Source organism: Opisthocomus hoazin, chromosome 2 (genome assembly GCF_030867145.1).
Source record: "Opisthocomus hoazin isolate bOpiHoa1 chromosome 2, bOpiHoa1.hap1, whole genome shotgun sequence".
NCBI lineage: Eukaryota > Metazoa > Chordata > Aves > Opisthocomiformes > Opisthocomidae > Opisthocomus > Opisthocomus hoazin.
This window is the reverse complement of record NC_134415.1, coordinates 21,069,400-21,141,488: the sequence shown is the minus strand read 5'-3', so window position 1 is coordinate 21,141,488 and position 72,089 is coordinate 21,069,400. Positions and strand designations below refer to the sequence as shown.

The 72,089-nt window shown below is 41.7% G+C and overlaps 1 protein-coding gene across 1 annotated transcript; it reads right to left on the bottom strand.

The window, feature by feature from the left end:
• Positions 1 to 20,098: 20,098 nt before the first annotated feature.
• PPP1CB (protein phosphatase 1 catalytic subunit beta) lies at positions 20,099 to 50,429 on the bottom strand. Its single transcript, XM_075412836.1, has 8 exons — positions 50,127 to 50,429; positions 36,880 to 37,011; positions 32,962 to 33,192; positions 32,515 to 32,619; positions 27,820 to 27,891; positions 24,157 to 24,308; positions 22,464 to 22,598; positions 20,099 to 21,854 (listed from the first exon to the last, which is right to left on the bottom strand). Exons 1-8 carry the CDS (start codon positions 50,176 to 50,178, stop codon positions 21,750 to 21,752), a joined length of 984 nt encoding a protein of 327 aa, XP_075268951.1. The 5' UTR covers positions 50,179 to 50,429; the 3' UTR covers positions 20,099 to 21,749.
• Positions 50,430 to 72,089: the final 21,660 nt, after the last annotated feature.

Genomic DNA, 72,089 nt, shown 5'->3' with positions numbered 1-72,089 from the left:
TTCAAGGCCAGGCTGGATGGGGCTTCCACCTGGTCTAGTGGAAGATGTCCTTGCCCATGGCAGGGAGGTTGGTACTAGGCAATCTATAAGGTTCCTTTTCAACCCAAACCATTCTAGGATTCTATGATTTTTCACATCATCAATTCCGAGTGCTTCTTCTTTTAACATAGTTTTGTAAAAGCAATCTTTATAGGTATGCGTAGTGAAATCAGTTTCAAGATGGAATTTTGCAGCAATATCTAGCTTTGAAAGCATAGATAGCCTGGAGAGGTGTCTTCTCCACCAGGTACCTAGTGGACATTTTCTATATCACAGCATTCTGGGCACGACTCGGAGAAGCAGGCAGACATTCAAGTACTCCCTGACCCCCTGCAGCATAACAGCATAGTACAAAGGGGTCATCTGAACACAGAGCTGCAATAATGCAATGCTAGAGTTGTGACAATGCTACAACACGACAAGCTGCAGACATTACCAAAGCAAAAGACTGTAGTAACTCATTTCCCTGGCTCCCCTCCTTCTGCTTATCCTACAAGGCAGTTGTCTGCCCAGAATGGGACTTCACTTGGTGTGGACTTAATCTGGGTAATAGGGGGAAAGAGCAGCACCAGAACAAGCTATAGGGGATCTCTGGAAGTTGCAGCTCCCCTCTATTATTTCTTGCATTTTCCATCCTTGAATAGCTCTGAACAACCATGCAGTGAGCAGCCTTTATCCTTGACAGATGGGACTAGTCTGGCCTCAGAAGCAAACCACTTTGTGAATCGCTTTGATCCTGATTTCAACCTATCCTTTACAAGCACAGAAGCTAGCAAAGGAAGAAAAAAAGACAAAAAAGCAGCCAGATTATCTAGCAATGTCTCAGTTTAACAAATATGAGTGACTGCAAAAGCTAGGAACTTCTACAGCAAGACACATTCCTAGTACCCCTATCCACAGTCTGCGTAATTTGCAGTATGTTTTATCTATCTTTCAGTAAGTCCATCTGTACATACGGTGTAGTTACCAGAGAAAAGCTAAAAATACACCCTAGGTGTAGCAATCCGTAAGGCAGATCCTCACCAGTAAACTAGGAAATGAGTAAATCCCCCACTCTCCTGAACAATTCTTCACAATGACAACTCCCTCCTTCCCACACACGTACTCTCACATGCCTGGAGAAGCCGGGGGTGGGGGAAAGCTGAGCTTTGCAATGTTGTCTGGAAGCTCGTCAGACCTGGGCTACTTCCAGTTAAAGGAGGGAGCAAGTTCAAAGCCTCTGCTGATCTCTGCTGTGAACTGGGACTACGCTCACAGACAACTGCACTCACTGCCGAGACATGAGCCCACTGAGCCAAGAGAAGATGTACAAGCATGTCCTCCTTCAGGAAATAAAAACAGGATGGGAGGGAACCCCCAAATCTACTGGGGTGGCTTATGTACTGGAACACGAACTGACAGGAGGCAATGGCAACCAGACCCAAGTGAACTGCAGCGGTTCCCGAGCAGAGGCAGAAGATGCTTAGTGAGAGCGAAGGCTAAAGAGAGGAGATGTGCCGAGCGGAGGTAATCCTGGCACCGCTGACATCATCGTGCTGTATGGATCTGAAAGGTTCCCAGCTGAAGCTGCTTTACAGCACTGGCTTTTTCTTCCCTGAATGCATGCACTTATAAAGTCTCTGATTTTTAGACCCTAGATACTATACTGGGAAATTAAGAGACAGCCTTCCAGGAGAAGGTTAAGGTATTTCAGCAAATAGCAGGAAAACATGCTTGAGGACGAGCTGTATAATTTGTCACATCATTTCCCTTCTACCAACTGTTACAGGATTCTGAACCGAGATAAAAATTGCTCAGTTTCTGCCATCAGCTTGGGCCTGGATTCTTTGCAGCATACATCAAATCTAGTCAGTTCATGGACGAGAAATGGATCTACAAACATAGACCTTGCATTAAGTGTGACAAGTACAGTGACAACAGTTGTGGCATCTCCCCTCTCTAAGCTTTATCTGGACCTTGAATATCATTATAGCAGAGAAGAGGAGGGAGGAGAAAACACGTACTTGCATGCTTGTGATACAAAAGGACTCTACGCAGAGGCAGGTTCCTACTGCCCTCTGCTGCAACATGTTTATAAAACTTGCAAGAAGGAAGTACCAAGCAAGATCGCCTGATGCACACACCAGGCATTACATTCAGACAATATTAAAACTGCAAGAAGGGGAACAAAACAGCTAGAAACAACAGGCTTTGATTTCTTCCTGCTTCTTTTAATTCTTGGAGACACACTTCTACACACACAGAAAATCGACCATACACTGACAACTTCTTGTTATATTTTTGCTTATGAGGCTATGTATTTTGGATTATGTGCCCATGGTTTGCAGTTCCAATGGACAGACCGTCACAGCCCCCACTGTACCATCTTTTGGTTTTTTCCTACTTTAGAACTTACCAGATGTTGACCCAGGCTGTACCAAATCACTTGTAAGACTCTCTAACAAAACGCCCCAGTGAAGCTGCCTGGAGCCTCTTTTGCACTGCGCAGTCACTGCAGCACCAAAACCATACCAAACATTCTTCGCAGCATAGCAGTTAGTATGATGTTTTGTCTGGACAACCTAAGTAGTTTATACACATTTAAAAAGGAAAAAAAATTGTCTAATTCATCATCTTAAATTAAGACAGCGATCTCAATTAGGTTTTAAATAAGGAAGGATGCTGGTTGCTGCATAATACCAGTGTCTATTTGCAAGTTGACCCCTATGTAGGGAATTCCTTTCAGCTCTTTTTCCAGTAGTTCTTCATGTTCCTTTAAAGCTTTGTAACTCATGGAGAATTTTACAGACCTACAAGCTTCTATAGCAAAACTGTAATACCATTTTCTTCCATTCATTTTCTTCTGTGTTCTCTCCCTTTACTACTCAAACACTAACAAGACTAAATTTACCGAAGCTGGCTAAGATATATTGTGTTTTTTCTCTTGCCTCTACCGTTCACGCAAACAAAATCACTTCCTATCGAAAAGAAGATATATTTAGGGGCAGTAAACAAGATGTAGATATTCAGCTTGATTTTTTTTCCGTCTTGAAATAAAACGGACATCACGATGATGGCAGCACTACCATAACATTGCAATTTTAGCTTGGCAATACGCATGTGTGAAAGACTGCATACGTAAATCACACATATAGAGGCTACATGTAAATATAAACAGAGGCTGAGATTCTCAGTGCCATTTGGATATAGGAGTACTTCCCATTCGAAGGAAGAGGGATTGGGTGCTCAAATCACTCTAGTGGATTTCAAAGTCTCTTCTGTGAAGTTTTGGATGCCAGCATTTACTCTTGCTTGTAATTTCTTTCTTAAAGTCTTTTCAATGCCTCTACAAGCAGCTATATTTAAAGGGGAGTAGAACTCTATGGCCAAGGCTGCAACACATGGACACTGCACAGGCAAGGTACTGACCCACAGATAAATCCACACCTGCACATATCCGCATCCCTATACAAGGCTAACAAGGTTCCTTGTCTTTCTACTACTCTCCCTGAACTTCGGAGCAAGTTTCCTGTATGAGCTGCTATACCTTCAAAGACAGGAAGGCACAACTTCAGCTCTCAAACAGCCCAAGGCATCCACTTTTCTTCCTAAAGGTTGCATTCAACTTTCATGCAAAGGACAAACAGTAACTAATGAGGCACTTGAGTTACTGGAAAATCCTGCAAACAAACTGCAGAACAGAGCCTACAGGCAACTGCACAAATGTTACTGAGCTCAATAACATATAGAATGTATTGAAAAGGGCTGGGGACACTCCCCTATAGGACACAAGCGTCATAAGCTTTGGAGAACGTCCAACTCCTGTTTGATGTTGATTCTTACAAGATGGAAAAGCCTACCATCCCTGTGTCACAGTAGATATAGGACCTTAAAACCACTGGCAAAACTTCGGGGATGAAACAGCAGGTCAAAATCCACACTCCGCTTCCACATGCGACCATCTCATTTTGCTGAGGTCAAAGAACACTGGAAAAGCACGAGTTATTTATGTTTGTTTTTTTTTTTAAATAAGAGATGTGTGGAATGTGTGACAAAACACTTCTTTGCTAAGCCCTACGGGACTAGGAAGCTTCTCAAGGAAAGCTCGGACAGGTACAGGCTCAAGCTACTGACGGGAGAAAGCATGCACGCATGGGACAAAGGCGTGAAACAGTTAAGGGAAGAGTAGGGCTGGCATTAATGTACTTTGTTGCCATGTCAGAGTCCCTGTTTGTGATCCCGATCTGGATAAGTGTGTGAACACTTCCATAAAGTTCAGTACGCAAATAGTCTTAAAGATTGAAAGGGAACAACTTCTGTGCTTATTTTAAGTACACACTTAGGTGCTCCACTGAATCAGTGTTTAAAAGGATTAAGGACTGCTAAGCCATATAAAAGCTTCCTTCTACCTTACATACCTGAAGAACATGAGTCCATAAATTGATCTGAAAGGCTAAGTTGTACTAGTTCCACACCACTTCTCAATCGTGCAGAACTACCGAAAGACAATGCAAAACCAACTGAACCCTACCATGAGTAAGTCCTATTTGCTTTACAAGCAGTACCCAAATCACAGGGCAGCAGTACCACATGCAATGATGGAATGTTTCTGGTTTCACTTTCACCTCCATTAATCCTCACATTTGCACAAAGCCTCCTCTTTTGCAACATCTACTTTACCCACTAGAAAAGAACACATATACAGCAAAACGTTTCAAATCTTAAATTATTAGTCTGAAGTGCTGATAGCTACTACTGTCTGCAGACTCTGCAAAAGCAAAGTCCATACGTAGAAAAGTCAGTAATTGTTGGTGAAGTAGTAATGTTAAGTCCCCAAATCACGATGGATGAAAGGCAGATGAAGCAGGTCTTCTCTCAACTGGCAGCATCATAAGGAGGGAGGAAGCAGTATCACCTTATTGCCTCTTCAGCATGAGAAAGGGTCTCCCTGGAGCAGCTCAGCAGCTTGAAGGTTTGTCAGGTTTATCTTAGGGCTTTTTCCTCTTCCTCAGAGAATAGTCGCACAAGACAGCAGCCAGCTGCACACTTGAGTGAGCATTCAATTTCTTAAGGCTGTGCTGGGGCTAGGCCCACATGGGCATAATCTTCCTCTTCCTCATACACTTTACACAGGTTCCAGCAACTAATACAGTCCCAGGGGATGTAAGCACCTTATCTCAGATGCTTCCAAGCCACTTTGCTGAGGGGTAAGGAGGCAGAGACTGCTCTTCCCATGTCAGCAGATGGTTACAGAATGCCACATGAGCAATCTCCAAGTGCAGTTCCTACTTCCACTAGGTCAGCATTATTGCATGTCACCTTCCCAAAGCCACTTTCACTTCAAAGGAGACCCTTTCCTCTCAGGAAGCAGCTGGCTGCTTTCTTGTAAGGCTGTTCTCTCTCCTCCTTAGTAACAGTTTTGAGTTACACCTAAGTGAAACTTCAGGTTGCTGAGGTTTCCAGGTCACCTTTCTTCCCATAAATACAGGCTTAGGCTTTGGAGCAACTTTCCTAGAGTTCACCTAGTACAGCCATCGCATGCAGAACAGGATGACTACAATGAGAGGAGCTGTTAGCAAGGACTTGATGGAAGCTGCAACTTACAGGCAATTTGCAACTAAACAGGTTGCATGGGTCACATTACAGAATCACAGAATGGTAGGGGTTGGAAGGGACCTCTGTGGGTCATCTAGTCCAGCCCCCCTGCCAAAGCAGGGTCACCTACAGCAGGCTGCACAGGACCCCGTCCAGGCAGGTCTTGAATATCTCCAGAGAAGGAGACTCCACAACCTCCCTGGGCAGCCTGTTCCAGTGGTCTGTCACCCTCAGAGGGAAGAAGTTCTTCCTCATGTTCAGACGGAACTTCCTGTGCTTCAGTTTGTGCCCATTGCCCCTTGTCCTGTCACTGGGCACCACTGAAAAGAGTCTGGCCCCATCCTCCTGACACCCACCCTTGAGATATTTATAAACATTTATAAAGGTGCCCTCGCAGCCTTCTCTTCTTTAGGCTAAACAAGCCCAGCTCCCTCAGCCTCTCCTCGTAGGAGAGATGCTCCAGTCCCCTCATCATCCTTGTAGCCCTCCGCTGGACTCTCTCCAGTAGCTCCTCACCTTTCTTGAACTGGGGAGCCCAGAACTAGACACAGTACTCCAGATGAGGCCTCACCAGGGCAGAGTAGAGGGGGAGGAGAACCTCCCTTGACCTGCTGGCCACACTCTTCTTGATGCACCCCAGGATCCCATTGGCTTTCTTGGCAGCCAGGGCACACTGCTGGCTCATGGTTAACCTGTCATCCACCAGGACACCCAGGTCCCTCTCCACAGAGCTGCTCTCCAGCAGGTCCGCCCCAAGCCTGTACTGGTGCATGGGGTTGTCCCGCCCCAGGTGCAGGACCCTGCACTTGCCCTTGTTGAACCTCATCAGGTTCCTCTCTGCCCAACTCTCCAGCCTGTCCAGGTCTCGCTGAATGGCAGCACAGCCTGCTAGTGTATCCACCCCTCCTCCCAGTTTGGTGTCATCAGCAAACTTGCTGAGGGTGCACTCTAACTCTTCATCCAGGTCACTGATGAAGTTGAACAAGGCTGTGCCCAGTACTGACCCCTGAGGGACACCACTCGTTACCGGCCTCCAACTAGACTCAGCGCCGCTGATGACAACCCTCTGAGTTCTGCCATTCAGTTATGCACCTTCCTTCTGGATGCACTCATTCTTGCAGGACTCACAGCCATGTCCACATAAGCAAGCTAGAGAGGGCCAGAGAATGGGGCCAAGCACTATCATACAGCTGCTGTACTATTTCATTTTTAGCACACACCTTGACATGCTTTCACCCATGTCAAAAAGGCATTTACAGACAACATCTATATGTACCCTTTCCACACTACAGAAGAGATCTTCCAATGCATAAAAAGTTGTACTAAGAGTGAGAAGACACTCCAGATATTCATTATCTGGACTTGCTGTATCTTGCTACATTCTTTTGTGAATACTTGACAATATCTAAGACAACAGACTGAGGTGAGTGCTTGATCTGAAGAGACCTACTACGTACTAGGGATACCTATTACAGGAACCCACTAGTAAGGCTAGTTTCTTCTTTGACCATTATGCAGTACATGCTAGAAGTTCTTCTCTCAGGCATGCCCTGTCACCAAAATCAATGGGAGGTGAATATATGCAAGAGGACACCGACCTTTTCACTAGTAAGGTTATGCCTAACCTGCTCCTGGTTTGCATCAGTGGAAGCCTAGATAGAAAGGTGTTAAGAGCAAAGAGGTAGCTGCAGCACTGTGGGACACAACAGTACCCGAGGCAGAGAAGCAGCTCAAAGGAAGATGCTGCTGAGAGCACAACGGAAGGGCGTGAAGGTTCTGGGCATCATCTCCTGGGCTCCCAGAGAGCTGGGTTTTGCTCTGGCAGAGCCAGGAGGAGGACAGGAGGCACTACCACTGTCTGCTCTCCCACAGGGTAGAACTCTTCCTCTGGGAAAGAGGGCTCAGCTGGCACAGGCAGGGCAACACACATCTCAGCTGAAGCCAGCCAGACCCTGCTTCTCTTTAGCATAAGTTCCAGCTGCTTTCAGAAATCCTGATGATAAAGCACAAGCCAAAAGAAAGGAATCCAGATCCTATCTTTTAGTTCCACTCCAAATTAGCAACTGTAGCCCTTTAAATTGTTGCTTTTTTGCCATCATCCATGAGAAACACAGTTGTTATGTTTCAATTAATACATGACCTGACAGGCTTTTTGTTGGGATCCAGTAAAAGACAGTTTGCAGATATTAATCATCAGACTAGCTTCAAGTGAGACTTATGGTCAATAAAAGGTTGATCCCATGCAGTAGCAGATGAACCCTGAGCCCAAATAGTTGGCTTTTGTACAGTGTGAGAAGGAACCTTTGCCCTCCTGGTTTTTTGGATACTACTTGTTTATGACCCATGCAGGATTCTGGCCAGAAAGCTGACTCACTAGGGCTGGCCTGCCTCAAAATATGACCATCACAGTAATGAAAGCTTCACACTAGGAGTGATTAACATTGAAAATGAGCATTTTCCAGTGCACTCTGTGCAGCATTCGTTTTTATTTAGCTTTATTTCAAGGCTTTCCATGTCCCTGTAACGGTACACTTGCTTGTGGCAGGGATCAAGATGAGTTCACAACTTACTGTTACTGCCATTCCTTTTCACAGGAGTGAGACTGATTCCTCATAACTGCAAGACTGCTGTGCCTGGGGCTTCTGAAACGAGCTGGACATGTATGTTCCATCTCCTTAAAAAAAAATCATTACAGGGATCAACATAAGCTCCTTGGCTTTTTATGGAACAACATTTGCTCTTAGTGAAATAGCATTTCAAGAGTCAGTAACAACAGAAATACATTGCTTGTGGATACAGCTGTATTCTGTAACTACATGAAAGTTTTATGATTTTGAAATCAATGAATATTTAATATGCCTGACAAATTACAAAATTTCTCTGAAAGATCTTTTATGACAGTAATGGTTTCAGTTAAAGTAGCACCTGATACAGGGAAATCTTCTAATACAAGATATCACTTGCTTAAAAAAAACAATTCACTGATACTTTTTTTATTGACAAAGTATCTCTACCTATCATACATGGGATATTGACATGGGGGATATTCAGGAACATGCTTGTGTGCCCAAGAGGCAACAACAGATGGTGCATGACTGCAGCCAATGTTCTAATCTACGACAGTTCGGAGTTCTTCAAAAAAAAAGAGACAGTCTTACATTATCCCACATCATAAATAGGGTGTGAACTGTTAAAATAGAAGCATCAGGTGGTAGCATCTTAAGAGTTCAGCTCTTTGGGAGAGGAAGTCAAGAAGGTTTAGAAATACACTAGGTTCAGCGTACAGAGAGTGAACTATTTAGGTGCTTAGGCTTGTGGCTCAATCCTCTGTTGTCCCTCCAGCATCTCCATAGTTCTTAAAAATATCACCCCAGGAGGAAGAAAAGAGTGTTTGATATACAGATGACCTGCCACTGAAAACAGCCATGTTTTTTTCTGTTTCCAGATGTTCTTATAGAAGTGACTATTTCTGTAGGACACTGAATTATTGGAAAATACTGATAGTTAATAGCAGAGGTCACCATTTTGCCAGATTAAGTCTTTCTTGGTAGAGAATGGAAAAAGAAACTGGACATAAGTTCTATTAGTATCTTTGCTACAGATTACAGAACTCAGCTGAATAATTCCTTTTAGGCAACAACAGAAACTTCTGTATGATGTTTTCCTAAATTACTGCAACTCAAATTTAAGTGAGTAAAGGCTTATCTCTATGTGAAAGGACACTTTGTGTCTACTGTTTCAGCCAGCAGCATCACGCACTTCAAAGATGCATTTGTTCTTGGGGTTGTTCACACTGAGTTGTACTGTTTATAAAACAAAATTACAAATCATAACCACCTCCAGCTGAATAGCTTTAAAATACGCAGCCTGGATACCAGTAAAACACTTGCTAAAGCAGCACAAAACACGCAGACAACTCAGCAGGCTAAGCATTATCTTATGCTACTGCAATTAAACTGCTTCTTTTAACTTTGTTTTTAATGAGCTTGGGTGTCTAGTGGGATTCAGGGGTGACTGACTCTCAGACTGGCCACCCCAATTTTCACTCCAAAGAAAGGAGCCAGAAGATACATTTGAAAATTTGTATATACATGCACACACACGCACCGACCTGTAAAAAGGAATGTCAGCAGAAGCCACGAACTAATAAACATGGAGGAGAGGTAATAGAAATAAAGGCAGATTTTCAGGCTGGAGAAAGTAGATATGTAAAAATAAAAAAAAGACCACCATAAGCGGGTAAGGAACTACACGAGCAGCTTATTTCCCACCAGGCCTACAATGCTTAGTACTCCCAGAATGGAAATACTAAAGCTGGCTGAAGTCATATGCAGACAATTTTCTTGCAAAAGTCAGTGTTACTGAAACAAGAGGTAAGCATCAACTGCAGCATACCACTTTTGTTTTTCCTAGAGGGAAATTTATAAAAAATAACTGACTTTTAAATGTTATTTCGGAGTGGAATTTCGAGTGGTTTCCAGCAAAAGCTGGCAGTAGACTCAGATGCCTATTTCAAACCAGCACGTGTATCATTCCAGTGCTCCCCACTCTGAAGTTATTGTTTCTCTCGTAAATTGTAGAGCAGTGTGTGCCATCTCCTACATGGACAGACGTACAATAACTTAAGATCACAAGCTAATGCCATGTAAAATCAAGTATACATGTTGCTTTTCTAAGAAATTGGGACCTATGCAAAACAAATGCAAAACTATGTTTTAGAGAATTACAATCACTTGAAATTTGTTGGCAGGAACAGCCAGAAGCATCTTGTGAAGTTTCAGAAGTCCAACTCATACCTCATGGACAATACGTTGACACAGGATCTTCCACAGGATACTAACAAGTGGCTCCAACAAGAAGAATGCAGACAGATGCTTTCGTTTCCAGTCTTTGTAGAAATCATCTATCAAAGCCACGTGCAAGATCACTGCAGTTTACTAAACAATCATCCCAGCATAGCACAAGTCGTCCTCTGGTATGTGCTAGTAATAAAGCTGAGCAAGGATCATGATTTTTTTCTTGTCTCACAATGGTACTGCTTCTTCCTCTGCTGAACTGATTCTAAGAATTGCAGGCATCGGTTCAAAGTACAAACAGAAGAGGTTAGGTCAGTGTAGCAAGATGAGCAGCCAACAACCTAGGGCAATTAGAACATTGCACTTTAACCCTGCAGTAGGTCAGTGCTACTGTTAACGACAACACCATTGTGAAGGAGAGATTGCCATGTTTTTTTTCAGCTACTGCTTAAGTGTTATTTGTGGGTCAGCAAAAAAATGAGAACAAAGCAGCATCTCTGATATGGGTGGAGAAAAAGTTTTTTTCTTATTGCTTATTCTTTGAAAAGTTAAAATGAAGGAAAAAAATAAAAAAGAAATCAGGATAAAACAAAGACTGAGGAAGAACCAAAGTTTTGGAAGAGTTCCAAGCAAAAAAATAGAACCTTTTATTAGGAGATGGTGGCCAGCGCTGCCAGTATTGTACACAAGACATAATTACTGTCTTTAAGTAGATACCTAACCCTGACTGCAGGCCTGAGACAGGAACTCTCACATTTTCACTCTAGTCTTCCCAAGCACTCTATCATGAAAAAGTCCTTTGATATTTTTGTTTTCTACCATCATACTTGTCTACCTTGAAAGATTGTGAGGCAGATTTATTGCTTGGATACTTGTGGATTGTAGACTTCTTTAATATGAAAGGGGGACAGGAATGCATTATATTTGCAGCACAGAGCAAACATTTCTTGCTCACAAAGCATTAACAACAAACTTTCACCACCCAAATTTTCTTCTGTTTGAAGACTAGGACACTAAAACCAGTGATAGAGAAAATCAGTGACCTATAAAAAAACCTACATGCATAAATTGGTAGCCACACAAATACAGTTTGAGTAATTGTGTACAAAATTTACCACGTCCAATCACCCTAAAAAATATCTGACCATAGCCGCCTGCAAACAATTAGTTCTTGATTGAGATAAGTTACATAAAAATACTGCACTTCACCTTCCTAACAAAGCCTACTTCTACAGACATGGGTGACTAAGCCAGCACTGAAAGCATGTCCACAGAGAACCTGTGGACTGTAAGTGCCACGGAGGCTCCAACGCGTATTTGTGGTACGCTGATGCCGCCTCCTGGCCATTTTGAGAACTCAGACTTCTGTATCTAGTACTGATCTCTTTTTTTTTTTGAAGGGAGAGACAGCAGTTCATTTGAGTGCAAAAATACATAGCGCCATTAAAATTTCCCTAGTACCAGCTAAGAAAAGAATATGCAGCACTGTATGGGAACAAACTCACGCCTGACAAGTGTAAGTATGTGACAGTCAAGCTCTTGCATGATTCCTAGAGGTGCCCAGCAAGGTACGCTCAATCCCTTCTCCACAAGGTGGCCACAAGCTTCACAGCTGCTCCATTTCCTCCCAGCCTGCTTCACAGCCTCAGGTCAACACTGCAGAGCCCTGAGGGCATCAGCTATTACTTGTTCTCAGCTACCAGATACCAGTAAGAGCTGAACATACATTTTATAATCACAACAGACAGATGCTGCTCATCCCATGCAGCTGTTTCAGTCAATGATTCAGCAGAAGGCTGAAGGCATCCATTTATTCTGAGCCTAGTCTTTGCTGAAGTTATTGCATTTTTCAGAGTTATCGCACCCTTCCAGCTTTACACATGTCTCAGAAAACATCCAGAAAACTGCAAGTTCGGAAATCAGGTAATTTGACATGGAAACCCCAAAGTCCGAGTGGTCAGAACACTCGCGTTGAACTGGAATGGCTCAGCAAAAGTGTCCAAATTGTGTTCCCTGAGAAGCACCCATGGCCATCCCTATGTGGATGAGCAGAGTGCGGCCTAAAACCTCAGGGACAGAGAAGGAGATAGGCATGAGAGGGCCAATACAACTTCTCCTAGGGGTTCAACATGGCCCACTAAGGACTAACAACCCAAACTTAAGTGTGGCCTAACCAAAGGGGCAAGTATCACACCCCCAGTTTTGAGGAAGGCTAGAGGACCAGTAAGCACTCTGTATAGTCTGCTTCCATGACACACTACCTCACCCTCTCCACTCACATAGGTGAGCATATCTGATGTCTGGAGGTCTAAAATCTGCTAGAAGAATCAAACTGACCCTCATCTTCTTTTCTTCCTGCAGCTGGCCCATGACTAACTACCAAACAACACTAGGTAAGAACTCTGGAGGGAAATGAAATGCCTCCTGAAGACACTGGTCCTGCCACCACCTTCCCAGAGTCTCCTGCTCCTGAGGTTTAGTAAGTCTGGCATGCAGACTGCCCAAGAACTACTGTCAGGCCTGCTATGGGTTCTAGGTAACAATGGCCATGGCTGTCTCCAAGCTCTTCCTTCTCTATTCCGTTCTCACTTTTGCCTTAGACCACAGCTGTGAACAGCATGGCTTCCAGCATGGCATACCCTTAGTAACCAACCACCTGAAATTCTTGTGACACAAGCTTGTCTACCTCCCACTAGACTGCTATATACTTGGAACAAAATCATGCCACCAAGCAGGACAAGACATCCTTTTTCTCTTGCCACCCTGAGGGCGCTTGGCCCACAACCAATCCACGACTACAAATTGCCTACTGAAACAGCAGCTCTGTAGCTGACATCCAAGCCTCTGATCCTGAAGCGACCACACAGTGGTATGCGGCATCTCCTCTGGGACAGACTTCATGCTGCTGCTCCCCGGACCTGACTGAGGCAAGGCAGCCATGAAACCTTTCAGGCTTGCTGGGATGTGGAAGGGAGAACACATGACTGCAATGCCAGCAGGTAGTTGCCTTTCATTCCAAGGAAACCAACACCTCAACCAGTATTTGTCATCGCTACTGTTCACAGGGTTGTGTGTAGTGTCATTAGCTCATACCCTTCAGCAGTTATGGCAGGGAAGAGGCTCTACTGTCCCTTGCAGTTAAGGAAGGTTACATGGGCACGTTCTCCTGTGCAGTTTGCTTAGTTCCTTGGCAGACCTCACACAGGAGGAAATCAGCACTTTGACACAAAATTGTTTCATGGTAGATTTCTCCTACAGCTCACAGCCATATGGAATTGCTTTTAAAGGCCTAAAACAGCCCTCCTGGTCAGACTAGCAACTCCCTGCCTCTCCACATACATGGACCCATGCACCTGAAGCCTCACGTGCCTGTTCTCTCCCTCTACCCTAACAACGCACATAGGAAAGAAGTACATTCACCTGGGTCGAATCTCAGCTGCTAGAAGCACAGGAGACTATGCTTCCAAAGAGATCTCTTCAACATCATTGTAGTAAGGACACACCCTGAACTCTGGTTGTTGCCCTAGTCTTCAAGAAGACTTCCTTCCACCTTCTTGAACTGTACATACCCCAACTGCTGGTTTTCTGGCAGTCACTGACTATTGAGGTACACAGCCTCCTCCTCCTGCTGCTTGGTTATCCAGCTACCAAAGGTTTCAGTCCTCATGACATACTGAAAATGAGTATTTCCTTGCAGCTTAAGGGGCCACCATATTCAAACACCTGGGAAGCCAAAGAGACCTTGCCACCATTGCATAGAAAGAGTCAGAAAAGAGACAAAAAGAGCAGAGAACAGAAAGTATGACAGAAAGAATGGAAAGGGTAATGAGGAAAATGTTGGGTAGAATGTGGAGCAGTAGAGTAACAGACTTCAGTGTGACTCTTGACAGACCACTTCAGAAGTGCAGATGCCAGTTTGACTTTTCACAGCATGGGAAGCACTTCAGTGTCACATAAGTTCTTCAGGCTTTGCTTCCATTCTATCAGAGCACCCATGCGTCACCCATCCTTGCATCAGTGACACCATGGGCATACAACTAGGAACACATTTCTTTTGCAAGCTACTAAACCAGAAGATCCAATTTGCATACGACAGCATGAGCTCTGCAATCCAAACCAGTACACGAGGATGATCAGCAGGATTCACTACAAAAACATGTAATTGCTCTGAACTAACACACCGGTGTAGAGATAGCTTTTCAAGAGCAACTCACTGCAGACAACTAGTGGAACCTGTCTAAATATCAAGTGATTTCTTCAACTCGTGTCTAAACTCTACAGTCTATGCCTGTGATACCAAGCCCATAGGTGGAGCAGAGAGAAGAACCACTTAATTAAAAGCAACTTGAGTTATGCAATATTTGGGTAAATAAGGTATTCAAATTTAATACCAACCCTATTCTAATAGCATCTCCCAATTAGCCCTCCATGCCTAAGCCAGAACCAATTTTTTTTCCTGTGTAGTTATATTGGTTTATACCAGACCTAAACAAACTTCTTCCTATGCATTTTCCACCAGTCCTCCTCCATTCACTGGAAATTCATACAAAGAATCCCACCTTACTTGGTTAGACTTGGGAACAGAGATTTCACAGTGGGGAAGAAACCTGGAAACCTTCACCTAAGACAAAGCCTAACTTTTCTACGCTTTTCATGGCAGCTGTTCCCCCCCCCCCCCCTTCAGAATCCTCAGACAGTTTTAAGAGACCTCATGTGTGCCAAATTTAAGGGAAATAAATTTGTATGTCTGATTGAGGTAAGTCTAGTTTCAATGCAGCAAGACCCGAGTCATCATGAAGCCATGCACTATGGATATATTTCAGTACTGATCAAGGGCTAAGGCTTCTCCATCAGACAAGTGCAGGATAAACATGCAATAAAATGCCAGTTCTGCAGCAATAGCTTTTCATCCACTTGCCTTCGACCACTAGATGGCATCTGCATGCTAGACTAATTCTAACAAAAATTGTTACATCAACTGGGTTGGATCATTTTCATTAACTGCATTAAATTCTCATACAGCATTAGTATAAGCAATACCAAGGAAAATAATATGTCTTCCTACTCTAGGTATTAAAGGCAAGGAAAAAGCCTCTAAGACTAGCATGTCAGTTGTTTGTTGTTAGACCTTTAGGTAAGAGTAGGGAAGAATATGGAAGAATTAAACAAGGTGTTGGTTTTCCATCACTGCTTCAACAGACTGGGGCCTTCAGTCTTACAGCTCATTCTCTTAACCCAGCCTCCTGTAAACTAGATGCAACTAAGGTGCTGTTAAGATGTCCATTAAAATGTAATTCTTGTAACATGTTCCCCTCTCCCAGCACTTCACAGAAATGATACACGTTCTATCTTTGTGGAAGGTGCAAGAAGCCACTTGGGAACAGCAACCTGAAATATAAACATCAAACTTTCCGGGACAGCTAGTGGAAAACAATTTATACGTGCTCAGAAGTTCAACAAGACAATGAGGGACTGATATGAGGAACTGATATGAGGAACTGATATGAGGAACTGTAGAAATGCTGCGGACTTCAAAGGGATACAGAAAAATGTTACATTTGAACATATTTACTCGCCAAGGTTGTCCTTCGCATTCATTGCTATTGTCCATTCCTCTGCTTCATGTCATGAGCTGCACCAACTGTCCACAAGATACCAGGTTTTTTTTCTGACTAAGCCTTTTCAATAATTAACTGGATCAATCTATAGCATTCTCTTGCTCTTTAAACACTGAAACTTAACATCCAGGCATGTCTATTTCAAGAGGATTTTTCAAGTGGTGCTTGTTTTAAAAGCTCCCAGGCAGAGCTCTAATCATCTTTAACATAAAGCTTACACCTCCACCTGCAGATACAGAACGGCTTTTGCTGATCTTTATTAGCAGCTGGATCTAGATAGCGTCTGCTTTCTGGTATGGCTGCTTCTAAGACCAAGTCTGCAGCAGACTGAACAGGAAGCTTGGGCTGCATATTCTGTTAACTAAGGCAGCTGAACCCCAGGAAAGGGGCTGTGCTAGGCCACATGCACTGCACATACTCCATTTTAAGCTCCACCTGTTCAGATTATTTCAGGCAGCAGTAAGAGTTTTCTTTGGAAAAGACTACTATAGCCATGGTATTGGCAAGGGCTTGTAGCATATGTTTATTTTTAATTATGTTTTAAAATTTTCATTTCTTGGGACATACAGGTGCAGAGATTAATACCAGTTCAAACAGGACACCGGGAAACAGAATGAAATTTTGTCCTTATTACCAATTAACATGTTGAGATCGTTATTATTTATTTTAACAAAGGACACTAAGATACAGAACAAGCAATCAGACAGCTTTGCTGGTTTCCCAGCAACTTGAGGGATCTGCAAGGATGCTCAGGCACTGCAAGTTCCAGAAATCTGTGGAAGACAAGAACCTGCCAGACCCACAACAACCTAAAGTACTCAAACTTGTGTCTTATCTTCTAACTTATTTACTGTCCCAACACTGACTTACTGTCACATGGTTTTTCCAGTGTTCAGTCCAACACGTCCTGAGGTTCCTTCAGCTTTGACCATCTGATACATACGGTGAGAAGAATGCTTGGTTATAAGCCCATGAGTTGCATGCAGCCACCTGCTTAGATGCTGTCACCAAAACCTTGATCAACCTTTGAAATAAAGCAAGCAAAATCCATGTATCATCCAGCAGAAAAAAGTACACAGCTGCACCGACAGTGAGCTTGAAAGCTGCTACTGCTAATTAGCAGAAGCAAACAGATGACAGTAGAGAAAAAAATACCCAGGGATATGCCTAAATATCCCAAGCTTGGTATTGATTGATTCCTTGAGTTCCTTTTTATTGACAAGAATGACTAGGTGGCATGAACTTCACTGGAAATCTGTTTTGTATTAAAAAAACCCACACTACTCTTCAAAGCATATTATTACCCCATGTGGACTCAGAGACATTTGACTGTGCTGTAGTTGTCTTTGTTCCAGCGTAAGGAGACATTCTCTTGCCCTTGCTTCTTTATCAGTTCCTTTGAAGTCAAATATTCACATTTATCCTCATGTACATTACAAAGCAGACAGGTGCCAATCATTAATCAAGTTACAACTCAAGCAAGTTCAAAAGCAATACAATATTGATAGTATCACTTTGCCTCTGCTCTTTGCTAAGCTGTAATGCTACCTGTCAGGTTTGTATAGAGTGTCTTCATCTCCAACAAACCTGACAGCAAGGAAAGTTCCAGAAACACCAGCCAAGGATACAACATTGACAGCTTGCCAAGAAGAAATTCAGCACCCAGTGAAAGGCTAGATTTTTACAACTATTATCTACATAAGCCTCTACAAAGCATGTACCTTTCTCTGTTAACCTTTGCACTTTACATCAAAGGCTAAGCATGGGATATTTGTCATCTACATATTCTGAAAATTCCAGCTATCCAAAACAGAGTTACTCTCAGGTCACCTTCAGTTCAACCATATTCAATACCAGTAGTGTCTTTCATATTTCTGTTACTACAGACCAAAAAACGTGCCTACCAATCCCAAACTAACCACATACAGCTCCAGTAATTTAATCTGATAGCCTCCATGGTATGATGGCAATATTCTCTTGGACTTACTTTTTGATAAGCCACAGACAGAAACAATTCTTCACATAAGAGATACCTGGCTGCTCATCAACCCCTGTCATCTTTTGGCAGAAACACAGCAGACAGGATGTCTATCTTCAAACAACCTTAAAACAGGATGTAGGCTATTAACAATAAATGCAACTTCCTTCCACAGATCTGAAGAACTTCCATTGGCGTTTCCCAGGCAAGTAAGTACACAGCAATGCACTGCACTGGGATACTACAAGCCATGACGTACATACCTATTAGCTCCTCTCTCAGCAGAGAATACAGTACAAATGCAAACTGTCTTCATAACAGTACTGTGAAGCTTGGTGACACCAAGCAGCAGTACACTTGCAGGTAATCACAAGAAGTCAGAAGCAAAAAGACCAGCTCAGACTTCACTGGCCACAATCACTTCTGCGTGTCCAGATGCAGCAAACTGCATAGAATCCACTAGTAGGAGACCCATTACAGTATTTTCAGTGAGTCTATTTCTACAGCATTTTTTGGAAATCGATCAGATCAGTACAAACAACTCTACCTAAACAGAGATAGTGTTAAAGGTATTACAGCAACACAGTAACAACAACTAAATGAAGCACTTCCCCCTCCCCCCTTTTTGAAGCAGCAAACAGTTATGAATATTCCATGCATACAAAACACTGATCACTATGAAGCATACAAATACGAGTGATACAAAACAAGAATCTTACATTAATCAACACAGAAGAGACCAAGGAAGCACTCCTTGCAACAATATTTTACATTAGATTAAAGCAGGTATTTCTCCAGTGTTTGGGAAATCACAAATGCTTGTCAACCATAAAGGAACAAGACAAGAGGTTATATGCCATGTTGTACTCTACTATGAAATCAGGAATGGATATTACTGTCAGATAAATGGGGGTGGGGAGAGAACATGCAAAAATATCCTTCAAATGGTGTAATGTTTTATATGCCTTAAAACAGCTCATTTGAAAATCCTCCCATTACTTACCAGCACACTAACACTGTGCTATTTAGCAGCGTTTTAGGCTTGTATGGACAAGATGTTTACACAGAAAAAAACATTTTAGCAATTAGACCACTAGCAATTTCCATGAAAGAAAGAGTTAATTTTATCTGGGTATAATTAGATTCAGGTTCTCTTTTCTACCTCTTCCACAATGGACAACAGAAAATACTAAAGATCTATATTAACACTGTAAATGTAAGCTGAAGTGGTATGGTGAGTTCTGTTAGGTCTCTGATGCTCCTGACTTGCTTTTAGTATGGAATATCAATCCTGTCTGTAGGGGTAAGGTTATTAAACCATGTATTTTTTCTGCTATACAGGGTGATGAGGGATGTTAGCAGATGTCCCAACTCCTCAGAAGTCAAAACAGCACTCAAATCCTTTGGCAAGTGGTTGCTGCTATATAAAAATACCACTTCTTTAGAATACCACCACCAGATCTGGCTTTCTAGTGCCATAAAATAAACTAAGAATTTTCTGTTTCTTTAGGACACATAAGAAAGCCTGAACACTTTATTTTCCTTTTGACATAGCATCTGTAATACAAGCAAGCATACAGCTTTACACATGGACATTTCATGATACAGAGAACATTGTTCCAGAAACTAAGGAAAAAAATTCAAAAATGTTAATCGAGATATGTAGAAACACGATGCTTCTTATAATAGAGGCTGGCACTTGGTAAAACCCAGCATTTTCAAAACTTGTAAAATTAAACCTAGAGTAAGCAATGACTTAGAGCACGAAGTTACCCTGTCAAAGCTTACAGAACAGATTTCACCAATTACCTTGTCACAAACTGAAGTTACACTCACTTACACAGCTCTCATCACTGACTTGCAAGAACAAGTGTTTTTGAGCAATATCAGAAGAAATCTACATTTTATTCTATGTATTGAAACTAGCGTGTGCCTCAAGGTGGGGTAAATTAAACCATTGTTCAAAACCACAGACCAATCCAATATAAACCAGCAAGAGATATATACCCTGTAAGTTTGGGGTTTTTTTAAAAAACAAAATCCACACTTCTTGAGTAACAGCAAGGTATGTTAAAATAACCAGTCAGACTTCATTCAAATGAATTAGACAACTTTTACTAAATGAAAAAAACCTACATTTAAAATACGCATTTAAAACAAAATGGAATTAGAAAAGAGACTTCAATCCATTTTAAAGAGCTTGCTCACTGTGTCAGAAATCAATATATCTCCTGCATTATATAATGTGCCAGTTCATAAAACGTAACCTACCAGAATCCTCAATTTAACATTTTCAAAGACAATACTGAAGTCAAGAGTTTTACTTCTACTGATGCACATTTAGAATGGTATAAATCTGAAACCTTCCCCCAAAGAATCTTACAAATTTTACAGTATTCAGTAAAAGCTTTTGTAATTATAGCCAATAAGTATTGCATCCTAAAGCATACAAATCTGTGCCTTTCATTTATCCTACTATAAACTTTGTATCTTGTCATTTGCCAATGTTAACTCTTAAGAAAGAGGAGAACTGAAAAGAAATACTGCATAACTCTTGATCATGTACAGAAATTATTGCTACTATAGTACACTACAAAGCAGAAGTCTATACAATAGTATACGAAATTTGATCATGAAAATCCAAAGGATATAATCTTTTGTGACATAAGCCTTATAATCATGTTGGACTTTCCTATAGCATTTTCAGCTCACCACTGGTCAGCTAACCTATTGTCTGTTCATGAACATCCGTTTAAACACACCCTCTTATGAAAAAGAATGTCAGCTTTCAAAGGCTTAGCAAATAAGGATCTTCATGTTCTGTGGAACTATGTAAAATGAATTTTGATGCAGGTAGGGAGTTACCTGGAAGCTAAGCATGCCAAAGGTGTTTCATGCTAACAAAAATAAAGCCAAGGTACCACATAATCGAGTTGCCAACTAATAGGCAATACCATTTTTGTCCTACCTAAGTCAAATGAAGTGCCACAGCACAGTGTAACGTCAATAATTTAAAACAGTGTAGTGCACAAATCCATTGTGTGGCAGTTTAAGTTAAAAAGTCAAGACAGGTCTTTCCTGTCTCAATTTATGTTGGCTGTCAAGCTGTCCAGTCTGGGCATTTTAGACTTAGATTGCCTTTTAATCACTACCGTACTATAAACTTTGCATTATAACAGGGCACACATTCGGGCAGCGTTATCATGAACAACAGGGGGCTAGGGGAAGGATAAGAGATCAATGACTGTTCTAAAAAGCCCCTTCCTTATTTCAATTTCAAAGAAAGACCTGGGGAAATAAGATTAGATACCATATTCGCATCATTCTAGCTACAAAATAACCAAAGTAAAAGCAATCAAGCAACAATAAGACCACATTACACAAATGGAACATCATGCTCTCATCTGGTTTAACTATTACATCAAGTTTTAACTGGGATGTTGGTCAACTTTAAAAACCGTGGTAAATGTGAGTATGTAGTTGCAATAGTTTTTTCCTAATACTTTTTTTTACTCTATGCTGGATATTAGAACTTGGAGCTATACTTGTTACAATACAGTGTCGCACATCTTTCTACTAGAAAAAAATTAATAAAGATCCTTTACCCGTCTCTTTAAGTTAAACGTGTGACATCATAAAGGGTGTCAGATGGCTGGATGGTTTTACAGTGCACACTTATTATATACTGTAATATGGAGCTTTGTCCTTGACAGATCTGACTGTGTTTCTACATTATTCCTTTCTTCACCTCTTCTTCGGTGGATTAGCTGTGCGAGGTGGAGTGACTGGACGCCCAGAATTCAGTCCACCATACTGGTACTTCGCTTTCTTTTCAGATGGTTTCAATATCTTCAAGAAAATAAAGATGTTCTTTTGAGTCAGTGACAGATCAGACATTTCAAATACTGTTAAGCCAACATGAAATCTCGTTCAGCAAGAACAAGAAGGGTGAGGGTGGGGGGAAATCACATCACAATCCTACAAATTTCTTAATCTTTCATACATACTACTTCTAAATCCTTCTAGTTCTGCCACTACATTGGGGTGGGAAGAGGAAAGAAAAGGGGCTGAAAACATGTCCAAGAAACACTAAGGATTACAATATGATCAGAGTAACCACACTAAAATGGTTCCCAATAGTCTGCTAGTCCGCATAATCATGTACTCTGATCACTAGGTATGACTAAAAAGAATCACCCAATTAAACTTTGAAATCAGCACCCGAATAGAAGGAATAATTTAATATGCAGGAGTTTGGAAAATAAAAAATCCCACACAGTTCTCTAGAGAACAGTTGGTTTGCAGTTCTAATTGCCCACAAACACCAGCCTGCTGTGCAGTCCTTTCTGTAGCTCAGGTGTACTACCCTAGACTAACCATAAGCATGCCAACATCAAACTAACTCAGTCCATATAGCTCAACACCTAAAGTAATCCTTAATGTACAAATATATCATACCTGAAAGGAACACATCAGAGTTTCATCCACACTCATCATGCCCCCTGCATTGTCAAACTCTCCACAATAATTTGGAGCTGAGAATAGGGTGACCAACTGGCGTTTAGCAAAGAATTCATATCCATCTTCAACCACCTGTCAACATCAGAGAAATCAATACAGCTCACAAAAAAAAAAAGATATATTTTGAAGAAAAAATCTAGTCTTGATGCAAAGAATACTTTATACTAAAGAGATGACAAGAATCCATCAAAAAGGTATTTCATGTCTTGGCTTTCAGACAGGACAGGTTCAGTCATTTTGTCTTATGTGGACACTGAATGCCGAATCAGGTAGCTTAACCTGTCTGACACTTCCAGTGTTAAATATGCATCAGCTTGACTGTTCCGTATTTTCATGCTTAAAGTCCAATTATGCACTGCTAGTTTAAGTATTTCCAGCATTTTATGGATTATACACATAATTTGGATGTTTGACCTACTAGTTTGGAGTACACAAGGTCTGGATAACCACCTTCATTGGCAACTGCAACCATTAAGTTTCACTTACACTGGTGTTGATCACAAACTTCCAAGTGTAGGCTTTCTTATAATTTTGATGCTCTAAAAAGAAAGTGGTTCTGCCATTTTTTTATCTAAGTGCATAATTCACCTTTAAAATAGTGCAAGTAGTATGATGCATCAGCTAACAATGTTCCCTGTTCCCCAAAATACAAGCCTCACATTATAATGCAGTAAAACTAGTGCACCAACTGCTCACTTTGGTACAGTCACTATGGTATTTCAAAGGATGTCATACTTTTATAAAGAACTGAAGTCACTACATGAATAGAGGAAATTGGTAGCAATCTTGATCAGCAGTTAAGAAATCTTTATCTCCATTCCATACACTGATTAATCTTCTCTAATGTTTTAGCAGTAAAATTGCAAGGAGAAATATTTAAGTGTTCTGATAGTATACCCAAGGCTAACAGTTACACAGAATAAAACTCTATTTTTGTTTCACAGGAAAGAACTTTTAAAATTGACTAAATAATGAAACTGAAATATTAATACAGGAAATTGAAACCTAATGCCCACTTAACTAGAACACTTGCTTAAAGTAACTCAGTAAGAACTGTAAAAAAAGTTTACTTAAAGATTGATGATGCCAAAAAATAACCTTGCTTTCTGCACATTTCAGTAAGTCAAAACAATCTATGTCAAAGTACTCTAGATAGCTGAACCAAAATGAAGGCAACGGTGAAAGCTTTTATGTACAGTCTTGTTTGCAGAAACATTCAAAATGCATTTAATACTTCCATGAAGTGAAGCAGAGATAGTTTAAGCCGCAAGTACCAATGGAAGAACTCTGAAACTTCAGTGTAAATCTCAAAGTCAAGTCACATCGTCACTTTAAACCTGGATACTTCACCTCTGATGTTCATATACAACAGTCTAACAGTAAACAGACAATACAAGAGAACGATCAAAGGGAAAATCTAGTGTTAGTATTTTACTTCACTGACATTAGACACTCAGTTCAATATGAGTCAACAGAAGGACACAGTCTTATACTTCCTTTATTAGGAAGATTTTTTCTACTTCTAAAAGTAACACAATACAAAGTAAGTTTCAAATATATCCTACTGATCAAGCAGCACCAAAGAAACAGAAATTCTAGAAGGAGAGGTTTTAAGAAGAAACATTCATACCTGGTGAGCTCGACAGATCAAATCCAGATCATGACGATTCAGAAATTTACTGACCACATCAGCACCAAAAGTGAAAGAGACCCCACGATCATTTTCACCCCAACCTTGCACATCTTTGTCTGGGTCAGACCACAGCAGGTCACACAGCAAGCCTTTGAAAGATAATACAAGTGAAGATGCTAGTCTTAGGAGGTATCATTCTATAATGTAAAATAGCTTTAATGTGGTTAGAAGAGCAGCTCTCCTAAAGAAAACAAGCCCTAGCAACAAATACAGCAATATTTAAAATGCGACTCAGACAAAACACTCAGTCCATGTAAGTCTGGAGATTTTTTTACCCTCTCACCACTGATAGTACCTTGAGATGAAACAAGTCAGAGCCAAACAGTTCTCTGAAATAGTATTTAATTGTAATATTCAGCGTGTTTACAGTGAGCATTTGAGAAGTTTAAAAATACTGCAGTGCATGCATTGTAAAAGGCAACCACCAATTTCACAGCTCACCAAGAAGGCTGCAGTAAATTTTAAAATCCTATGCAAGCCCAGTCATAAATACAGTAAATACACAAGCTTCTGAACATGGAACAGCTTTGATTCTTACCTTTCTCACCACATGTGAAGAACCTTATGTGACTAAACCAAAATTTAACATGGCTAAATTCTGATATATTGTTTCAGGTAGCACTTTGTTTGCTTGGACTACTGTTGACTTTCCAAAAAGCCTTGTGCCAACCAGTGTGGAATCTAAATTAGAACAATGAACCTCTCTGGTGTTTTAGGACTGCTCAAGATCTTTTTTTCTGCTGCCAACAAAAGGTCAGTCAGCTCTGGAGTTAAAACTGGGTACAAAAACCAAAAATTCTTCTACATCAACTGCAGTGCCTTTATACACAGAACTTTCAAAGCATTTTCACATGAGAAAACAGGCCAACTCAACTGCAACACAAACCACAAAGTATTCAAAACGTGTTTCATAGTTTTCCAAGAAATTGTACTTTCTTCACCTGTGATGACTAGCCCTTGAGCATTTAAATACTTAAGAGCATTGTTTCACAATCTGAAAGAGATGCCAGCAGGCTCCTTTACCTGGCACTCTGAAGTTTGATTTACAATTACAACTGGTTATTTGCTAAACAAAATATGGAAGACACTATTTCTTAAACAACAGATCCTTCAAGTTGTAATCAAGCAAAACTTTTGTCTGAAACCTATTGTGCAAGTAGACCATTTTGTATTTACATATGTATCAAATGGTCTTTGGTGCCAGTGACAGTTCCTCTCTAGCAGCAGCTAAAATTTTACTTGCTTTTAGAAGACAAAGAACAGAGCAAGTACAACTGCATTTTAGATAAAATCTCTATCTAGAAATAAACTACTGAATACACACACAGAGTATATGACAAAAACTTACTTTACTGAAACTTAGTTCTATACTGAACAACATGTTTTTCAAAACAGAATAGTTGCACTGCAATCCCTAATGGTTTCTTATCATGAATTTCTAACAAGTGACAAAAGTTGTTTGTCTCAGCTGCTTAGGAAGCACATCCTCTTCTATCCTCCCCCCAAAACCGATCTTTAACATTATACACAGCAGCAGAAATATTTGTCCTACAATCTTTCGCAGCAGTGTAACAGAACCCTGCAACAAGTTTGTCTAAACTAAACTATGCTGCCCAAGATGTGTAGGTTTGTATTTTAAACATGCAACATCTTATAAGCAAGAGCTTAGGCTAACCAGGAGCATACCATAACACAGCTGATAACAGGCATTCAAGATTACACAGAAGAGGGAGTTTCCTAATAATCAGTTGGCAATGCCAATTAAAACACATCATTTATACCTTGGCCTCACAAAATGCAAATACTTTAACAGTTACCAAAGGCAAGTGATTTAAGTTGCACCACAGTAACATTTGAGCAAACACCTTCAAAATCTCATAAAAATGCCACCAAAATCACAGAATCACAGAATAGTAGGGGTTGGAAGGGACCTCTGTGGGTCATCTAGTCCAAATAAGAGGTCTTTAAACTGCAGTTGAGGTCGAAAAGGCTTTTTTTCATCAGGTTAGAAGAAACCATCATAACTATCTAATCTTCTCAAGCACAAGCCACAGGAGTATCTACCAAGAATTTCTGTATCAACACAAGCATTCACCAAGTGACATCCCTCCACAAAGTGACAGGTTTTAAGGACTTGTAACTTTCACAGAAGTGAGACCACTTCAGTTTATTTTTCGTTTTTCCACAAGATTTACTTCCATTCTGTAATATCGGTTGCCTTAAGTAGGTCCAAAAGGCCAAGACCCTCTGCATCACTGTACCACACACACATGTGCCTCCAATGTGACATTTCGTTCCGCCTCTGCTGGTAAATCTCCGGCTATTGTTTTTGAGAGCAAAATTAAGGCTGCAAACCACTCCACACATCAAAAGCCTTTTTAAAAAATCTCTGTACTTATTTTTAGGAAGTACTAAGAATACGTGTGATTTCAGTAGAGTGTCCATGGAAACCAGAACTACATTCTGCAAGGGCATTCCTGATGTGGGGGTGGCTCCAGCAGTAGTACCAGCCTGTTGGTTAGAACTACCTTTTCCGAGAGCTCTGATAAATGTAACAATTAACTTGTCTGTACTGACTTTTATTTGGTTATGCACTGAATGAACTATGAGTAGCATAACAGGAAGAACAATAAACACTTATTTACCATTCTACTAATGCGTCTCAGTGTCATGTGTGTAGATACCAGCTTGCACAGAGATGATATTGTTTAAGGGACAGTAGATATAATGTGAGTCCCTGAATTACTCCTGTGCATCAGCACTGAGGAACATTACAGGAAGTAGAATTCTTCTATTCCAAGGTTTAACTAATCGTAATAGGTGTTTCAAAAAAAGGTTTAGGTATGATATCTCCTCTGAAAGTTAATTTCAGACCACTGTTCAAATCAACACTTCAAAAAAATATTCCATTGTTCAAATCAACACTTCAAAGAAATATCCCATTGTAGTGCTTGACAGTCTTTTCAACCCACTAGTACCAAATTTGGAATAAATGGGACACTGAGGAAGATGATTAAACCATTCAAAAGGATACTGTACAGAAAGCACTGGCAATTTGCATCCCACATCTCGATACAAAGTGTTAAGGTATTAGTGGAAGAAAATTTCAGGACTAGCACATTGATACAAACAACTGAAATTCCAATTGCCATCAAGTAGGAGCTATACTTTACAAATTCAAAGGAGACATGGTCCCAAGTATAGAGATGCCCAAATACTATAAATAGTACTCAGCAAGCTTTACGCAGTTATGTTCTTTGATATACTGAAAGGTTTGGGTATGCCTAACCAAGGCAAGAAAAACAACTACCTGTTTAGTTTCATTTGATCTTTCATTAGATTTCTAAGTTTGTCTTTAGGCAAACTTGTAGATAATGTATCCTACACTCTGTTATGACAAGCAATAACAACGTGGGCAGTAGCCTCTAACATATCAGGTAACTTAGCCATCATGAAGAACAAGACTTACGTCCTGTACAGATGTCAGGGAATACTGTGCTGTGAACAGAGGTTGTGTTAATCACTGCATCGCCTGTACCAAAACAGATTAAACCTGTTTCATCATTAAGACTTGTTTACAGTACATTCCATGTCACCCACCTGTGTCAGGAACATCTGTAGGTCTCATAATTCTCCGAATCTGCTCCATTGACTGGAGATCTGGAGACAGGCCTGTAGGTACAAGAAAACAAGTGACTTATCTACGTGTTTTCCCTGTAAAAAGGGTTCCAGAGAACACACAATTAGAGGTTCAAAGCCATACACCATCCATTGTTTCCACTGTAATATAAACAAAAGACAGTTTGCTATAAGACAATTAAGTTCCTGAACAGAGGGAAAGAGAATAACACAAGTGAAATTAGCAAGGGGTTTTAACTGTTTTCCTACCAACCTTTTAGCCACACAGCACAGAACTCTACAGTTAAGTATGTTCTCTTAAACAGCTTACTAGAGAGAATCAGTGAAGGATAACATTTTCATTATGCAGCACAATTAAACTGGATGCAGATGAGTTTTACAACCACCTTACTTCATAAAAGCTAAAGCAAAATCCCCCACCCAGCTTTAAAGGGCCACAAGCCAAAGCAGCCTGCAGGTATGACTGGAATCATAAGTTTCATCACTGTATTTCAGTTTTTTACCACACATCAGCTGAGCAGCAGTCACTGGATGCTGTAAATGAATACTGACTGTGCAACTGTAATAGATAAGGAGCACAGAAGTGTTCATGTACTACAGCTCAGCTGCTTAGTCATTTATAAAACCACAGTACCTTGATTAGTCAAAAAATCATTTAACAAATCAAAGACACAGCTCTTTTTGTATAGTTTTGCCATATTAACATTTAATTACAGCCAAAGCATGGGATTCCAAAGCCACCTCTTCTTCTCTAAAGAAAAGCTTTAGAGCTTTTCTACTTGAGACATACAGGCATGAAAGAAAGCCTACTAGGTGTGCTCTAGTATCTTAACATATCCTTAAATAAGGGTCCTAAAGTGGCTTAAATGACTTAGCCCAAGATTACCTAATTAAGAAAGTTGCAAATTTGGAAATATAGCATGAAGACCTAATTTGTGATGAAACGTATCTCACATTAACAAGCCATATCCATTTAACTAGTCCAGAACTTTGAACATGACAGAAGAAAACCTGTTGTTGGAGAGGAGTCACACAAAATAATTTCAGCTGACATCACGGCTTGCACAGTGGCAAGGTGCACGTTACAGGAACAATGACTCGAGTGCATTTGATATAAAGGCCTGAGGAACTTTTCTTCAAGTGTTAAGGTTTTAGATTATTTTTGTTGAAGCAGTATTATGATAACAGCCTTCTATCCTCATTAGCTTGTTAAAGCTGTCTTCATGATATTACCTTGAGGTTGTGAAGGATGGCAGAAATCCTACATTAAATAGCATACTGAAGAAGTTTTAGTCAATTCTACTTACCCAACAATACAAGCACACTAATATAAATTGAAGTAGATCATCAGCTTTCAAACTTCGACCAAGCTACCTCTTCCCCTTCCCCAGAACCGATCTATTTGCATGCAGATTACATTAGCACAAAGTAGTACATTAGTACACAATTGAAATAAATTGCCTTGTCACATAATGACAGCTAAAGACAGAAAAAGTATCTTTCAGTATTCTATCTTCTTGAAGCACAAGAGCACCCCTTCCCTCATGGAAAACAGAAAATGAATTGTCATTACTCCTGGCAGACTCACGAAACCCAGGCTCTAGATGTGAGCCACTCCCTAATCAGGTGGAATTGGTAAAGAGCATGGTTACTTATTTTTATAGTGTAATCCATGAAGCTCCTCAGGTGTCTGGATACTATGTAAGTTTATCAAGTAGATTTCACCTTCAACATACATTTCATTGTCACATCACAAGGAACACGGAATTCCAGAGCTTGAAAATACTACATAAATCCAGTATTCTACTAAACTAACACGACTCCCATCTCAGAGCTTAAATCCGATGTGACAAGACCAATGTGTTCCATCAGCATCACACTACAACACGGACTTAATTTATAGAAACTTGAAAGTAATCACATAAGGTCTCTAAAGATTAGAACTAGAGAGTGGTGTCATAGATAAGAGGACAATACTGTACAGAATACAAAGCAGAGCAAAAGGGAGATGTCAGGAATGGTTATGCAACAAGCTTTAATGAATCAAGATACAGAGCACAGTCAGAACTAAGTCGACAAGATAGCCTTAAGAAAAGGCCAAAATATGACTTCTATGAACAATGTAGAAAGACAGGGAATAGAGAGAGGGAGGTGATGGAAAGGATACAATGAAAGATCCTATCAGCAGCATGAACATTTGGAGACAGGGATGGCAAGAGAGGTTTGATTTATACTGTGAGACAGAGAACTCAAAACAGCAGATACCCAGAAAAGTCTAGGTAAAAATGCCGACTCAGGATTTTAAGCTACTGTAGATAGCCTACTGGGGTAAGTTAGGTGCCTTTTGTTTTACTATGTTATGCGGTTTTGCAAAGTTTTATTATATATCCCAGAGGACAATATTTTTAAAATAAACTATGCAAAAATGCGCAATATAGTAAAAAAGGCACCTACCTTTTATCTACATGCTAGCTTCAACCTCCAGCAGAGTTGAATGGTTCGTGTTGCTGCCTCAGTGTTTATTATAGTGGTAACATCATGAAAAGGCGTTGACAGTCCATGACTTCATGGGATCTGGAATGCAGTTTGGATAGGATTGGAGAAGAGCAGAAAAAGGGCAAAACTTATTTATGTGCTAGTGTCCACTTTCATTTATTAGAAGCACTCAGCACATTTAGAAATCTTTTCACTTTATTTCACAGCTACAGATCAGTTGTGAGTGATACCAATTTCAGTCACAGATGAAGCCTGTACCAGTTTAAGGGACAACTAGAAATCAATAAAGAAGTAAACGTTGCTTTTCGTAAGAGGATCCTTAAAGCCTACTAGGCATAAAATAAAAGTATTCCTACATGATTAAACAAGACGTTCACCCCCCCCAATATATTTACAATAAAGCTTTAAATTTTTTTTTCTTGAAAAATAGCTTTCTAGGCTTCTTGTTCGTAACTCAGGTCTAAAGCGCACGTACAGACAAAACTATGAGTTTTGTCACAGAACATAGCATTCTACTCTACCTGCTAAGCTTTCTCAAGTACCTTCTACCACCCACCTCAGTATAATTGTTTGCCTGAAACACCACAGTATTTTGTAACCATTTATTCTCTACTGTTACCCAAATAAAACAGAATTCAGAAAAACAGTAATGACAGTAAAAACAATTCTTTCACCACTTTTTTTGAAAGAAATTTATTACATGGTTTTAGCCACTGATAACTGGCTACCTCCGTGCAGAAGTGATTTTGTATCTCACATTCTTAAAATTATGTGATCTAGCTTGTAACATAAATACCAGTTCTCAAAAAAACAGGACACCACACCACAGACTGAGAACCAGATGAAAAGATAACCCGTAAGAAAACAATTACTTTCTCTAACATGCCAATGCTACCTGGAGACTGGCAGACTCAACTGTCTATCACTGCATTAATTCTGTATTTACAGAGACATGACAATACCTCAGAGCATATCACGCATAAAACTCTGATAGCTTATACAAGTGGGCACTGAAAGCAGAAGCTTTTAATACAAGATGCCAGAAGAGCCAGAATATTTATAGCACATTCCATACAGGCAGAGCTCTTGCAGAGATACCTGTGATTAATAAAGGCAGGATGTCAGCCATCAATACAACCTCACAAAGTCTGGAAGAGTCTGCTCAGGAATTTCGTGTGCATGCTATTTCTAATTCCAAATGGAGCTGTTCAGTCAAACTAGAGGTTTCTGCAGTGCTCTCACTTCCATTAAACTCTAATTATCTCACTGACAATGCAGGTGTGACACCTATCAGACCACCTCTGGATCACTCAGTGCAAGCCATCAAGTTGCTTAGTAACAGAGGTAGTTAAAGACAGCTGCAAAATTGCAGGATGGCTCTTACTACAAGTAATTTGAAATTGATTTGAGTTCTTGTGACTCCGCAAGGTCCCAAAAAACCTTTAAGCATCATTGCCTAGAAAAACATGGGGAGTCCCCTTCTACAAAGGGGAGCACCCAAATAAGTTCCATTACTCAAAGAAGTCACAGGCCTTGGTCAGATCAACACCAAACACTTTTTTCTCTACAAGAACAGAGCAGCACTGGGACAGGTGCTCACAGAACATAGATTTCCCCATAGTAAAGGTTTTACGGAGTCAGAGCAAGCCATGGCTAACCTGCTCCAACATTAACAATTTAAGCACAAGGCTTGACTATGTGACCTCAGAAGTCCTTTCCACAAACATCTTATGAAACCAGCTAAAGAGGCCAAGACTATAGAGCTGGGGCTATTCCTGAAAATTATTCTTTCACTTCACTGCTAGGGATGCCAGTGTTAGCTAAGGCTGCACTGATAGATGGCAACACCAACAAGTCATGTGGCAAATTAGTCAAGAATTCTAGTATTCAACATCATTCAGAGAGGGACACACTGATGGGAATACTTTTAGACACACTTACTTGCCCCTCAGGCAGAGGGCCATGTGTATCAGGTAAGAATGACTTCTGTCTGCTGCCAGGTGCTCAGAAAAGCACAAGGCATAACAGAGACTTTTACAGACTTGGTAAGGTTAAACGTCTCCAGCTAACTATCAGGTATGCACATCCACACTCCATTTGGTATAGCATTAACCCAAAAATCAGTTTAAACACAGCCTTTAAAAGCAGTCATCAGCTTACCTCCGTGACAACAGAAGATCTTCTCATCCACAATGGCTGCAATAGGCAGACAGTTAAAACAGTCTGTGAAGGTCTTCCACAGTTTAATGTTAAATCTCCGCTTGCCTACAAGAACAGTTTAGAGTATTAGGAAGAGAAGCCTGTTTTCTTAAAACCAACCTGTAATACATATCACCACCTGACCAAAAATGTTAGTAAACTGTCTTCATGGGGCTTTATTTCTGTTAGTGTACTTAGGCTTCAATCTCCTGCAACAGCATTTCACGGACAGCAGAAGAGCAAATAATTCTCTAGAGTGACTCTAACCTTGGTTTGAAAGATACTTTCTAAAAGTTTCAAAGCACATTCACAGAATACTGAAATCCTTTCAGTACAGGAGTCACTACAAGCATCTCCAAAACACAACATTAGTCTGTAACAGTCTTTCAAGAGAAAGGTTTTGCTTACATTCATCATAGAATCCATAGATCCGATTGATGCTAGCACACTCATGATTTCCTCTTAAGAGAAAGAAGTTTTCCGGGTACTTGATTTTATATGCCAGTAATAGACAAATTGTTTCCAGAGACTGTTTGCCTCTGTCTACATAATCTCCAAGGAAAAGATAATTAGCTTCCGGTGGGAATCCTCCGTATTCAAATAATCGAAGCAAGTCTGTATACTGACCATGAATATCACCTGAACAAGAAAAATGTTTACTGAGGATTAGTGCAACAACATAAAGAGTACACGAATCAGGTAAGATTCGAAAGGTGAGAACCATGTTAGTATTACAAACTGAAGTACTTGCTAAATGTAAATAACTCGCAGTATTTGCAGAATGTCAGTTATGAAACCATTCTGAAAACCAAAAAGCTCCAAAAGTCTTCACAATTAAACTTAAGCTTTCTAACCAAGCTCTAATGTATTCAAATTAAAACAAGGTCAGAAAGACAACCTCTAATTGAACAGTTTGTCATGGTTTAGCCCCAGCCAGCAATAAAGAACCACACAGTCCCACTTTCACTTCCTCCCTCCCCCCCTGCAGTGGGATGGGGAGAAGAATCAGAAGAAACAGGCAAAACTCGTAGGTTGGGATAAAGATAGTTTAACAGAATAGCAAAGGCAGAAGAAAAACAACAATACTGATAAAAAGAATACAGAGTGCAATTTTCTCACTGTCCAATGCTCAGCTCACTCCAAAGTAGCTAATTACCCTCCCCAGCCAGCTCCCCCACTTAAATACCTAGCATGACCTCACACAGGATCGAATATCCCCCTTCAGCTGGCTAGTTTGGGTCAGCCCTCCCAGCTTCTTGTGAAAATTAACCCTATGTAAGCCGAACCCCGGACACAGTTACATGGCCAGCAAGCCAATGTATTAAGAAAAAGTTAAGTCACATTATTTACTGCAAAAACAGATCAGTAAAGAATCTAGATAGACTGGAGAGAAACTGAACATTGCACTGGCAGAAAGCACTTACTTCAAAGGTCACCTGCTTGTCCTCCCATAACACTGCTGTACTAAGATTCCCACCCCCCAGCATTTAAGGTAACTCCTCCTTTGATGAAATTATTCATACAAAAAACAGTACAGAGACTCAAACACTGATATCCCTTACAAGGATATTCAACCCTGCAGGTATGTCTAAAGAAAAATAACTGTCATGTTACTCATCACACTGCCAGCTTTAGAAGTAACAGGCTTTCCATGAGGCAGCTCTGTGTGGCAATTACAACACCGTAGCATAACATAACAGACTAGCCAAAGCTAACTTTCTACGTGCTGCCCATTAGGTCAAAGAAGATACCAAAGTTGCTCTACAGTAACTTGTAGAATACGTGCAATATATTCCAGCTGACTGCAGAATTCATCACCAAAGTGACTGAATGCAAAAAAGCAATGCAAAAAGCCTTCAGTACAAGCTGTATGCTGTTTAAATTTAGTACCTCCTGGTCCCTTACACTAAGTATTCCATAAAAGCATTCACTTCTGCTGCTTGTTCAGTGGCAAAATCCCAACTATGTTACGCAAAGCTATTCGCCAGTGAAGCACTAGCTACTATGGCCTTAAAAAAGCAAAACCACCAACACACACATCTCTACAACTTTTTCCATAATCTTCAAAAAGAAAAAAGGTTCCCAAACCTGTATGCTCTCCAGTTCAATTCTCAAAGCATACAGTGGTAAGAAGAGTACACAGCTATATTCCTCTTTACTCCTTCCATGAGAAATGCAACACTTCCTCCATTAGGCAGCATTCTTCCATAACTATTTCTCACTCAGGGAAAGGAATCACTTCACCATTTTCTTCTATTAATGGGGAACATTACCCACTAAATTCCAGACACAATCTGAAGTTTCACTGGCTAAAATCATTTTCACATATGTTGCAACAAGAACGATTCCTATTCTACTTGGTATTTAGAAGTCTCCAGGTCACAACCAGAAGAAAACCTAGAAGACTTCTCAACAAGTCACTGCTATGCCAAGCCTAGTACTTCAACACTACACTACCAAGACGCTCCCCAGACTTCAACACCACTAGAATTAACCACCAAGTAAACATATTCCAGAAATAATGTAATTGTGTTCATTGTCTAGAACTACTTTGTTACACACAAGTCAGAAGGACCAAAGCACTTAAAGGGTAAAGGAATATTTCAGAGAAACAATTTTGTAAAGGGACCAAAGCATTTACTATTCCGTTCAAGGCACCTGGTGTTTTAAAATACAGCTTCATATGGACACAAGTTGAAGTCCACCACATAAAGCCTTACAGTAAAAACATCCATTTTAAAATGGATGTTTACATAAGAGTATCTTTCATCTTACATTAAAACACAGCCATTCAAGATGTAAAAGCTTATTCTGAACTGACGATTACAAGACAAGACAATCCTATTATGGTGTCTCAGGCATTGCCTGAACACACTAAAATAGTAGTTCAAAGCAGTACAGTCGTATAGTTTGCTTTTGGTGAAAGGGATCATCTTTCACTTTTATCTAAACATATCTTTGACAATTGCTCTAATATTAAATTTAGATGCACCTGACAATTCCTGGAACTGTTTGGAATCCAATTTAAAAATAACAAATGGCTTATTTGACTTTGCATTTGCTACCTATTATTGTGCACTTCACAGTCCTTTCAACCGTCTCGATTTAAGCAAATGAGAAACTAACTTTGAAGGAGGCTAATTATACGTTGCAGACCTTGACTTACATACAATCTAAATATTTAATGTGAGTTTTCATTTTTTCTTTATCTAGGAATATGAGGAGACTACTGTAGTCTTTCCAGTGTAGCATAAACACCATGTGTTAAAGCTGCATTTTACCTTCAACTTGATGTCATTAGGCAAGGTAGCTCGGTTTTTCCTCCCCGCCCTACCAAGCAATCAGTCACTTAAAAATGACTTTGCCACTAGTGTGTTGTTTTTTTAATTGGTAATATCCGCTCTTAACATAAGAAACATTGATACATTATGTCTGCCAGAAGGAAGCCTAGGAAGAAGCTAATCTATCTTTGAGCATGTTAACAATAACAAATTCAAAGACTGCTTCAATTTTAATACTATAGCACTTTAAGAAGCCCAATTCAAGAAATTTTATGCTAAGACTGTCTGCTGTTAATAGCTTGAAGGATGATTACAAGCCAGTATTTATAATACTTCTGTAACAGTCTTTTTTTACAAGCTTGCATACCTATTAACAACAGTGTACTTTTGGAGAAGTCTGGCATCTTACAAAGGCTTAAAGGCAAAGAACACACATGTTTTAGTTTTACCCATATTTGACAGTAATAACAATGTTTGTTAAAACTTGCTATAAAGCTCAACGAATTTATTACATGGTAACTAAGCCTAATTTAACATTCTCCATCCCATTTTATTTTTTCAACTGAAAGACTAACAATGCTTTCAACACTATTTTTGAAGTGTTCTGTTTCACAATATGTAAAGATCTTTGTTTTGCTTATGCTTTGGAGAAAGCAACTAGAACATTAAACATTTGCTTTTTTTTAAAGCAGCCAACTGCTTTTCAAAATAGCAATCAAAAGAGCAGCAGCTCCATGCAAGCAGTCCCTAGGAAAGTATAAGGCACAGGTTGCAAAATTTGCACTAGATGAGGGCACAAGCAGCTCTTAATGCCAAGAGAACTTGTTCCTAAATAGTACTGGAAGCATCAGCAATCTACCAGCTGCTTTTTCTCAACTTAATCCAATCCGAGTTGAAAATTACATTTAAGATTGTGAAGACCTCACTCTAATCTGTATCACCCAAGGCAAGGTCACTTGCCTATCTCAGTAACCTTCCAACCCACCTAGCATACAACTAGATTAAAACACCTACATAAAACATGCACACATACAAGTTTACATACCACAAATTTTCAGAGGTGCCTCTAGTTCCAGGAGAATAGGCTGGCTAAGAAATATTTCCCGTGATTTTATGCACAAGCCCCGAACTTCTGCTTCGGTCATCTGAACAATCTTCCCAGGACGACATCCTCGTACTGAAATGAGATATTTTAACAATTGAAGGTAACTATCACACAGATACAAATCAATAGGTAAGTGCAGATGAGCTGTATTTGAAAACTGTATTGGACAAAAAGCTAGCAGCACACTAACACATCCAGCAAATGTGTTGGAATTATGTATGTATTCCGACGAATTCTAAACTTAAATCTCTGATACTGTGGTAATTTCTGCTTAAAGGTCTGTATGCATTCCTGTTGCATCAGTTTCTCAGAAGAGAACAATTTAAGCCTTGCTTTCATCCACATTTGGATAAATAGCAACTTCAGAAAGTGTTTAAATTAACAATCCCATTATGCTGGAGTATTCACAAAAGGCAAAAAAATCCTGAGAACTGAAATCCCGAACACACTTTCACATTAGCATAGAATAAACTTCTTTAGGACTGTTAAGTTCAACAGGGCTAGCTAAACACAAGTAAAAAACCACAGGCATGTTTACACTCTTGGCAGCTGAAATCGCTGTAATAGGAACATGACACTAAAAACTATGAAAGTTTGATGAAACCTTCATTTATATATAAAAGCTTTTGAGTTACTGGAACCTTTATGTGCAAAGAGATTCTAATCAGAATGAAACTGAATTACTAAACCAGTAAGTCAGGTACTCAGATCTATATTTAGCACTAAGTTTTCAAAATCATTCCCATGTCATTGCACTCCAACCAACATCCTCTGGCAAGTTTATCTGCAGCTGCTTCTTTCCTCAAAGACCTACAGGATTCCTCTGTCAGTGGCTTTAATGTGTCTTTAATGAGGCAGCAAAATAGAACAAATGTGTCTGCACTTTGGCTGATCCAGTCAGCCTAAACCAAACTTCAGAGTTCAAACTAATAAGCCAGAATGTATCAGTGTCTGCAACAGGCGAACATCCTGTTCTGCCATCTGTGTTAGATGGAATCAACATTCTGCATGAAACCACAGTAGTACCTACAAGAGAAGGTGGTATGAAACTTCAGCAGTTCAAATCCGAATGCTTTCAAACTCACAGTAAGACATTACTTCGTAAATATTTTAGCTGCAACTTCCGGAAGTCTAATAAAATAAATTTGTGAACAGAATAGCAAAAACCATTTCTTCACACAAAGTAAGTTCCTGGCTTGCCTGTTTCCCCTCTTCAAAACAGAAGAGTAAGCTTCCAACTTTTTTTTAATTAATATAACCTCCCTTTTACTTCCACTTTGCTTCTGAAAAACATATTTTACAGAGATTATCAGTATCATTATCTACATTGTGCAATGTGGAAAAAAAGGATATGAGGGGCAACAGTTTGTCCTAGGTCACCTAGTACTACAGTTCAGTGTTAAGCTCAAAAAAACCTCTGATCTGGTTATCACTGCATACTTCTCCCAGTATAACTGCACATCTCACCATTCAAATACTATGCTATGATTTTTTTTTTTTCTAATTTATTTTTAATAAACACCAGACACTTCTTAAACTGATGTTAGGAAGCAGCCCCGGGAACATGTGAAAAGTCAGAAATGAAGCAAGCTCTTCTCAAGCAAGGAAGATGTAAAACTAGATCCTGGGACAGCCACTTTGAGTGCCAAAATAGCAGCAGGGCTAGTCTATCTGCAGTGAGGATACAGTGGAAATACTTTGCTCATTAGAACCCCACAAGAACACAGCTGTGGCGTACAGGACTTTTCAGTGACACTGAATCAGTGCCAGGTGATATTTACCATATGGTAAGTCAGATTCCTTTTGGTAATTAAGATTTTGACTATACTTGAGAACACAAACAGCTTTTTAGTAACACCTTTTTTGTTGTTATTCTTCATGCATTAAGATGTTGGCTTACATATTAAAAGAACACAAAGGCAAACCTTCGACAATCAAGGTGACTAGAAAACAGTAAATGCCTGCAGGCTTCCATTTCATCACACCTCAAACATCTACCAAGTGATGTACCTCTAGATACATCTTCAGCCCCATGAGGATTATTAGCAAAAAAGAAAATAAAAGCTGGGCTTGACTATCCAATTTGTGAGGTACCAGAATGCTCCAATAACCTCCACCTTTTCAAACACTTGCATTCTTGTAGCTGATAATAATCCCTTCAATAGACCAGAAACTCATTTTCATAGCTACAATGAAATGTCACTATATACAACAACACTCCCACCTGAAAGAGCAGGGTCTTAATATCACTATGCCTATCTTTTTACTGAAACAATTGCTATAACTTTAAACCCATGGCCGACATCATCAAGGTCACACAGAGGAAGCATGCAGCACAACTAGCTTTTCAGTCCCATTTTTCCTCTACAAACTGTGCCATCTTTTAACCTGTTTCGATAAGCAATTAAGTTCTCCTCTGTATTTAACTACTTTCATAATATTTTTCAACATCATAATTAAGCCATTTCATGTAGATTAAAACCAAGTGACATAACTGCCTTTTACATTCACTCTAGTTTTGGAACTCAAACTCAGGAAAGACCACCATACACAACATTAATGTTACTGTAAGTAGCACCAGACCAAGCACAGAGTCCAAAATTGAGACAGCAGTTCAAGGAGGGCACTCGTAAGACAAATTCACTTTGATCCAACCGACATTTCTCAGAACATCAGCCTGTAGCTCCCTTTGAAAATCACATGGAGGTTTAAACTTGGAACTGCTTTATAGGATTGAGGCTTTAAGTGCTGCTGGGTTTTTGCAGAAGACGACACAGTGAACATGCAGCTCCTGACTTCAAAATTAACAGCCACAGTCACTGCTACCAGTGTCTTGATGCTAGTTCTTCCCTTTTTCAAGCACAGCCTCAAATGTTGCAAGCCCTTAACAGACAAACCAACAAACAGGGTAGTAACCTACTACCACAATTTGGATTCTCCAGATAAGAGAAGTTTCTGCAACTATGGCAAGTATGTCACTTTCAGAGGAGGAGGTAACACACACCCAATGACTCCTGCCCTCGGTAAGGGTACAAATCTGGGCCACCGCACCTTTGCAAAGCCACTCTCCCTCCTCCATCCGAATACTCAGCAGCTCCACATAGCAAACACGCAAGCTCAGTTACATATGCAGAAGTACAAAGCCTGGGGTTTCATGAGGAATAATCATCAATGCTATAGTCAAGAGAAAAGAAGTTTTCTCCCACAATCCCCTGATCACCAATAAAGGTACTACATACTGAAAAATGAGAGGTTACGGTGACCCTGGAAGCCTCAGCACCTTACAGGATTCACAAAGGCACTGAAAGGTTTGTGAAGTAGTCATCTGAAACAGTTGTGCCACAGCTGTGGTACAAGCACACAAGCAAGACTAAGCACATCTTTCAACAGCTTACACTACAACTAAGATTTTGTTCAAGTTTGCCTGACTCCGCTGAGCACTGTCTAGATTGTAAACATGAGCATCTCTCATCACTTTGTTTTTCAAAAGCCAAATCCCCCAAAACAGATTTGAGAAGGTTACGAGAATGAGATCAAGAGTATAAGTGATGTTTTTCAGACTCATTTACAAATTACTATAGCTAACCATTGTTAAAACATACAAGTCACACTGCATGCATTGTAAAATCTGTAGCTCGTAAAAAGCCTTTAACAGCATTGGGAAAACCATCATTTTTAATGGCTGACATTTACCCAGAGTAGACAGATCATCTCAATATTAAACATAAATTAATTCTCTTTAACCTAAGACATAGATGCTGTAAATAAGCTTTGACTGACATAAAAGTCTTTGGTAGGGACAGCAATTCCTGTGGTAGCACACAATTCCACGTGCATAGTGCTATACCAGAACAAGCCTTTGCTGCAAGGAGCTTAAAGCAGAGTGACATAGCAGGGAATAAAGAGAATTAAAAGCAACTATATGCACTGTACTGTCAGGCTATTATTTTAGCACAACATATCCTATAGTAATCCAAAAGCTGCTCTAATCAATATTAAAACGGTCTCTGCACCTACGCAAACTTTGATAAGCAACCTTACTAATTGCTATTAGCAGACTTGCTGATCATAGACATGAGTTGCACAGTGGCAGGAAAGAAAAATGCCAGAAAAAATAATTATTATGTTTTTAACTGCTCCAAATACATGTCAGAGAATATATTATGTAAGGCAATACTGAAGAGGGAAGAAAATAAATAACACTAAGGAAAGTGGGTCAAATTGGAGAGACATGGATTTGACAGATTGACCACTCGATGGATAAGGAATTGTCTGGAGGGTTGTACTCAAAGAGTTGCAGTCAACAGCTTCATGTTCAAGTGGAGAGCAGTGACAAGTGGCATTCTTCAGGGGTCGGTATTTGGACCAGCGCCGTTTAACATCTTTGTCGACGACATGGACAGTGGGATTGAGTGCACCCTCAGCAGTCTGCAGATGACACCAAGCTGTGTGGTGCAGTCAACACGCTGGAGGGAATGGATGCCATTCAGAGGGACCTGGACAGGCTTGAGAGGTGGGCCTATGTGAACCTCATGAGGTTAAATAAGGCCATGTGCAAGGTCCTACATCTGGGTCAGGGCAATCCCAAGCACAAACACAGGCTGGGTGGAGAATGGATAAAGAGCAGCCTTGAGAAGGATTTGGGGGTGCTGGTCGATGAGAAGCTCAGTGTGACCTGGTAGTGTGTACTCGCAGCCCAGGTGGCCAACCATATGCTGGGCTGCATCAAAAGCAGCGTGGCCAGCAGGTCAAGGGAGGGGATTCTGCCCCTCTGCTCCACTCTGGTGAGATCCCACCTTGAGTCCTGTGTCCAGCTCTGGAGTCCTCAGCTCAGGAGGGACATGGACCTGTTGGAGCAGGGCCAGAAGAGGGCCACAAAAATCAGAGGGATGGAACACCTTTGCTAGGGAAGGTCGAGAGAGTTGGGGTTGTTCAGCCCACAGAAGAGAAGGCTCCACAGAGACCTTGTTGCAGCCTGCCAGTACCTGAATGGGGCCTATAGGAAAGCCAGAGCAGGACTTGTTACAAGGGCATGTAGTGATAGGACAAAGGGTAATGGCTTTAAACTGAAAGAAGGTAGGTTTAGACTAGATATAGGAAAGAAATTCTTTACTGTGAGGGTGGTGAGGCACTGGAACAGGTTGCCCAGAGAAGCTGTGAATGCCCCCTCCCTGGCAGTGTTCAAGGCCAGGTTGGACAGGGCTTTGAGCAACCTGCTCTAGTGGAAGATGTCCCTGCCCATGGTGATCTTTAAGGTTCCTTCCAACCCAAACCATTCTAGGATTGTATGAAGAACTGGCTGTTGGAAGGTCTATGAGAATCATTTTTTGCCATGCTCTTTCACGTACTGGACAAAATACATTTAACCTGTTCTGTCACACTGTTTCTGGTGAGCCTCTCACTAAGTAACTAAGCTGCTCTTTCTGCGGCATCACAAGTTTCTTAATTCCTAAATCAGCTGTGGTATGCACAGCTGTCCTAAGCATTTATGCTGTGTTCTCCAATACCACGTGTTCTGTTTACTGGACAAAACACTCACAGTTTTAGCACAATATTAAAACCCAGACAGACTTGTCCTAAGTCTTAAAAAACTGAGCCAGCATTATCGCTAAGAAGCAACCTTCTTTCCCTATACTCTGTTTTTTTTGCAAGCATGTGCATTTGTGTGATCACACAGTAAACTGCATCAGCAAACTGATCTTTTCTTTCTAGTACAAAGACACAACACAACGAAAATGTAATTTAAATAGCTCCCCAACCTGGAGAATACATTCACTGTGAACTTGGGCTAGGACTAGTGAAGGAATAAGCAGCTGATCCTGCTTCTCTTCATAGTAGCTCCAGTCAAGCTTATTTCTGAAATTATGACTTTAGGGATCTATTTTGCCTAAGTAGATCTAAAAAAAACCCAAAATTACAACACAAGACTGCAAGCATGCAATTTTACAAATTGCATACAAGCAATTCCCACAAGCTTGCACTCCCCCCCCCCCCCCCCCCCGTAGAATGTTTAATGATTGGTGATTAACAACTATGACATTTAACTATTTCTTTCTTTTACTTCAAAGTATTTTGGAGTATTTGATGAATCCTGAACAGCTTCTCAATAGCAGGAGCAGAACAGATTCGGAAGCCAAAGGTGGCATTACCAATGACTTGGAAAAAAAAACCACCCCAAAACAGTTCCTCACACTGATATTGGAAACATGTTCTGAAGTTACCTGCTCTCAGCATTGTTAAAATCCAGATTACATATTTCCATGGTTTTAAGTCAGGAATCCTACACTGGATTTAAAAAGTGCCTTTTATTTTGGAAAGCAAAACTACTCCCTCGAAGTGTTTTCTTATTCAAATTGTTCAGCTGTTACCCAGAAGCAGCCACTCCCTGTCTTGCAGCAAAACACAGAGTTAAGCCAGCAACACAAGTGTTCAGAGTTGCTGTAACAAAACTAACCTTAGAATGGCTTTCATTCATGTGTTATACCGGTGGGCATCAATAACATAAATGAACCCCTGTCAGAGCTTTGCTCAATTCAGCAAGAAACATATTGCTGAATATACAGCTCTTCTGTACGGTGTATGCAGCAAAGCCCTGCACTTTCCCCAGGGTACATCATCTGAACTCCCCACTAAAAAAAGAAGGATTAGCCTTCTAGATAGTTTTTTCCTGAAGAACTGTGCTTTTATGTCCAAGTAATCTTAAAATCTTAATAAATTTACCTTCACTGGATACCCTTAATACTAAGTATTTTGCTGAAGAACACAGTGATTGTTTGTGAACTCATTTTAGCTGTACATACTTAACATCAAACAAATTCACTGCAGAGTAATAGACTACCCAAGCCTTTAATTTCCAATGAGGACAATAACCAAACAATGAAGTATTCTTCTACCCAAACTTGAATTTACATTCTTAAAATACATAATCTGCAGCAGAATTAATGCTCATGGAATGGGAGCTTCATCAGAAACTAGTATTGCTTCAGGGGATACCTCAATAAGCCCACGGAAACACACAAGTGTCCCTACACCAACCTCCATCCATTATATTTGCTTGTCATGGACCACCTGCTGCTTCCTTAAACAGAGGTTCCATAAACTGATGGTCTCAATCATTCTGTATTATGCACAGTTCCAAGAATTGCCAAATTCAAGGTTGATGGACAAGATTACATCTGTTACTCCATTCTGTAAGCAAAATATGTAACCCTAATACTTGTTATTGGTCTATATTTACTGTTTGCTTGATTACACTTAAAACTACAACTCATGAGACTAGCAAAGCATAACGTAGAAGCCTCTCACTATGCTATATTACACAAAGCGGCAGCAATTCCTGTTCTAGTCCACTTTGAAGGCTAACCTAGCATAAAAAAACCCAAAGAATTTCAGCTTCTTTCTCCAGGTTTGACTTACTTTTCCTACAAAGCAGTGCTAATGAAATTCCTAAAATTTGAGGAATCACAGAATCACAGAATGGTAGGGGTTGGAAGGGACCTCTGTGGGTCATCTAGTCCAACCCTCCTGCCGAAGCAGAGTCAATCACCAAGTTACTTTATAACTCCTGAGAAGTATGAAGTAGAGAAGCTGTAAAACAGAAAACTAGGGTTTTACAGGACCTCTGCACCTCTTCAATTTCTCAGGTATTTCACCAATACGGTTATATGGAATATACACACAAAAGCATTGCATCAAATTTGATATTAAAATACCACAATTCATACAGAAGACTGCTGCGAAACTAATATGACCTAGCCTATGACAAGTTACACAAGTCAGAGAAGGCAGTAAACAGGTTCATTTCTATGTCCAAATTATGAAGCAGATACATATCATTAGAGGCACCTCAAGTTGCAGTTAAGAATGGATTCCTCTATACAGACACCCCCCCCCTCCCCGAGTACAGCATCTGATCTTACTGAGTAATAGCCAAATACAGTACGCTTGACTTCACAGTGCTAAAACATATACTGTGACAGGCTTTTTCTTACCGTTTTAGAAGTTACATACCTACATTTGGTGGTCACCAATGAGCATTTAATTGCAACTATCAAGTATTAAGAATATTCTTATCTACATTAAATAAAATCAGTGATTTTTTTTTCCCTTTTATACTATGTCTTAGTTGTACTCTGAGCAAGACACTGAATCACTCAAGTAAAAACTGAGCTGCAGAATATCTAAATGAAACTATTACTGAATCATATAGCCTTCAAGTTGCAAAACAACCAGCCAGAATAAAGGAATACCAGCACACACCGCCTGGTGCTGGGCTCTTGGCCTTCAGTGCAATTTTCCAAGCCAACTATCCCACTCATCATGCACTTACACAGCTAAAGATGAACTGGCTGATATCTGCACTGCTGTACAAAGCCACCAACAGACATCATTTTTCTTTCTATCCCTTCTCCCTGTTTAACACAATACCGACCCTCTTAGAAATATATGAAAACTGCCTATTTTCTTTCTCTCTAAAGACTAAGGATATTTAGAAAAGACATCCTTTGCAAGAAACTCCTTATTAATTTTTCCTTGTTTATTTTTCTAATAACAAGATTATACACTGATGCCACACCAAACCAGGTAACAACCCTTGTTTATTCAAGGTTCACCTACATACTTAGATTATTGCTCTGCAACAGATCATTAAGGTCTATTTTTCTTCTCTATAACTGCCTCTTTTTCAGTATCAGTTACGGAGCCAACGGAACTGCAAGCACTACTACTGTATCATATCAGACCATCAGGCTGCCTGGATGGGTTAATTAGTTAAGACACTAATCAAACAAGAAATACATCATTGACCATAATACATTAGCCCAGTAGCTCTACAGCATTTACTAATAAGGAAAATCTCAATAATTTCATAAACATTTTAAATCCAACTTCCATTTGAAAAATTGAATAATATTCAAATTTCTATCTTTATCACAACCTGCAAGACCTCTGAAATCAGAAGAAACTGAAGACTGCAGCTTTCTTCGACATCACATGACACAGTAAGAACACTACGCAACCAGCTTTTAAGGCAATCATAAAAATCACATGAAGCTGAACATTGAAGCAATAACAATTCTCCCTGTCTACTGGAAGCTTCACAACTTTCTTGGATACGTATTTCCCAGCTTCTGTGACGGATCAGTAGTATCAGAAGTGGTACCTTCTAGTCGCACCAAAAATAATTTTGTTTTAGAACAGATCCACATTAAATTCCATCAACTGAATTCAGGTCATTAATTTGAAATAGGTTAGCTAGACTTAGGCAAGCAAGAGGTCTTGCCTAGACAAGGTAAATTTGTTTGCACAGCTATACATATAAACCCTCTTCACAGAAATCCAGCTTGTATTTAAGGCTACTATATCTCTGGGTTTTCCCAAGAACACCCTCTCCTCCATATGGTAAACTCCTTGGTGTTTACCAAGACAGACACCTGTATATCTGAAAGTGCAGAAAGTCCAGTCTAGCTGGGCTGCCTTATATCCAGAAATCTTAAGAGACACTTACAGCACAGAAACAGGAAGCCCACCACCCAGGCAGAAATATGGCAGTCTTACTTAACACCATCCACTGCACTCTTTACAAGTAAGGTCACACCTGTTCCAGCATCCTTGCTTAGATATGGAGGGAACTTTTCCACACATCAAAGCTTAAATTAGCTTAGAGCATGTCTTAAATGTAAGCCTGGTGTATCAGTCTAGCTCAGCATTTTCGCAAATTTCAGGGCGTTCCCCATAAAGGAATATATAATGTGTCTAGATGGGACAAAACACAACATATTCCACATGGGCCATACTCATGACAGTCTCTGTGCGTGCACACTCCTGTGCTGTCCACAGCTAGAATGGACTGGGAAAATCTATCCACCAGATGGCATAGCTGGGAACGGGGGGGAGGGAAGTCAGCACACTGAAGCAAAAATGAGGCAATCATCTTTTTGTGTACCACAGCACAACTAAACCTGACCCATGACTAGAACGCCGAGTACTCGTGCAAAAAGAAAACAATCTTCAGACTAATTCAGCTTATTCACTTTCACGGTCACACATCAGTCTAAAAGTATTTTAGCAAAGCTACGGAATTCTGTGTTTACATGACCTGTAAGTCTTTGCAAACTCATTTATGAGTGATTTCTTTAGATAAAGAGATCTTATAATAAAGCTAAAAGTATCTCCAGTCAGGCACACATCTAAGAGCACTAGCATCTCCCCCATTCTTCTAGTAAAGAAACAGCAACAGGAATTTAAGTCTGGAGGTAGAAGAAGTAAGAGAACGCATTGCTACATTCAGACTTACAAGCATACAGTATACACTTTAGTTTTACTTCCCTCCAAATAGACATCATTTATAGAGTATCATTCACAAGTAACCAAGTACTAGACACATTGCAAGAGAAAGTCAATTCAAAACAAGCTGTTATTCCTAAATTCATCACTTAACCAATGAATAAAGAGGATCAGATTTTGACATATGCAAAAGAACATGAAATGAAGAGCTGAAGTCCAAGCAGACTACCACCACGTATTACACTACGGTTGAGTCTTTCTGAAAACTATTCCAAATTTAACTCAAGAGTTAATCAAACTGGCTTCCAGCACTCAGATCTCTAAAATAAGTACACATTCAAGATGCATGCACATGCATTGAGGGTTGGGGAGATGTTCTTGATGAATTTGCCTAAGCAGCCTGGCTATAGGCCACCTCATACTGGTATCTCAGAAAAAAAAGAAAAGAAAACACATGGAGGGTAAGATGATTTAAGTAGATAACTCCAACACAGGTAAAAACAGTCAAAGTAACCTAACTAAAGTAAGAGCAAGAACTCACAACAACTAATATCACAGCCTACAAACAGGTGTGACTAACAGGCAACCTGATGACAGCAGGGAAGTTTCCTGTTGCTGTGACTTTTGATATGTATTTGCTTTAAAATTTATGTGCAACAGCCACTGAAACAAAATTGTAGACTGCTATTCAAACCTAAAGCCATCCATTTCACTTAAAGCAACCAAAAGGACTAAGTATGTACTGCATGGCAACATTTCATAAAAGTGTCTTTTTATTATCACACTGTGCATTTTTACAGCTTAAAAGCCACATTTCCTTATCCTTTAAGTCAAAGCTGAATTGTGAGTAATGAAGCCAAAAAACTTGCTTTAAACTAATTAATTACTCCAGAGATAAGAGTCAACAGAAATTTTTCTGTGCAGGCAGTGTTGGGAGGGATTGGTACTCACTTTACCAGAACAGGTCAGCTAAGCAACAGCATGAGCTCCAGAATGTGAGCTGCCAACTGTACAAGAAAATGCTTCACTGTGAAACACTACTATTTGAACCGCAGCTTAAAATATTGTATGCTAGCAGTACAACAAATAAAAGATGTTACATGGAAGCAAAAATAATTCATACACAATGTATTCTTTCAACAGTTTTTTTTTTCCAAATAAAGCCTACAAGAATTTATTCCCTTTCAGATACAAGATATTATACACGGCATCCTACTACTGTTAGTAGATGACAAGCAGAGAAAAAACACCCCACCTCCCTCAAGAGTCTTCCTAATCTCTGCTCAGAGGGAGAAAGAGATTAAAAACTATAAGGAAAGCTTGGTTCAGAAGTTGCACATACATAACCCTAAAGATTAGACTACTGTGGAATATAAAGCACAGATTAGGTTGCTCGGACACAAGGCTTCCAATCATAACCCCAAAAGCTAGAAGGTTGCAACACAAGTATTTATGGTGTATGCAAAAGGTATGGAACATGTATTTTAAAAGTCTTAGTTGAAGAGTAATATTTAAGACAACCGAGAGCAGTACAATCCAACAGGTTGCATACCAAAACACTGCAGAATCTTCTCCTCTTAAAGCAATCTATATTTAAGTAACTACAGTGATGAGCAAATAGGAAAAGTACCTTCCAAATATTTTTTTAAGTGTCTCAAGAAACCCCACCACCACACATATACATGCATTTTTATGCCCCCCCAAAAATCTGCACTACAAAGTCAATGTTTACCAGGTTACTATTTGGTTTCAACATCACGAAAAAGGGAGCTTTATCTGCATTAGTGATCAAAGACAAAGTTTAACTGATAGTACCTACAGGTTTCTTCATACTATACTACACCACAAACCTTAAATCACAAACACAAGCACAATCGCTCAAAGCCTTTACATATTTTAAAATATTGACTTTATTGTTCATAATTAAGTTACACATCTAAAAAGAACAGCTAGTAACTACTAAAAAAAAAATCCTCAAAGGCCTAAAACCTCAGCCTTGTAGTAACTCTGCTGAACAAAACTTTCAGACTCACAAAACTTGTTCCACTTCCAGCACTGTACATACTCCAGAAATTCCTTTCTATAAGCCTTCTGCAAAGTGATCCAACTATCCAAGGGGTACAGCAACCAACTATGTGAACAGCACACACGCACGCATATACTCTAATCCCCAACTAGCCAGGTATTTGCTGAATATGGAATAAAGATTAACGGGAGAAGAGGCCTAGGAAGATTAAACATCTAAAAAGACATAAATAAAAAGAAAACGCTAAGGTTAATTCCGTAGCTTCTCCAAAAGCAGGGAGTCAGTTTCCCCCTCAGTTTTAGGGAAAGGCTCACTAACACACACAGAACCCTTCACAGCTTTTATTAGCCATCCACGAAAGCCACTTTTGGAGCCTGCCCGGTCGGCAGGCAGAGGAATGTCAGCCCACTAAACCCCTCCGCTCCCACTGACGCTCACGTACACATAACTCCATGCCTAACGCAGCTTACACACATAATTTTAAACACCAAGGACTGCGACTAACCCAACCGGAGAAGGGATAAGGCCGCCCACAGCTCAGCCGGCGCGGCTGCTCCCCCCCTCACGCGTCAGCCAGACAGGGGGGAAAGAGAAGAAGGAAAGCGAGGGTTTTCCTTCTTTAAAACAAGGGAAAACGGCCACTACAGCGAGGCAGGGCGGACGGAGCCCCACGCACACAGGACGCCCCGAAGCCCCCCTCCTCCCTCCGAGGGGCCGGCCAGGGCCGGGCCCGGGGCTCGGGCGAGGCGCGCCAAGCCCCCTCCCGGCCGCCCCCCGGGCGTGCCCCGCTCCCCCGGCCGCCCCGCCCGCTCCCCCCACCCCGGCAGCAGCGGGCGTGGGGCGGCAGGCAGGCGGGGCTGCCCGTTGCCTCGCTCACCTTCCAGCAGCCGGGTGATAAGGCTGTCCACGTTCAGCTCCCCGTCCGCCATTTTGTGGCCACCAGACTCGGTCCCGGGCGGGGAGAGGGCGGGGTGGAGGGCGCTTCACGGAGGAGGAGGAGGAGGAGCAGGGAGCGGCGCCCGCAGCTGCAGTGGCTCCCCCCACCCCCCTCCAACACTCCCCTGCGGCCGCCCGGCTTCTCCCGCGCCGGCAGCCGAAAACGCCGCGCCCGCGCCCTCACCGCTAAATGGGGAAAAGCAGCTTCCCCTCCTGCCTGCACCTCCTCCCCGCCTCAGTGGCCGGCAGGGCGCATGCGCCCCGCGCCCCGCCCGCCCGGCCCACCGCCCCGCGCTCCCCGCAACGCGCAGGCGCCGAAGTGCTGGCGGGCTCCGGGGCGCATGCGCAGAGGGTCACCGACCCTCTCTCCCGCCTTCCCCGGGGGTGGGCTGGGCGCGGCCGGACGCGGCGGGCCCTGCTCGGCGGGCTGGGGTGGCCACCAGGTCAACCGCCGGCCTTACGGGAGGGAGCTGCCCCGCTCTCTTCCCGGCCCGGGCCTCGGAGCTGGGGGGTTCCTCCAGGTCCGGCTCCCGATCAGCCCCTTCAGGCCTCCACAGGGCGAAGGATGAGGAAGCCTTTCCCGTCCTGAGGGGCTGGGCAGCACCGCCGGCTGTCTGTGCGGCTGGCGGAGCAGCTCCGAGGGCTTCATGGCGGCTGTGGGGACACTGGGCACTCCTCGTGGTGCCCCACGCCCTTGCAGCGCAGTGCTGCAGAGAGCGGTGGCTTTGCCTTGAGGAGAGGCTGCGTTGGCAGCCAGCAGTTACGGGCGAAAGGCAGGAAAACGAGTCCTGCGTGTAACCTGTGTGTCACCCCTGCTTCTGCTGAAGCTGCGCCTGTGAAAGCTCACAGTTTATTAAAAAAAACAAAACCCAAAAAACTGTCAGAACTGGAATGACGAGTTGTGCTCTTTCTAGCCCTCTGCTAACGCCGTTGTCAGAAAAAACTCCTAACCAATGTGGTTCATGTTTCACTATGCCTGGACCTGCTTGGAGTACTTTTTTGGTGATTTCTGAAATGTGTTTGGTTTTTTTTTTTGTCCAAGATGAGCTCTCTAAAGGCACGTTAGTTTACATACTTTGTCAACAGATGCTTGCCTGGGATGGACAGAGAAGTGCTTTAAAACGCAGGTGGTGAAAACTTGTGAACTGGCGCAGCAGAGGCGTACATGTGTGTTGACAAAGTAACACAGTGCAGATGTTCTAGAAAAAACAGGCCACTTCTTTATATGCCTAAATATAGATGTTGATGTAGAAACTTAACTCCGTGAGCTCAAACTTGAATTTTCCATCGGTTCGTACAAGCCAGCAAAATCCTGTCGCCTTAACTAATTTCAAAACCCATTTTTTTATCTCTCGATTAGGAGAAGATTAGTATGAGCAAAACAAAAGCAATTAGGACAAGGTGGGGCAATGATTAGGTGTCAGATGATGCTAGATGTCCAGACAGTCAGGTAAAAGAACACTTGTTTGAAATACCTATGCAATGATAACAAAGTTTCGCTTGATACACTGAAGGAAGAGGAAGAAACTCCAAAAAAGAAAATTGATTTTGTATCTCCATTTGTAGGCAACATATATGGAAATGTAATTCCATCTGCTCTGCTGAAAGCGCATCCAGCTATTCTTTCTTATTTTTCAAATTCTGCCAGTAGTGAAAAATCCAAATTAAAAAAACGTTGAAATATTTTTCTTTCCTTTTTTTGTCAAACTAGGAAAAATAATTATTCAGCTTTTAAAAGGATGTTCCATACCGCAGCTACTTGATTGCTGCCAAAACTAACAGATCCACAGCCCCTCTTGAGCTTTTAGGAATTGTCCCAGTTTCATTTCAAATAGCCGAACTGCCCTGAAGGTTATTTTAAGCCATCGCAACATCAGGTTCAGACATAATAATACTATCACAGAACATTCTGCATTAACAACAAAATGGGGATATAAAATTACCTTTCACTGTGGCATAAAGATACAATTAATTTGTTTTCCAAAACTCCAGAAGATACTAAACTTTCAGATATGCTGAGCAAAACGTAATTCCATAACAACTGTTTTTATTAGGCATGTCAGCATGTTCCAGAAACAATTCAGTGGCATATCATAATAACAAAATAATTTAATAAGCAGCCATGCTATGGAACATAACAAGCAAAAAATACCTTGCTTCTTTCCTTGTAGATGCTGGGCCAGGGTATTAGTTTATTTTACCACATCACATCTGAACCCACATTGACCTACGTAACTTCTGCCACTGCGTTCTTGATGATCTCTGGTAAATACATTAGGCTTGTTTTTTCTACTCCATTTCACTGCTTCTCCAGTTTCTCAGCTTTCTTGAGGGGCTGATGGATAGCTGGGTCGTACGCTGAGGTCAGCACCTCACGGGACGCCTCCTGGTTCCCATCATGGCTGCACCCCGGCTCGCACCCCAACCGCGGCATGCCGCCCCTCCATCCGCACTGCCCCACCAGCTGCCTGTGGGCTGCCAGGCCCGGGGAGGACGGTCACCTCGCTGCGCTGCGTTTGCCTCCCCTCCGCCCTGCTGCGTAGCTTGAGCTGGGAAACGAGGATGCGAGTTTCTCCCTTGGTGGATAAAACTTGACAGGTCCTGCGGTTTACGTTGGCGGAACCCCAGTACAGCAAATAGAATTAAAAGATCAGAGCGTGAGGCCTGTTGTCTTCTGTGATTCAGAAAGAAGTAGTGAACGTGGACTGCATGCGTTTTCTTTGATCAAGGGGAGATGTTCAGTAATTTTTGGCATTGTATCATATGCAGGTACAGGCCAAAGATACCTAACTGGTGATTTAAGTAGCAGGAGGAGCTGAATGTCATGGATGCCTGTGGCATACTCTCATTAATAATTCTCAACTTTCTAAACTTCCTTTTGGTTATTTTGAAATTTCCGCTTACGTCCACCAACAAGGCTTTGCATCTAGCTTTGCCCTACTTGGTCTCAGTGTCATCTACCCTAAATACCCAGTGTGTCAACTTTCCTCTCCTTACCCGCAAGCCGTCTCAAGGTGTCCTTTCATTTGCACTGCTCTTCTGCTGAGTTCACAAGATTTGAAGGAAAGACATTTCCAAAGAAGGTGACAAAAAATTATATTAGTAAGTGTCATTCCCTAAACTGTGGCTCTAGACATGAGTTCTTATTTGCGCTGCTGCAGAGACATTGAGACCCTTGCACCCCCGGCTACAGAGCACTGTCTCAGCATCTCTGACGTTACCTGCTCCTTCCTAGTAACCCTCCATTGGCTCAGCCAGTACTGCTGCTACTCACTGAGCTTTAGTGTGCTATATGCCCTTTTAAGTTATTTACTATGCCATTGCAACTGCTGCTTTCAAAAACCACAGCCCCAGCTACATTGCTCTCCTAGGTCTGTCATCAGTTACCTGCTAGACAGCACATGGCGGTATTTTACAGCGTTATCCTACCACTACAGCGTGTTTCTAATGTACTCCCACCTTTACCGACTGTAACTCAGGGCTGACGGCAGCTGTTACGTAGACGGGAGGAGGAAGCCGGGAGGAGGCGGGTGGTTAGTTTTCCAGCGTGTAATTAGGAGCGTATTCTCCCTGGGCAGTGATAGCTGAGGCACCGCTGCCTTCTCAGTGGCCTTCTTCAGTTTGTGACTTCAAACAGAAATCAGTGATCCACATCAGCAGTGTGTTTTCTTAGGATAGTTTGTTTACAAAATATTCACGGGTCCTGTTTCTTTATTCAGAAATGGCAAGGAACTGTATTGAGGTAATCTCAAAATATATGAACACAGCAGTTAAATTATCACTATTTTGTCCCAAAAGTTTAGATTCAGAGACAGGTCCAGAAAACCAAACAGATCCCACTCCATGGCACTTTCTGAACGTTTTTATTTCTGTCCGAATAGTATGTCCTTCTGAGGTTTAAAAAAAAAAATAGTCTTCTACACACTGAGGTAAAACCAAGACTTTCTCAACTTTCCTGAGTAATTAGAGAAGGAGGAGGTGACTCCCAAACTGGCCAGTGGTTTGAGTGTGGAGGCACGTACCTAGGATGTGAGAAGCTCTTCTCTGAACTGCTGCATCCGAGGCGGGTCTCTTGCTATCACTGTTTGGGACTGCAACACTGTATAAATAGCTAAATATCCACTTTTATGGACTGGGCAGGGACTGGAGTCTGCGGTGGGTGAATGCCCCAGTCACTCAGAGATAGAGCTGGTCTTTCTCTCTTGATGTAGATATTATAGTTTGTAGAAACAGTTAAATATTAATCCAACCGAAGAGGCGGGGTATTATTAAGGCTACATGCTTTGAATATCCTACATGCATTTTACATTTATTCTTTCCCCTTGAAAGATCTAATAGGTAAATCAGAGTCAGCCTTAGCCTCCCCAGGTTGTTGTCACACATTTGCTCATCATTACCTGGGCAAATTTGGTGAGCTCTCAGCTTTAATTCCCACATCTGTAAAATGGGAATAATAGCATGTGAACCTCTGCAGGGAGTGAAGAGACATAACTGAAATATTTGAAAGACATGATGAGATCTTTGGTTCATACACAAATGTGTTTGCTGTAATCATCAAAGCTTTAATATCAGTATTTTTCGAAGAACAAGATTTTTTTATAGATTAATACTGACCCTCGATTCCTGTGAGTGTAGTTATGTCCTCATTGCCTTTTATGCATACTGAAAAGGCAGGGAAGGTCTAGATGTTCCCTTATTTTCTCTGGAATTAAAACAACAAAACAGATTGTTGATGTCAAGAACCAGTGAGGAAACAGTTAAAAAAAAAAAAGAATGGAAATTTCAATCCCCTAAGTGTGACTTGAAAGTCCTGTTTTGAAAAGAGCAGCCACCCCTGCCGCATCCTGATAGCCCCGAGCTGCGTTAGGGAGCCTGGGCAAGATGGTCGCTGCCTGGAAGGCACCAGGGAGAGCCTCCCGGGAGCCGCATGCAGAACAAGGGCAAGGTGAGGCGTACCCAGTGATACCTATTGCCGATTACTTCATCTCTCAGTGTCAGAACTATTTAAAAGTGTGAGGAGGGTTTTTTTTTAATGATATTTATTAGCATATGACACAATCTCAGTTCCCCTGGCAGCCTGTCCTACTGCCCACAAACTATCAGAAATACACAGCACCTGCTGTGGCGTTATCCCCCAGGCGAGGAAGGGGGAAGGATTCCTGAAGCAAAACAAGGCGAATAATTTGGGCCTGCAGGATCTGCAGTTTGGGGAATGTCAATCAAGCTTACTGTTCCTCTGCTTTGCAGAGAAATGTGTTCTCCTCCTGTTTCCTAGGAAGGAACAGCTGTGAGAACTGAAAGTGTCTGCATCCATTTTCCTAAGTAAACACGGGAATATTTAGTTTCAGCAAACCCAGATGGTTTATGCCCTGTGAATATGATGGCATTTGACACAAGCAGCCATTGTTGCACAAAATGTGTGCAGAGCATTAGAAGGAACTCCTTGAAACTCAGGGGTCCAACACGAGAAATGAAAGCTATGAAGGCAGCAATAACAGACTTACCAAAAAACTCCCAGCCTGCATCCAGGGATCTCCAAGTGCTCTCGAAATATTATTAATCAGACTACACAGCAGTCCATGAAGTAATTAAATTTTGATATATGTTTCTCACGGAGGGTTAGGCTAAAGAAGAAAAGGTAAATGAGTTCCTCCAGGTTATACAGTGAGTCACGGTCTAGTCTCCTGTGTGCTCTGGCCATCCATCCATGTGTCTCTTTTCTTACTGATGCCTCTCTAGCATTCTGTGTCCTCAGCCGTATTCCCAGGACACGATTTTTAGATGTGAAACCATTACTGTTAATAGCACAGGGACAGGACTGCGGTGTATGCAGCATGTATCACCATGGCTGGGACATCTGAGTGCTCTATGGGGAATTTGTAATATGCTAAAGAGATTTGTGAACAGCCCTCAAACCTCTGGCTAATGGCAGTTGCAACGGGTGTTAAGTGTCTGAAGATGCTGAATTATTTGGTGCTTTTCATTGATTTGTGTAGTTATTGCTTAACGTAACTCTGTAGTAACAAAGCATCTCTTTCCTACCAACATGAAAGTGGTTTTCAACCACTCAGTAATTACACGGTGCCATTCTGATAGCTACACCATTTTGTTGGACTGCGGGGAGGCTGATGCGGTTTGCTCGAGATTACTCCTAGCTTGGAGAGCGAGGCTCAGGGGGCTTCAGGCCTTGTGGTCACTGATGGCTGCAGCACATCTTCCCGAGCCAAATCCAAACCCACTGACTCCCTGTTGTCTGCGGTGTGTGAAAATAGGCTTGGGAAGGACTTCTTTTTACTTGCAATTTCAGGGTGAACCTGCCCAAGAAAGCACGTCAGTGTTGTGGATCACTTAGGGCAATGCACATTTATTGTGAATCATGAGGCACTGCTTCAGAGTCCTACAGCTGTGAACCCCAAAGCGTGTCCTGGCTGCAGGACACAGCAGAGGTCCAGAATGTCTCCTGAGGCATTGGGTTCCTTCGGTTTCCGGGAGAGAAGCTGTGTTGTGCTCTGCTTTATCCCATCGTCTGCGTGACGGAGGGTGTGCCGCTGAGCACACCTGCCCTGCAGTTGAGGCGAAGCTATAATTTAATATACTTCATGATCAGCATTTTAAGAATTTGAATTTGCCATTTCTCCATTATGTAATCACATAAGAATAATAACAATAATTTAACTAACACAATGTACGTGGAGTTTTGCTTTTGCTTCTTATGTAAATCAGAAATATTTAGCAATGTGTTACAAAACGGATACACGTATTTCAGAGTGAGATGCAAGAGGTTACTTTGATTCAGAAAACTCAAAAAGGAGCTGTTGGGAAAACCTTTCTTACAAAGAATGAACTATTTAGTTGTAACTCTTCATCCTGTGGCTTATTCACTAACATAGAAACTGCAGAGCTTCAGGTGTTTAAATTAAAACAAACAAACAAACAAACCCCACAGTAATTTCCTCCTTTGTAGAGAAATTCGGATACTTAGTTTAGATTCAAAAACTGAACTGATACACAAGTGATGAATTTGATCCTCAATTTAGATAGTAACATGAATCACTAACAAAACAATGAGGAAATAGCTAATCTTTAGGTACAAAAGAACATTTATTTTAGTTGTTAATCTGCTCATAAGAAGCAGATACTCTCTACATTTAAAGTACATTCCAGAAGAATTAAAAAGAAATTTAAAGTCAAATTCAGATATCAAAATGTTTCAGATACCTTGACTTCCACCAAACTGCAACACATGCTGCTCATTCCTATTAACTTATGTGGTATTTTTATTATCTATCAAGTAATCTATTATATCCTCGTTGTTCTGAAGTTAGTTCACCTGCATAAAGCCCAGAAGAGCAGGAGCTGGGAGAGACTGCATCACCGTGACTAGTAGCAATGGGTCACGTTGATGGATTGAAGCCTGGACTCAGCCAAACCCAGACTTACTCGGAAAGCCTGGACGGGCTTGGCTAGAAGGAGGCCAGTCGCTGTCGTAAGTGAGGTTTTGAGGGGTGTACACTGTGGCCCCCCAACAGCGTATCCCAGGTCCGTGGAAACACACGTGGCTGGGGTCCGCTACACAGTGCTCTCTCGGTGGTGGCAACGCCGGCTGGAGGTGGTGTCCCCAAGCTCCCGCTGCGATTTGCCATCCCTGCAGTCGTGCTGGTGTGTTTGTGGGATTGCCCAGCAAGCCAGCAGCCCACAGAGATCCAGATGAACAACAACCCCCTCTCCATGGAAGGCACTAGCGTTATCCCATGGGGCTTTGAGCGACCTGCTGTACAGCACATCTCCCAAACACGCGTGTCCCAGCTGAGCAGACCGAGGGCCGTGGTGTGAGGACAAAAGGGGCAGTGGCAAATGGTGGAGGGGGACGGGTGAGCAGCTCCCAAGGCATCGTGTGGCATAGCTGTGCCCGGTGGCCAGCTAGCGAGGAGCCTGCAGCCCCGAGCTGCTGCTCTCGCGCCCTGCTGAGTCACCGCGTGGCTGCAGATAAGCCATGTGCTTTGTCGTGCCTCAGCCTGCTGTCTGCAAGCCAGTGATAACAACATTTGAATAATTCAGGAGAATGTAGCAAGGCTTAATTGAGGTTTGTAATATGTTTTGGACTCCTTACGTGCTGCAGTAGTGCAGCGTTGAAGGTATCGTTACGGAGCGTGTTGCTGGTAGTGCCGTCTTCCTTTAATATTCTCTGCAAACTCGCTCTCTTCCTACTTTCATTACCAGTGCTCCGCTTTGGTGTCATTGTGTTGCTTGGACACCTTCTAATTTAAATTTCATATTTTGATTCCTGGGTGATAACTTTAAACACCAATTTTCTACGGCTATGCTATACAGCCTTTTTCTCATTTTAATGGAACCTAGCAACCATAATGTGAAATGGAAGTAACTACAGCCCATTAGACTATTGAAATCCCTGGAGATTTGAATTAATCACTATTAACAGAACTTGTATAATTATAGGTTAAGGTATCACTTAGGCATTTAGCATACATCAGCTCCGCTGTTAATTTTTAGTTCTTGATCTGCATTAGTAACCTCAGCTTGCTAAATTAAAGGATGTGCCTCCAATTAGCCTAAATTTAACATTCAAAAACATATCTCTGGTGGGATGGTGCTTGTAAGTTTAGAACATCTAGACAATTTCAGCTGTGCTACCGAGGCTCTATCACAAGTGTTTTCTTACAAATGCTTCCATGACTTTCAAGGAGGCAAAAGTAAAAGGACAAAGCTGCATTTCGTCTGACGCCCAAAGCCAAAAGGGCCACAGTCCTCTGCCCCTGTAGGGACCCCAGATCAAAGCCTGTACCCTGGGTCACTGAATGAGACCCCAGAAACCAAAATACTGAGTCCAGACCTATCTGACTTAGGGAACAAGAAAATATTGAAGTACATATGGAAAGAGAGAAAGAGAGAGGGCTGATATAGTTAGAAAAAAAACCCATTACATAACAACCACCACCAACATAAAAATCATGCTTTCCCGAAGAACCTTACCTGTGTTCAACACAGCAGGCCTGGGTAGGACACTCCTGTTTGTAGGCAGTATGGGTTAGGCATGGACTACACTGCAGAGAATCAGGGCACTGTGTGATGCGTGGTCCTTTCAGAGTTTGGTGACTTCTAAACAACGTTCTTCGCAAGACAAGTTTTGGAGTTAAGCAGAGTAAATCCCTCACTCGGAGCTGAGCTCCTTTTTGGGGCTGTCCCCAGGAATTTAAAAAATTAATGACTTTCTTGAGCATCTTCTTTCTAATTAAATGACCCAAAAAGTTACTGTGACAGATAGTTAAAATTTCATATACTCATCCGTTAAAATATGAGTGCTTCCTAACCAGAATAAACTTTAATTGGCCAGTCGGTGATCTTGACAACGGGCTCTCAGCAACCACTGGGCAGTTCTAACTCTTGCCTGGGGGTCAGAAGTACTGCTGCTCCTTTGATAAAGACTCTGCTTTTGTCTTTTTCCTCAGAGAGCAGCGAGATGACTTTCTGTTTGCTAAAGTATACATTAGCTCTTCTGTTTCCTCTCCTGTTCCGCTAGGAAGAAAAGATTCCCAGGAATCATCTGGATATTTTTTTCACACTGTTTGGTACCTGCCTTAGATGATTAGCTCGCTCTGCATAATCCTAGGTAATCCCACTTCCGCTTGTGGCAAACCCTTTTAAAATATGTAGCTAGGAAATGGCTTAGGCTGTTGTGCAGATGATTACGAGTCCATTCCCACATGCTGGTCAGAAGCCGGGCTGTAAACTTAAAGCTTTTTGGTCTTGGCCAGCACTGAGAGAAGATATAGCTTTTGACAGTGTCCTCTCATATATGCATACGTGCAACAAAATAAATGTCAGTAAACATCAGTGAGCTTGTTAATGAAGATATATACAGTACACTTGGTAGCCCTATAATTGTGTCATAAGTATAATTCAAAAAATGGTTGCTAATATTGCTGAGTGTCTCCAAAGGAAAGCTCTGGGCAGCAAGAAATCCTCTTGCTGGGAAATCTTCTTATAAACTTACAATGGTGACTATTGCAGAGAAAGGAGAAAGCACCAAGCTGGAAAACGCTATTATAAATTGTAGTAGAATCCAAATTATTCAAAGCTTAGTCATGACTCATACAGCAAAGCTTGTTGCGAAGTACAGACTTTGTTAGAAACAATTGGAATCGAAAGATTACACGACTAATACCTGACTTTGTTGTACCCCGAACACATACAAAAGAAAAAAAACATTTTCCGCTCACAGCACAGGATTTTTCCTGTTTTCTTTCACCTAGGAGATTGAACTCTATGATATAAAACCTTTTGTCGTGTAGAACAGTCACTGCAGTGTGTATATCTTTAGACTGCCAAAAATATGTAGGTGCCTCAGTCTGAAACAGTTCCTTCTTGTGATGCCAAATTCCAAACCCATGATGCCCATGGTTGCCCTACCAGCCTCTGAGTGAGGGCTTTGGTTGGTGAGGCTCAGATTTGCTATGTCCTCCATGTGCTTACAGCCCTGTGTCTGAGCACGTCCAGGAGTGTTTCACAGCAGTAGATTGGGTGGTGCTGATACCTCAACATCTCCATCTCATGACTATCCGTGAACTTATTGTTCCTTCATCTGTATTGCTTGTCCCTCATGCCAGGATTATCTGTGTCCTTTATAAAGAAGATGCTGTCTAATATAAAGTCATTTGCAGCTCTGAGAGTAGAGACCAAAGCTCAGGTGCCCTGCTGCCTGGCGGGTTGCCCTAACCTCTTGTCTGAGCCCCGCGACCCTGGCAGCCCAGCTGCCTACAGCCAGCTTTACTACCGGGAGGAAACTCTTCCCTCTTCCTCAGACTGCGTCCTAGGCTGTAGATTACAGCATGCCATGGGCAAGGTCGTCTGTCTTGATCCCGTTTCCCAGGTGCACGCTGTAGCTGACAGGTCATGCTGCAACACGGGCCATCACCACCACAGCCTTGTTTTAAAGAGTAAGTCCTCCTGCTGCTAAACATTCAGGTAGGGTGAGGAGCCTGTGATCGGCACGCAGAAGGAGCGAGACCCCCAGCCTCCTGAGCAGGACAAGAATTCAGCAAGGTGCCAGGTACCTGATTTAAACTAGCCCTCCTTTGAGTGGGGGGGTGTGGGCCCAGTGACCCCCAGATGCCGTCCAGCCTGAATTGCTCTCTGTAGGCCTCCGTGTAGTACTACCTACAGATTAATTCAAGGCAGCTCCCTGGTTAGCATGTTGGTATTTTTCATCATTCTTTGGAGGAGGCTTATCCACTCCTTGGGTGTCGGGGATGCCTGTATGCCTGTCTCTGATGCTTTGGATCACCCTCCACAGGCAGGGACCTACCTCTCCGCCCTTGCTACGCCTCAGCAGAGCTGCATGAGCAGGCAGTCTGGCCTCATCCTCCGTCTCTCCTTGTTTATCTCCGAACACTTGGAGATTTCGCTTTAAAGCTGTCAGATGTTTAAAGAGTTTGAATTTCTCTCGTCTGCTCTGGAATTTTACCTTTAATTACTTAGAACAAAGACTTTTCCACTCTAATTAAACACCTTTTGCCTGAAGTGTTTGCTATCTGTGTCTTTGCGTAGTCATTTCCCTTAAACATTTTAAAAGCATTTTCTCTTGCGTGTTCCAGGTGATGTGCTAGTGACACCAGTCGTGCGTGAGGCTCTTTCTCTCATTAAGCCTGTGGATTTCTAAAATATTAATGGAATGTGATCTTACTGATTTCTCTGTTTTTTCCTTGCCCTTTTTAACCCAAATACCAGAAAAAGTACACAAGCGGAGTTTCCATGCCTGACTTGCATTTTTTTGGGTTGGGGGGAGAGTGGAAGGGGTAAATGTAGAGCTCATTAAAATAGTGATGGCAACAGTCAGAAATACAATAGGCAGGTACTGTGCGAGCTCTACTGCCCGGTCACTGTAACCCTTTAAATGTGACCTTCTGCCCACAGTCTTCCCACGGGCGTAAGGTCCTTTCTACGCCTGCACTGTGAATTGGAAGAACGAGCCAAGCTATAAAAAACCGGAGCTGGTAATGCGTCCTCACGCAGTGTCACGCAGATGCAGTCTCGCCACGCCAGCCTGGCATTGGATGAGGGAGAAAAATTTTCCTTCAGCTGGTGGTGGCAGCCAGAGCTGGCAGCCGTATCACGCGTGTCCTGCTCTGCGCAGGGCGCAGCTTGCCTGGTGCCCAGCCAGCATCTAGTGCTGCTTTCCGAAATCCCTTTTGTCCTGGCTGCACCCATATGCTGGTTAATAAGGAGATCAGAGCTGGCACGAGTTATGTGGGGAAGTGTGAGAAGAAGTCATACGAGTATGTAGAAGTGGGACAAGAACCAAATTTTTGCGTGTTTTTCTACTTCCCCATGTGTCGCTTTTCTCGTTGAACCACGCCCTGCTCGTGGGTGAACTGCATCCTTGCGGTCTTTCTCTAAAGGAGCAGGCCTGGTTCTGCTTCTTCGGCAAGCTGGCATCCTGCTGCTGACTGCTGAACCGGGTGAGAGTCAGACCCAGTGCGTGGCTGGGGAAGGGGAGGTTTCGGAAAACAAATTATACTTTGTTAAGTGGTCAGAAGGCATACTGACTTAAATAAGCACCTAGCTCCTGTTTGCACTTGGAAGTTTTGTCATGCTGGTGTAGTTACACCAGTAAACTCCTCCTACATAATTAGAGTGCTTTTTGCCTGTAAAATGCATTCCAGTTTGGCGAGCGATATAAGCCATAACATCAAAACCACCTTTTTTTTGCTAGTATAATTGTGTCTACACTGGGGCTTTTGTTGAAGTAGTTATGTCATAAAAATCACTCTACACAACACAAAGCCTTCAAGCGTAAAGCAAAATCTTTTCTACCCATCCAGCTGTTACTGCGCTTCAATTCAGTTACGGAAAATCAAGGTTTGTTAGGACGTGCTGACCACAACAGAAGAGTTGGCAGAAACAAAGTTAAATCCCATTCGGCATCGTTTTAACTAACCGTGTATTTGTTGTGGTATAACCTCATCTGATTTTGCGTATCTGTGGTTGAACAGGGACCATTAAATCTGCCTCAAACTATATCATAGATTAATAGGGCCAGGGTGAAATTTGCTTTATTTCAGCTCATTTTTCACTAGCTTTACCTACATATTTCTTCCCACATACATTACTTTGGTTTTCTCAGTGAAAAGTGAAGTGTGTTAAGAGTCTTTTTTCCTTTTAGGGTTTTCATATTTGTTTTCCATTTTTCTATCCCATAAACATACCTAAGATACCAATAAGAAAAAATGGTCTGTCACTTTGATGGATACTCCACTGGAGAGTCCCTAAAATTTTTTGAAGTGTTTAAATTAAAATTTTTGCAAGCATTAACATAGATTATCAAATACAAATAACGTTAATATATCTTCTTAGCTGAGTATCACTTTCTAAAGGGTAAAATTAGCCACACTTATATTAGTTTTCCCCAGTGGAGCGTAATTCAGTCTTGCGTTTCTAATAGTCTACTGCATTTTAATTATTTTTCTTTCACATGAGTGTTGCTAGGTTTCCTCAAAAATGCAAATGCTGCCCTTCAGAAAACAATGACACAAGTTTTTCAAATTGGCAAGGCTAGGACCTGAAGAAGGCACAGAAAGTTACTTATTAGATCACATAGAAAAACAGTACTCTCTTACACGTGCAGTGCGCGTTGAACACACTGCGAATCCAAAGTCCCCCCCCCCCATGAAGGGCTGGAACCAGATTTGCCCTGGAATCAGTCACAGTTTGTTCCTGAAGTCAAAGGAAGCAGCTTTAGGCCTGTACTAAATAAATAAAGGAGAAACCTCATTTCTCTCTGAGTTGCAACTAATTCTGTAGTGTGGTGTGGACCTGATCAATCAGCTCTGCTTATTTTACGGATTTAGAGCACGTCCACCGTCATGCTTTCGGTACTAGCTAGGAGCGCGATAGCTGAACAGGTTGTCAGCAACAGCCAAAGCAGGAGCTGCAGAACGCTACCTCCTGTGACACCACCCGCAGATGTAACTAGACAATGTAGTCACCCAAACTGGAATTGAATTAAGGCATGGTATCTTTACTACAGACAATACCGGGGGATTCCTGTTTGCTACAGGTGGGGTTTGTGCCTCATCCCAGGCAGGTACTATCGCTCGTTATGGTTTGTACAGCGCCTGGCACAGAGAGTCTGTCGCGTTACTGTGGCCTCTGTAGGACTTCACATAAAACTAATCCTCTGAGAGATCACCTCCACCACCCCCGAAAGGTACAAAAAGGACAAACTTATAGGCCAAACCAGGGACCTGAGGTGCAGTAGAGTCTTGGAATGTGCTCCCCATCATGGGATACGCAGTAGGTGCAGTGGCTGAAGTTTTCAGAGAACTGGGAGAGGTCAGACGCTTTGATATATTTTAACTGCAAGAACAGTAAAGGACTAGTGGCTGCTATTCCACATCAGGCCACAGAGCCTCATATTTAAATAATTAAGATCTTGCTTCACTACTCAAGCAAACAGACCCAAGAGCATTTTTCTAAAAACAAACAAAAGTGATGCAAATGCAATTTTAATGCTGGCACTCAGCCTGCATCTGTACTGCACCCATTGCTTTTGCTTTGGTGGCAGGCTGAAATCAGAATATATATAGACCTATGTTAGGTTTAAGGTCAGTCCTGCCGGGGTAACGGTAGGGTTTTCTCTGACCATCTATTTACTATCTATCAGCATCATCAACATCACCACAGGACAATATTATCTCCTCTTTGCTGTAAGTGTTTGTCGCTATCCTCTGCAGCATCAACTGATTTCCCAGTAGAGATAATAATAAATAACACCCATAGCAGTGACAGAACACACCTGCAACTTTCCAAGAGAGGACATAAAGAATGATGCCTGTGAAAAACAGAAACTTTCTTCTTCAAAGAATACTGTATAATTTTGGTAAATAACCTTTAAAAAGTGTAGTTTAGGTGAAGAAGTGGGAACTAGGCAATTCAAAATATTAATTAGTGGTTACGTATCTTTTACCTCCAGGCTACTGCGTGAGTCTAGACCGGGTGAGTAGTGGCTGAAAGCTGTTACTACCTGGCAGCCAAGAGGAGAAGAAGAGGTAGTGGTACTGCCCACTCCGGTTTTTCATGAACTGCTGACCAGAATACAAAGACCCACGACCGAACAATCTATGCAAATTAATCACCGCTTGCAACTCCAGTCTGGGAATAATCCCTTTTGACCGGGATGGAGAAGCAACTGGCCTGCATGGGAAGCTAGCCTCACCGCTGCCCATTCTGTACCTATTGTGTGAAAAATGAGTACAGGCAGACCTGCAGCCAGTCCAACTTGTCAGAGTTTGGGTCATTGATTTCACAGTAATTACCGTCACTTACACCGCAGAGGAGTCAGCCCAGCAGGATTTATATATATTGGTGTCAGCCTGAAGAGTTTTATGAGCACTACGTACATTTCTTAAATATGACTACTGTGGATTAATTGTCCCATCTTTTAAAGCTACAAAATACACTTCTCAAATGAATTGCATGGGATATTTTCCACTCTGCTACTGTATCGGATTTCAAACTTCCACATTAATTTTACAGCACATAGGAGCAAAACACATAGGTTTAGAATTTTTTACAGTGCTTAGTAGCATTTTTGCTGGAAAAGTACTTTTAAAGTTGGGGCTTTTTTTCCTCTTTTTTTTTTTTTTCAGAGCAAGCATTCATTAATCCAGTCTCAAATTCTGATATTTCTGTCCTTCTCGGCCTTTGCTAGATATGAACAGGATGTACCGCAAAACTCACAGAATTCCCATTTCACTGCAAACTTGTATCTTGCCTCTATAAATCACATAACCCGTTCTCCTACTCGTGTAAGGTATGTTTCCCCCAACAAATGCTATACCAGATGTTAACTGTATTAAACTCTAAGACAATAACCTAAGAAAAAGTACGCCTGTCATTACATAAGATGAGACATGGACAGAACACCTTTTTTAGCTATCTCGAAGGAAGAAGCACGGTTGTAGTCTCGTTGCATAGTAACAGCCATTTCTACTGCTCCACGGCACATGAGCAGCAATGAACAGACTGTGTGATTAATGAAATCAACTAATTAAAACCTTCTCCAACCTGATTTGAGTATTTAGTTAGTCAAAGCAGTTGTTTACTTCGCATATGACAAAGCAACGGGGGTTACTATAGTTAATTAAAAGTAATAGTAAATAATTTGGACAGTATGAGCTTTGCGATTGTTCCTTGAATGTTTGAACAATAGATTAAAAATAACCCAGACTCCCTCTGAGTGTGAATAAAACTCCACGGTTCCCTGCCCTGTAGTTTCTGGGTGCGAGCCGTAATGCCCCGGCAGTTCAGGTCTGCTCCGGTGTGGGCGAGAGGAGGGGACACGAAACCCGCGTGATGGGGGCTGCCGGCCAAACTCCCTGCTTGTGGCACGCCTCAGAAGCACGCACGCTGGCAGAACTGGTGTTCTCAGTGCTGTGGAGCACCCAGAGACAAGCTGGGGGAAGAGCCTAGGCAGACAGAGGGCTTGCATCTCTCTTTGGAGAATCTGGGGTGACAACAGACTTGATGTGTCCCACAGATCAAGGCTGGCTCATGGTCCACGCTGTGATCGACCTGAACACCACAAGTCAGTGTGGTAAAGAACACCATGTCCACTTTTTGGTATGCTTAATCAAGATGCTCCAGCATCCCTTTTCCATCTCTGCAACAGCTGTTGCTATTTCATATTAATGTGGTGCCACACAACACTTCACCTGCCTAGAGCCTTCAACACAAAACCCATAGAAAATAAAAGCCCAAAGTGTCTCATCCTAGCCACAGTGGTAAGCAGTTTCTCATCATTTACATGGTATTTTTTCAGGAAAGAAATATTTCTTTGGGGTAGAGGTACAGGGACCTATTGATCTACTGACTTCAATGTCAAATAACCTGTCTCATCACACTTAACCTCCCCAAAATGATATCATAGAATAGTTTGGATTGGAAGGGACCTTAAAGATCAGCTAGTTCCAACCCCCTCCAATGAGCAGGGACTCTTCCTACTAGAGCAGGTTGGTCAAAGCCCCATCTAACCTGGCGTTGAATGCTGCCAGGGTGGGGACACCCACAACTTGTCTGGGCAACCATGTTCCATGCCTCATCATAAAGAATTTCTTCCTTATCTAGTTTAAATGTACCCTCTTTCAGTTTAAAGCCATTACCCCTTGTCCCATCACTACGGGCCCTTGTAAAAAGTCCCTCTCCAGCTTTCCTGTAGGCCTCCTTCAAGTACTGAAAGGCCACAATAAGGTCTCCCTGGAGCCTCCTCTTCTCCAGGCTGAACAGCCCCAACTCTCTCAGCCTTCTCTCGTAGGAGAGGTGCTCCAGCCCTCTGATCATCTTCGTGGCCGTCCTCTGGACCCGCTCCAACAGGTCCATGTCCAAAAGCTTCTCTGTTGCTGACTGTCCTACTTTTTCAGCAGCTTAGCAGCCTGGCCATCTGATGGGGGATTTACTCAAGTAACGTGCAACTTTTCCAGACAGTGTTTTCTCTGGCAAACAACCATCTTGTCGATGAGCAATTCCATGCTCATTAGTAACCTTGGCTTCACAGTGGACCAAATATATGCTTTGTGTACTTTAAGAAGATTTGGTGCTTTTGACTGGAGCTGTGAACAAAATTGGCTGAAACACAGAACCGACTTTGGCTTCAAGGAAGAAAGTTCACTTCACTAAAAGTTTTATGATCGTGATGGAGAGCAAAGTAAATTTTGCCTGAGTTGAATTTCAGCTCAGAAGAAAGGCAAATCGAGAACATGCAAAGGCTTGAATAATTCCATAAACAGAAAAGGTACTTTATCAGATAAGCATTCACATTAATTTTTTATCTGGTCTCATTCAAAAGAAGTTAATTTCTTTAGTGCCAACGGATTGTGCTAAGATTAGTTCTGAACCCCTGGAGAAAGCTTTTGTGGTCGGCTGTCTCTGTTTTTGAGCCATGACTGAATCCGCAATGAGAAAAGGAGGACACAAGAGCAACTGTGCGGCACAACAGCACATACGTGAGGAGCCTACAGTCCTGTGAGGGGCTGGTAGAGGGGCAGGTCCCAGGAGAAGTGAAGGGCACTCCAGTTGCCTGTCAGGAGAGGTCAGAGGTGGAGGAAGATCAGATCTTTCTTTTAAGGTTTGGTATGAATAGAAGAGCCTTACAGCCAGCTGGCCAAACGCTGAGTGCATGGAGCTTCTCTTCCAGAAGCAGGGCACTAGCTCACCATAAAGGATATGTGAAAAAAGACCAGGAACAGTGGGGAACATACATGGGGATTCAAGAGGGAGAGCTGTGATATAATTCTGATTAGCCTGTCACTTTATTCTGTTTTTTCCTTTGCTCTTTTCCTGAAGTTCTGCACTGTTTTTCCTCTTCCCTCTAGTTCCAAAGAAGGGCTAATACTCTGCCCTTGTCAGAACTAGCACGCCAGCTCAGCTTTTTAGTTCTTTAGTGAACTAGGTTCCTCTAAGCACAGTTTTCACTGCTGTTGTGCGTCCAGCTATACAGTACAATAAATTGCTTGCTCCTAGTAAGCACAGAAATACAATGAATTCTTTTCTTTCTCTGGAAGCTGTCTCTAAATAAACATTATATAGAATCTGATGTTACTGGTTTGTTACTGTTTTGTAGTATTACATGTGTTCTGAATGATGAGTTGTTTCTAAGAATGTTTACTCTTTGGATAGTGGTCACTATATTACTATCACTATTAATCCAGGCATAGGAAGCTTGTGGCTCACAGTCCCTTGCCCACATGAGTCCTCACCTCCAGTACACTGAAAGCATTAGGTGACTTTAAATTTATGGCTCATCGAACCCCATCCAACTTTCAGTGAGGAAAAGGTTTTTCTCTCCTGATTTAACCTAATAAGTAACCATACAGAAGCAAAGAAGGAGGAAGAATGACTCAGAACTAGTTTCTTTGCAGCAAACACTCAAACGCTGTTAAAAGACTATGCCAGGATTATTGATCTGAAGATAAATTTGGCATAAAGAAACTTTACGCATTTCAATGTGGTGAACAATGAGGTTAAAAAAATGAGTCAAAGAACCTTGCCCATATGTCACGTTAAAAGGGGTAAAGGAGTCTGATAAGCAGCAAAAGGAGAGCCCTCCCATTGAGCCAGGAGGTTCAGAGCAGGCCCCCTTGCATTCTAAACTCTCTCTCAGAGGAGAGTCTAGGTGCAGCTGGATCTACTCCTAGTCCCAGACTTGGTCAACAGTTTATGTCTAAAGGGTTAAGTGTGTAGCCACTTATCAGATTCAACTTGCCTGTCAGAGCCCTTCCAAGGACTTTCACTGAAACAGTTTCACAAAGTTGAAGCAATAGGTAATTTATTCAAGCAGCAGGTATCACAGATTCAGGATTGCCATTGATATATGCACTGTCTACAAAAGTTGAGCTCAAGGTAATAGTTTAGCGCTTTAGTTAACAACATGTTCCCGGGGATATGTCTGACAAAGTCAGAGGTGCAACTCTTACCAAAAAGGCGTCCCTTCTTGGGGGAGGAAGAGAGGTTCAGGCCCTTGACCCATCCGTCAGGTGAAGTTCTCACTTGGCTCCTCCTCCCAAAGAGAGTTTTCAAGTGCCAATTTTATATGTTTGAAAATCTTTTTGCGAGGTGGGATCAAGTCAATTATTGTGTATCGATTTGCTCTTGCATGGAATGTTGTGTCGTCAGAAGCGGGACTCAGCAGTCTGACACGCCTTCGGAGCGGGCATCTTGGTATGCGCTTCCAGAGCCATCTGTTCTTTATCCGAAGCAATCTCTGGCTGCGCGGCCTCCTCTGCGCCCCCCAGATCACTTGATTTACAGCGATGGGCTATCTCCCCTTACTTCTGTCTGATAAGATAAGCAAAAGTCAATTGCTCCCTTTGTTAACTCTTCGGCTCTTGGCGCCTGAGTCCGAGCATGTCTTTCGTCTTGCATTGACAAGTCCAGCAAGTCCATCGATTACACCATACATGCAAGGTGGTGGGCTAGTCCAGCCTTGAATCCACAGGTCTGAAAACTTTTGAGGTTGAAGTGGATAACGAGTCCCTCAGCTGGTGCTTTAGCCAATGACATTTAATCAACAATTAAATTAGAAAAATAAATTTTTTTTTTCTGATCAGTACAGAAGTACTGTACACACCTTTAGGCACCGAAATTGCCAGAGTCTTAGAGAAAGTAAATGCCCACATCTGTAACATATAGGCTGTTAATGTAGCTCTGCCAAGGAAGCCTCACCAGTGGGGGTTAGGGAAGGCTCCAGCTCAGTGGTTATCAAGCTAGGATTATAACTAAATATATGGGGACTTTGACACCCCTTCTCACCTTCCTTCCCCCTGCCTTTTCTTACTGCCTTTGGTATCAAAGACCTTCACCCTGTAAAGCTTGTTATCTTGGACTTCACAATAAAGTGCACCCAGCCCCCATGAACCCCGAGGGAACAGCGTTCATTCATTCCCGAGTGACAACCCTCTTGAACTAGGATTCTCTAGGACATTGTCAGAAAAAGAAAACCACGCAACAGCAAATACCCTACAAAGGGTACATTGCAAGTGGGTCGAGTAAGCAGGGGAACATCCGTCAGCGAGAAATGATTCTTGTGCCTGTAACAATTCCTCCTAACTGTGTCTGCGCATCTGTCATGCTGTCTCTATCTTTATATTTGCTAGCAGCTTTATAAATATCTGGGCCACTAAGCAGATTTTCTGTTCAAAACCCATGGCCCAAATTCTTAAGAACACATTATGGTCCCTAAAAGGACAGAGAGGAGTGTGCCTGTATGCATGTGTTTACATGTTTATTTTAAAAGCAGAGCTGATGAGCTAAATTATGATGCCTTTGCATAAGCATCAGTGGAAATTTGCTTGAATAAGAGCAAGAGCACCAACATATTTGTTTTTTCTGACCTGTAGCTGCCCTGCATTCAACATGCCTTATGCTGGTTAATTCTTTCAGAAGTATAAATAATACAAGTGAGGGGATCACGCCTCGAAGGCAACAGCTGTGTCCCCTGCCTCCTCAGGTCCAGGATGCCTCCTGTTACAGAAGCGTGCAGCTCAGCTTTTCAGTTGTTCAGCCCTAGAGAGGAGAATAAAAAATAGTTAAGCACTTCTCAACCCTAGTCCTACGTCAGCTGTCAGTTTTCTGAAGATCATCTTTTCACCTTAGTACACAACCCAGAACAATAAGAGACCGCACAGGGAAGCATCAGGTGAATGGCTTTCCAAGGCTTTTTTGGAGAATTCTCCACAATGTGAAATGATTAAATCAGGATTAAGGTTCTTTTTAAAAAAACAGTCTTGTTCAGTCACAGGTTGTTCGGTTTGATGCAGGAATTGCCAGATTAAATTATACAATGTAAGCAGAAGTTCAGTGTGGATGCTCATAACAGTCCCTGCCAGACTCAATATCCATTAATTAACTCATGAGAGGGGATAAATGCAGTGGGATAGCTCATGTGATTACTGATTCCAGCTCCTGCCCCCTCTTTTCTAAACATTTGTGAAGTGGCTGCCAAGCCACAGTGGTTTACAGCCCGCATTGCATCCCTGATGGAATACACCATCGATACACTGCTGCTTGGGTACAGGGCACTGAGAGGCAACGACAGGGACTACACAGTTTTGTTATTCAAGAGTATCTGCATTTTGGCCATCAATATAAGGTTAAGCAAATCTTCAAGATGGAAGCTGAAAATCAAGGGGGTCAGAACAGACGTTTCCTGTCCCTGTAATTACGTAAGTAACAGCCATTTGGGACTTCTTGAACTCTCTTTTCTTTTTCTTCTTGTTCCTTTTTTGCTTTGAAGCGTCAGACATTGATTGTTATTCAAGTCCAGATGAAAACCTTAAGAGACTAATGGCTCAATCCAGCAAGGCAAGCCCTAGTTTTTAAAATGCATTACATT

What these genes read in the sequence shown, in the direction of transcription:
- PPP1CB (XM_075412836.1), bottom strand. Translation starts at nt 50,178, where the DNA reads ATGGCGGACGGGGAGCTGAACGTGGACAGCCTTATCACCCGGCTGCTG. An exon ending in GATCTTCTGTTGTCACGGAG is followed by an intron (nt 27,892 to 32,514) that starts GTAAGCTGATGA and finishes TTGTACCTACAG; the next exon opens with GCCTGTCTCCAGATCTCCAG. An exon ending in TGATCTGTCGAGCTCACCAG is followed by an intron (nt 22,599 to 24,156) that starts GTATGAATGTTT and finishes TGATGTTGACAG; the next exon opens with GTGGTTGAAGATGGATATGA.